The following is a 72,089-nucleotide window of genomic DNA, read 5'->3' on the forward strand; positions in this document are numbered from 1 at the left end:
CTCTCTCTCTCTCTCTCTCTCTCTCTCTCTCTCTCTCTCTCTCTCTCTCTCTCTCTCTCTCTCTCTCTCTCTCTCTCTCTCTCTCCCTCTCTCGCTCGCTCTCTCTGCTTCCCGCTCTTTCCTTCTCTCTCCCTCTCCGTGCTCGAAAATTTCTCTGCCCTCCCTCCCCTATCTCGCCTGGAGATATATATATATATGTATATATCACTATTTTATTCACTTTTTCACCCCCCTCTCTCTTCATTCCCCCCCGAGGAGGGCAGTTTAAGGGGTGTGGGAGTGGGGAGGACTGTGCTCCTGGTTCTGGAAGAGTTTGGAACAAACCTCATCTGCGACCTTATGGACCTCTGTCGTGGCCGGCTGTTCTTTTGTCCACACTGGTGCCATCTCTCTCTCTGTTGCACTCGTTCGTTCGCTGACTCTCTCTCTCACCCTCTCTCACTCTCTTGCCACTTGTCAGGGCCGTCTTTAAAGATCTGGTCCCCTCCCCCCACCCTCCGACATGTCCCCCTCCCCCCGCTCAGCTATTCCCCGCCTCGTTTTGCCCTCTCTCGGGCTCTTGCCCTCCGCTTGGGGCATGGAACCTGACCCTGGCCCCTTACGGATGTGACCTACTTACGGGAAAGGAGTGCAGAGCATAGGGAACATTCACAGAGATGCTCCTGGGTCTGCGGGGGCCTGTGGTTTCTGGAAACATTGAATGGGTCAGGATTCTATAGAACGTAGAAGATTGAGAGGGGATTTGATGGAGGTTCACGGGCTTTATCCGCTGTGGTTGGGTGGGACTGCAACCGGAGATCAAAGGTTAAGGGTGGAAGGTGAGGAGTTTAAGGGGAACATGAGGGGGAACGCCTTCACTCAGAGGGTCGTGAGAGTGCGGAATGATCTGCGAGCACGACTGGTCCGTGCGAGCTCGATTCCAACGTTTAGGAGATATTTGTACAGGTACAACGGATAGGAGGCTTCTGGGGGTATATGATCCAGCTACAGCGGGCTGGGATAATGCAGCTTAAATGGTTTCCGCATGGGCTAGATGGGCCGAAGGGCGTCCCTGTATGTCGTGTTTCTCTGTGACTCTATGAGTAGAGTCCCAGAGCCACCAAGCGCCTCTGCTCCGCAAACTTTGCAACAAAGCCATCGATCCCATCATCCAAATCATCGGCATTATAACGTGAAACGAATCGGTCCCAACAGAGACCCCCCGTGGAACAGCACGAGTCACCGGCAGCCAACCAGAAGAAGTTCCCTTTCTCCCCCACACTCTGCCTCCTGCCAATCAGCCAGTATTTGTCCCGTGCCGGTACCTTTCCGGTAAAACCACCGGGTCTTGCAGCCTCCTGTGTGGCACCTTGTCAAGGGCCTTCTGAAAATTCAACCACACAACATCCGCCGACTCCCCAATGTCTATCATGCTTGTTATTTCTTCAAATAATTCCAACAGATACGTCAGGCAGGGTTTTCCCTCGAGGGAAACCATGCTGACAGAGACCTATTATATCACGCGGCTCCAAGTACACGGAGACTAGCCACTCCGAAACCACCTACTTAACAACAGAGTCATAGAACACAGAATAGTACAGCACATTACAATGTTGTGCCGACCCTCAAACCCTGCCTCCCATATAACCAACCACCTTAAATTCCTCCCAGATACCTGTCTAGTAGTCTCCTAAACTTCACTAGTGTATCTGCCTCCACCACTGACTCAGGCAGTGCATTCCACGCACCAACCACTCTCTGAGTGAAAAACCTTCCTCTAATATCCCCCTTGAACTTCCCTCCCCTTACCTTAAAGCCATGTCCTCTTGTACTGAGCAGTGGTGCCCTGGGGAAGAGGCGCTGGCTGTCCACTCTGTCTATTCATCTAATATCTTGCACACCTCTATCATGTCTCCTCTCATCCTCCTTCACTCCAAAGAGTAAAACCCTAGCTCCCTTAATCTCTGATCATAATCCATACTCTCTAAACCAGGCAGCATCCTGGTAAATCTCCTCTGTACCCTTTCCAATGCCTCCACATCCTTCCTATAGTGAGGTGACCAGAACTGGACGCAGTACTCCAAGTGTGGCCTAACCAGAGTTCCAACACAAAGTCAGACCCGATCCCTCCCCCACCCTCGCCTTGTACACACAAGCCTATGACGACACCGGGCACCCCGCACACTCTTAATCATATTAAGAATTAATGAGCAGAGGTCACAGGAAAGGCAAGTGGATTCGAACTATGTACTCAGATCGACACGCACGCCAGGGCTAATTTACCCCACTGACCAGGAAACAGAATTGTTCAAAATTGTCCCAGTAATTCCGTGTGCAAAATGCGTATGGAAAAAAGATCTACACACAACGGGTAGTGGGGAGCGTTGGATTGTGCGTCGCGGGAATGATATTCCGAAGGAACATTACATTCCGTGCACCGGAGATCGCGGGGTAATAAGGCATTTGGCAAGGGACAATGAGGAGAAGTCCGGGTTCAACGTTCAAAGTACATTTTGGTATCAGAGTGCATACATGACATCACATGCAACCTTAAGATTCTCTCCTCTTGGGCATATAACCGTATAACCATATAACAATTACAGCTCGGCCCTTCTAGTCCGTGCCGAACGCTTACTCTCACCTAGTCCCACCGACCCGCACTCAGCCCATAACCCTCCATTCCTTTCCTGTCCATATACCTGTTCAATTTTACTTTAAATGACAATTTGAAACACTTTCAGTTCATCTTCATTAACAGTCACAGAGTCGGCTGAGCACTGAATGTCTCTCAGGAGACTGCCAATCAACTGATCAATTGTTGTTGGAACTGCCACCAATGGTGTTAGCTTGTTAATGCATTGAATAACAATATTGATAACCATATAACAATTACAGCACGGAAACAGGCATCTCGGCCCTTCTAGACCGTGCCGAACGCTTACTCTCAGCTAGTCCCACCGACCCGCACTCAGCCCATAACCCTCCATTCCTTTCCTGTCCATATACCTATCCAATTTTACTTTAAATGACAATATCGAACCTGCCTCTACCACTTCTACTGGAAGCTCGTTCCACACAGCTACCACTCTCTGAGTAAAGAAGTTCCACCTCGTGCTACCCTTAAACCTTTGCCCCCTAACTCTCATCACATGTCCTCTTGTTTGAATCTCCACTACTCTCAATGGAAAAAGCCCATCCACGCCAACTCTATCTATCCCCCTCATCATTTTAAATACCTCTATCAAATCCCCCCTCAACCTTCTACGCTCCAAAGAATAAAGACCTAACTTGTTCAACCTTTCCCCTGTAACTTAGGTGCCGAAACCCAGGTAAACATTCTAGGAAATCTTCTCTGTACTCTCTCTATTTTGTTGACAATCTTTCCTATAATTCGGTGACCAGAACTGTTCACAATACTCCAAATTCGGCCTTACCAATGCCTTCTACAATTCTCTTCCTCTCTCTCCCCCCCCCCCCCTCTCCGTCTCTCTCTCTACCTCTCTCTCTCTCTCCCTCTCTCTCTCCCTCTCTCTCTCCCCTCTCTCCCCCTTCTCTCTCTCTCTCCCCCCTCTCTCTCTCTCTCCCTCTCCCTCTCACCATTTCTCTCTCCTTCTCTCTCTCTCTCCCCTCGTCCCTTTCTCTCCCCTCTCCCCCCCTCCCTTTCCCCTCTCCCCCTCTCTCTCCATCTCTCTCTCCTCTCGCTCCTCCCCTCGCCTCTCCCTCTCTTTCTCCCTCTCCCCCGTCTCTGTCCTCTCTCTCCCCCTCCCTCTCCCTCTCTCCCTCCCTCTCTCTTTCTCTCTCCCCTCGTACCTTTCTCCCTCCCCCTCTCCCTCTCTCCCTCACTCTCTCCCTTCCCTCTCACCCTCTCTCTCTCCCTCCCTCTTTCTCTTTCTCTCTCCCTCCCTCTCTCTATTTCTCCTTCTCTCTCTCCGCCTCGTCTCTTTCTCTCTTCCTGTCCCTCGTCCCCTCTCCCCTCCTCCCTCTCCCTCTCCCTCTGCTCCCCTCCCCCCTCCCCCCTCTCTCTCTCTCTCTCTCTCTCTCTCCTCTCTCTCTCTCTCTCTCTCTCTCTCTCCTCTCTCTCTCTCTCTCTCCTCTCTCTCTCTCTCTCTCTCTCTCTCTCTCTCTCTCCTCTCTCTCTCTCTCTCTCTCAGTCTACAATCTGTTTCTTGTTGTAGTTGTTACACCACTCTGGCAGATTCTCGGCCCACAACAGTGGTGTCATCAGCGATCTTCTGTCTGGTGTTGGTGTTGTACTTGGCCGCACTGACGGGCCGAGTAGAGCCGGGGGCTGGTTACACAGCTGTGCGTTGCTCCTGTGCGGACGGACATTGTGGAGGAGATGGTCTTTGGCCATCCGGACTGACTGGACTCTGCACGTGAGGAATTCTAGCATCCAATTGCACAAGGGGTACTGAGGCCCGGGGCTTAGTTTCTCTCTCACACTCCCCCAGTCTCTCTGGATGCATTCAAGAGAGAGTTAGGTAGAGCTCTTATAGATAGCGGGGTCAAGGAATATGGGGAGAGGGCATGAACGGGGTACTGATTGTGTATGATCAGCCATGATCACAGTGAATGGCAGTGCTGGCTAGAAGGGCCGAATGGCCTACTAGGCCTCTCTGCGCTTGCTGGACAGAACCTGCCGGGGTCGGTCTGTGTTGTGGGACCTTCACAACATACCGACTGAGATGAGCCGCCGCTCGGCCCCTCTTGCCCTGGTCCTAGGAGCGTGATGGGGTGGTGATACCGAGACCGCACTCATCCATTGAGGTTTATCACGGGAACTTTACCTTCCTCACCCAGCCCCGTATCGGGTCCAAACTTCACCGGGATCGATAGCCGGTATCTACAATTGTTTTACATCATTCCAGGGCGCGGTTGGAAACCTTCCCCCGGTTGTGTTCTTGCAGACAGAGAAGGTTAAACCGGGTAATCGCACCTTCGGGACACTGCTCCATCTGTCTGAGTAGATCCATCTTTCACCCGTTCAGACAAGGCAGTGAGATCCAGATCTCTCACGGCCTCTCGTTCTGGGTGGCCATCGTTGTATTTTTTGTTTTCTCTCCTTCAGTTCTCTGACTCTCTCTCTCTGTAAAAATTAAAAAATGAGCTGAGCAATAACATGGAAAGGAAAAAGGACGAGGTCCTGCAAAGACAGTTTAGGGAGTTAGGTGAAAAGTTGAAGGACAGGTTGTAATCTCAGGATTTCTACTAGTGCCACGTGCTAGTGAGGCTAGAAATAGGGAGATAATGCAGCTAAATACTTGGCTACGGATTTGGTGTAGGAGGGACGGCTTCATGTTTCTGGACAATTGGGCCTTGTTCCAGGGAGGTGGGACCTGTTCTGACGGGACGTGTTGCACCTAAACTGGAAGCGGACTAATATCCTTGCAGGAAGGTTGGCTAGTGCTGTTCCGAGGGGTTTATACTAGATTTACAGGGGGAGGGGATCCAGAGTGTTAGAGCAGATAGTGAGGTTGAGAAGGATAAAAGTCATGCGAGAACTGCAAGTACAGTGCATGGAGTAAAGCCAGATCTACATATAAAAAAAAGCTTTGAGGAAAGATAAGCAGAATAAAGGGTGTAAAGGTAGAAGGGCTAAAGTGCGTGTACTTCAATGCAAGAAGCATCAGGAACAAAGGTGATGAACTGAGAGCTTGGATACATACATGGAATTATGATGTAATGGTCAGTACAGAGACTTGACTGGCACCAGGGCAGGAATGGATTCTCAATATTCCTGCATTTCAGTGTTTTAAAAGGGATAGAGAGTGCGGCAAAAGGGGAGGAGGGTAGCATTACTGGTCAGGGATACTACTAGAGCTACAGAAAGTGTGGGTAATGTGGCAGAATCCTATTTTGAGCCAGCACGGGTAGGTCAGGAACAGGAAGGGAGCAGTCACTCTATTTCGAGTATTCTATAGTCCCCCCCTGGTAGCAGCAGAGATACAGAGGAGCAGATTGGGTGGCAGATTTTGGAAAGGTGCAAAAGTAAAAGGGTTGTCATCATGGGTGACTTTAACTTTCCTAATATTGATTGGCACCATATTAGTTCAATGGGTTTAATTGGGGGCAGAGTTTGTTAAGTGTGCCCAGGACGGATTCCTGTCACAGGATGTTGACAGGCCGACTAGGGGGAATGCCATACTGGATCTAGTATTAGGTAACGAACCGGGTCAATCACAGATCTCTCTGTGGGTGAGCATCTCGGGGACAGTGACCGCCGCTCCCCGCCCTTTAACATTATCATGGAAAAGGATGGAATCAGCGAGGACAGGAAAATTTTTAATTGGGGAGGAGCAAATTATGAGGCCATAAGGCTAGAACTTGCGGGTGTGAATTGGGATGATGTTTTTTGCAGGGAAATGTACTATGGACATGTGGTCGATGTTTATGGATCTTTTGTGGATGTTAGGGATAAATTTGTCCCAGTAAGAAAGGTAAACAATGGTAGGGGTGAAGGAACCATGGGTGACAAGTGAGGTGGAAAATCTAGTCAGATGGAAGAAGGCAGCATATATGAGGTTCAGGAAGCAAGGATCAGATGGGTCTATTGAATATAGGGTAGCAAGAAAGGAGCTGAAGAAGCCGCTGAGGGGGAGCAAGAAGGGGGTATGAGAATGTCTTGGCGAGTAGGGTAAAGGAAAACCTCAAGGCATTCTTCAATTATGTGAAGAACAAAAGGATGACAGGAGGGAAGGTAGGACCGATTAGAGATAAAGATGGGAAGATGTGCCTGGAGGCTGTGGAAATGAGCGAAGTCCTCAATGAATACTTCTCTTCAGTATTCATCAATGAGAGGGAACTTGAAGACGGTGAGGACAATATGAGTGAGGTTGAAGATCTGGAGCATGTTGATATTAAGAGAGAGGAGGTATTGCAGTTGTTAAAATACAGGACGGATAAACCCCAGGGGCCTGATGGAATATTCCTCAGGCTGCTCCACGAGGCGAAGGAAGAGATTGCTGAGCCTCTGGCTAGGATCTTTATGTCCTCGTTGTCCACGGGAATGGTACCGGTGGATTGGAGGGAGGTGAATGTTGTCCGCTTGTTCAAAAAAGGTAGTACGGATAATCCGGGTAATTATAGACCAGTGAACCTTACGTTTGTGGTGGGAAAGCTGTTGGAAAAGATTCTTAGAGATAGGATCTATGGACATTTAGAGAATCATGGTCTGATCAGGGACAGTCAGCATGGCTTTGTGAAGGGCAGATCGTGCCTAATAAGCCTGATAGAGTTTTCTTTCAGGATATGACCAGGCATATTGATGAGGGGAGTTCAGTGGATGCGATCTACATGGATTTTAGTAAGGCATTTGACAAAGTACCACACGGTAGGCTTATTCAGAAAGTCAGAAGGCATTGGATCCAGGGAAGTTTGCCAGGTGGATTCAGAATTGGCTTGCCTTCAGAAAGCAGAGTGTCGGTGGAGGGAGTACATTCGGATTGGAGGGTTGTGACTTGTGGTGTCCCACAAGGATCTGTTCTGGGACCTCTACTTTTCGTGATTTTTATTAACGACCCTGGATGTGGGGGTAGAAGGGTGGAGTTGGCAAAATTTGCAGACGACACAAAAGTTGGTGGTGTTGTGGATAGTCAACGATTGCAGAGAGACATTGATTGGATGCAGAACTGGGCTGAGAAGTGGCAGATGGAGTTCAACCCGGAGAAGTGTGAGGTGGTACACTTTGGAAGGACAAACTCCAAGGCAGAGGACAAAGTAAATGGCAGGATACTTGGGAGTGTAGAGGAGCAGTGGGATCTGGGGGTACACGTCCACAGATTCCTGAAATTTGCCTCACAGGTAGAGAGGGTAGTTAAGAAAGCTTATGGAGTGTGAGCTTTCATAAGTGGAGGGACAGAGTTTAAGAGACGCGATGTAATGATGCAGCTCTATAAAACTCTGGTTAGGCCACACTTGGAGTACTGTATCCAGTTCAGGTCGCCTCAGCATAGGAAGGATGTGGAAATATTGGAAAGGGTACAGAGGAAATTTTCTAGGATGCTGCCTGGTTTAGAGAGTATGCATTATGATCAGAGATTAAGGGAGCTAGGGCTTTACTCTCTGGAGAGAAGGAGGATGACAGGAGACATGATAGACTTATACAAGATATTAAGAGGAATAGATAGAGTGGACAGCCAGCGTCTCTTCCTCAGGCCACCCACTGCTTATACAAGAGGACATGGATTTAAGGTAAGGGGAGGAAAATTCAAGGTGGATATTAGAGGAAGGGTTTTTTTACTCAGAGTGGTTGGTGCGTGGAATGCACTGCCTGAGTCAGTGGTGGAGGCAGAAACACTAGTGAAGTTTACGAGTCTACTAGACAGGTATATGAAGGAATTTAAGGTGAAGGGTTATATGGGAGGCAGGGCTTAAGGGTTAGCACAACATTTGTGGGCCGAATAGCCTGTACTGTGCTGTATTGTTTATGTTCTATGTTCTATTACCGAACCTTTCCCACACAAATGAGAAAATTTAGCTCTCTTCTGGTCGGCTGGCACATCATCTGTAGCTATGACCATTTTATATGTCTCTGCCAGCATTCACGCAGTTTCAACACTAGCGTCCCAAATGCTTCCAGGGATTATGTTGTCAGGCCCTGGAGATTTATCCATCTATACTCACTTCAAGAGAGCAAGCACATGTTCCGTAAACTGGATACAATCCATGACCTGACGAACGTTTCTTCATTTCTATCGTCTCTATTTCTGTCTCCCAAGTACATGCACACCCAGATAAATCATTGAAGATCTCCCCCCATTTTTTTCCGCTCCATGCGTACATAAGCACGCTGATCTTCAGAAGTTCGTTTGTCCAGCTAATGTGGCAGTAGGGAAACAACAGGTTTTCTCAAATAAATATACTGCCACCAAATAGTTTGTTACTCGTGGAAATGTGCTCATTACAGTAGTTGTTTATAATAACGATTTCTGGAATGAAATGCTTAATGTATGTGAAGCATTTGCTGTCCCTGGGCCCGTTCTCAAATGGATGATGGGGCACGCTAGCAGAGGGAAAACTCATTGAAACGTAGCAAATACTGATGACTCCATAGAGTGGACAGATAAAGATGTTTTCATCAGGAGAGGTGTCTTGGAACAGAGATAAAAACCTCACAAACCACTGAGATGTCTCTACAAGCCTTCTCCTCCACCATTCTATCCAGTAGTAGGGTCAGAATGTTGCCTGTATTGTCAACTGTACTTTTACGTTATTCAAAGCTGCAAAAATTTGTCAGAATTTTTAATCGCTTAACTCAGCAAAGAATGAAACTTCATGAATATCACCACAATGTGTTGTGTAATGTATTTTGTAAATAACAGATAACCGACTTTTGAAGCAGACTGACCGTATTTAATGACCAGCCTCAGCACTGCTGCAAGTGTTGTGGAGAAGGAGCTAACAGCAGATTTACTGGACACTGGTATTTTATTTTCAACATTACAACATTGCTGAGTGTTCAGTATTCATTGTGGTCATAAGGAAACTCAAAACATGTGAGGCTCAGACTGTTACTTCCTTTTTCATTTGCTTCTGGTGGGCCTCTTGCTCAGTTAGTAGGGTTCAAGGAGAACTTCAAGGAGGGTTGAACATTTTATCGCACTGTAATCACTGTGGAGACACAGTAGCCTCAGAAACAGGTGTGGATTCCAGGATGCTTTGAGCATTTACTGTTTGGAATATATGATGCCTGTGTTGGAATGAAGAGAAGAGTAATGAATGTTGGGATTGCATTTGTGAAAATCATTTTAGGCTGTCACAAACATCTTGCAATCAGTCAATATTTATGCATCGATAGAAAAGGCAAATATGCTTCCTCCACTCAACAATAAAATAATCAACAAGTGTTTTCAGTTTACCTGCTGAAATGTATCCGCGTCGGCGCCGTGACCCAAGGCCCGGAATTCAACCCCGATCCCCGTCCAGACAAAGCTTCCACTGGTTACTATTCCGTCATGGGTTGGTTCAGGAGTTTTAGTTTGTGACCTGGGAATAGCTGAGACACCGAATTACGTCAGCGGCAGCAAAGAGTCCTGGGCCAAGGTTATAATCCTGGGATGGGGAATCCAGGAATATAGTGTTTGGCGTTCGTCTGAGCTTATTGCTACTACAGATGGCACTGGACGTTCCTCTTTCCCCAATGAAGCAAAAGTTTCGGACAGATGGGCTTGGGTCGCGGGGAATTCTACGTCAGACGTGCGACGATCTGCGAATCTCTTGGCATGGCTTGGGACCCCGTCAGGTCGGGTCCAGGTTTTGACCCATATAAAATGGACCTGTCGATCAAGCTGCCCGGGCGTATGAAGTGACGAGTTAGTATTAATGTTCCGTGCTCAGCTGTTTAGTTCTGGAGTTCCTTTGGAAGCGAAGAAGAGGTCGAGTTACCTCTCCTTCCCTCGCAGTGAGACGCTGTGAGTTAATGGGCTGCTCCGTGTTTGTAGCAGTAAGCATGGACCGGGGTTTAGTGTTCAATCCGTGTTTGGAAAGTCCCTCTCACTGTCCCCTGTCTCTCAGCTAGTGGGAGTCAAATAGAAACTCCAGAAGGAGAAGCTAAAGACAGAGGTATCAATATTACAGAAGTACCAGCATTACAGTGGTGTACAGGGAATTACCGAGGCAGGAGAGGGGAATTGGCCAGAATTGATTGGAAACGATCACTCGCAGGGATGGTAACAGAGCAGCAATTTGTGGGAAGCTGGAGGATTGGTCAGGTTGTAAAAACAAACAGAAAACAAAAGGCAACAATAAGTCATTAAGAAGGTAAAGGTGAACTACCAAAGAAAACGAACCTATAATAGTAAAGATGTTACTGAACGTTTCTTCAGATACATGAAGTGTAAAAGAGAAGCACGACGGGATATCAGAACGCTGGAAAACGACACTGGAGAGGTAGTAAATGGGGACAAGGAATGGCGGCCGAACTGAATAAGTATTTTTCACCAGCCTTCATGGAGGAAGTATATTGGAAGTTCCAGGTGTCGGGGGCATTAAATGTGCGATGTTAACATAACTAGAGAGAGGTTTCTTGGGAAACTCAAAGGTCTGAATTTAGATATGTCACCTGGACGAGGTGGCGTGTACCCCAGAATTTTAAAAATGGTGACTGAAGAGATGGTGAGACATCAATAAAGTTCTTTCAAGGATCACCAGCTTCTGTAATGGTTCGAGGAGACTGGAAAATTGCAAATGTTACTTCACTCTTCAGGAAAGGAATGGGAACGAAGAGAACCCATCTGTCCGTTTGTCTGACCTCAGTGTTTAGGAAGGTATAGGAGCCGGTGATTAAGGATGTCGTCTCAGGGTATTTGGAGACCCGTCATAAAATAGGCCGCAGCGGACACGATTCCTCAAGGGAAAATCATGCCTGACAAATCTGATGGAGTTCTTTGAAGAAATAATAAGCCTGATAGACAAAGGAAAATCGGTTGATGCTGTGTGTTTGGATTTTCAGAAAGTCTTTGTTACGCTGCCACACATAAGGTTGTTTAACAAGCTACGAGATCATAGTATTACAAGAAAGATTCTGACATGGATAAAGCAGTTGTTGATTGGAAAGGAGCAAAGCCTGGGAATAAAATAATCATTTTCTGGATTGCTCCCAGTGACTAGTGATACTCCACAGGTGTCTGTTTTGGGACCGATTCTTTGACGTCATATGTTAATGATTTGGACAATGGAATCGATGGCTTTGTTGCGATGTTTGCAGATAGTATGAACATAGGGGGAGGGGCATGAGGTTTCGAGGAATTAGAAAGGCTACAGAAGGACATTGACAGATTAGGAAAATGGGCAAAGAAATGGAATACAGTTTGGAGAAGTGTATAGTCGTGCACTTCGGTAGACGAAATGAAAGTCTTAAGTTATTTTCTAAATACAAAAGAAAACTGTGGTGCCAATGGACTTGGGGATCCTTGTGCAGGATTCCCTAAAGGTTAATTTGCAGGTTGAGTCTGTGATGAGGAAGGCAAATGTGATGTTCGCATTCATCCCAAGAGGAATAGAATATAAAAGCAAGGATGTAATGTTGAAACTTTATGAAGCACTTGGAGTGTTCTGAGCAGGTTCAGGGCTCTTAACTTCGAAAGGAATGTGCTGAAACTGTAGAGGGTTCAAAGGTTGTTCACGGAAATGATTCGCCGATTGAATGGCTTGTCATATGAACAGAGCTTTAGGGCTCTGAGCCTGTATTCACTGCAATTCAGGAAAATGAGGAGTGACCTTACTAAAACCTATCGAATGGTGAAAAGACTTGATAGAGTGGATGTGGAGATGATGGTTCCTCTGGTGGGATCGTCTACAAGCAAATGATCCTACATCAGAATAGAGGGGTGCCCTATTAGAAAGTGGTGAGCAGGAATTTATTTTGCGAGTGAATATGGCCAAATCATACAAAAACTTACAGAAGGTTCAGAGAGCTAGGTAATGTTAGTCATCGAGAAGATTAGAGGACTAACAGGAAGGAACTTAGAAGAGCCAGGAGGGGCCATTCGAGGGCCTTGACGGGCAGGATTAAGGAAAGACCCAGGGCATTCTACAAGCATGTGAAGAACAAGAGGATAACACTTGAGAGAATAGGACCAATCAATTGTGACAGTGGAAATGCGTGTATGGAACCGGACGAGATAGCAGAGGTACTTAATGAATACTTTTCTTCAGTATTCACCGCGTATAATGATCTTGGCGATGGCAAGGGTGATCGCACTGGTCGGAAAAGCTTGAGAATGTAGATATTAAGAAAGGGGATGTGCTGGAACTTTTACAAAGTATCAAGATGGATAAGTCACCGGGACCGGACTGGATGTACCCCAGGTTCCCGTGGGAAGCGGGGGAGGAGATTGCTGAGCCTCTGGCAATGATCTTTGCATCATCAATGAGGACGGGAGAGGTTCCGGAGGATTGTAGGGTTACAGATGTTGTTCCCTTTTCAAGGATAGCTCGGGAAATTATAAGCTAGTGAGTCTGACTTCAGTGGTTGGCATGTTGATGGAGAGGATCCTGAGAGGCAGTATTTATGAACATTTGGAGAGGTAAAATATGATTAGGAATAGTCAGCATGGCTTTGTCAAAAGCAGGTTGTGCCTTACGCGCCTGATTGAATTTTTCTGAGGATGTGACTAAACATATTGACTAAAATAGAGCCGCAGATGTAGTATGTATGGATTTTAGCAAAACATTTGATAAGGTACCCATGCAAGGCGTAACGAGAAAGTAAGATGGCATGGGATCCAAGGAGACTTTGCTTTGTGGATCCAGAAGTGGCTTGCCCACAGGAGGCAAAGAGTGGTTGTAGACGGGTCATATTCTACATGGAGGCCGGTGACAGTGGTGTGCCTCAGGGATCTGTTCTGGGACACCTACTCTTTGTGATTTTTATAAATGACCTTGGTGAGGAATTAGAGGGATAGATTAGCAAATGTGTTGATGACACAAAGGTTGGGTGTGTTATGGATAGTGTGGAGGGCTGTCAGAGGTTACAACGGGATTTGGATAGGATGCAAAACTGGGCTGAGAACTGGCAGATGGAGTTCAACCCAGATAAGTGCGAGGTGTTTCATTTTAGTAGGTCAAATATGATGGCAGAATTTAGCATTAATAGTAAGACTCTTGGCAGTGTGCTAGATCAGCGGGATCTTGGGATCCGAGTCCATAGGACACTCAAAGCTGCTACGCAGGTTGACTTTGTGGTTCAGAAGGCGTACGGTGTATTGGCCTTCATTAATCGTGGAATTGAATTTAGGAGCCGACAGCTAATGTTGCAGCTATATAGGACCCTGGTCCGACCCACATGGAGTACTGTGCTAAATTCTGATCGCGTCACTATTGGAAGGACGTGGAAACCACGGAAAGGGTGTAGAGGAGATTTGCAAGGATGATGCTTGGATTGGGGAGCATGGCTTATGAGAATAGCTTGAGTGAACTCGGCCTTTTCTCCTTGGAGCGATGGAGGATGAGAGGTGCCCTGATAGACGTGTACAAGATAAAGAGAGGCCTTGATCGTGTGGATGGTCAGAGGCTTTTCCCCAGGGCTGAAACGGCGAGAACGAGAGAACATAGTTTTCAGGTGCTTGGAAGTGGGTACAGAAGAGATGTCAGGGGTAAGTTTTTTGCACAGAGTGGTGAGTGCGTGGGATGGGCTGCCGGCAGCGGTGGTGGACGCGGAAGCGATACGGTTATTTAAGAGACTCCTGCAGGGGGGCATGGAGCTTAGGAAAATAGAGGACTTTTGGTAAAGCCTAGGTCGTTCGAAGGTACATGTTGGGCACAGCTTCGTGGGCCGAAGGGCCTGTATTGTGCTGTAACTTTTCTATTTTTCTATGTTTCTATGTGTTGCCTCATCAGGACTTCATAAATTCTCAACAGCACATCCTTCCTTTTATATTACAATCCTCTTGAATTGATTACAAAGATCGCATTTGCCTTCTTCACGGCCGGCTCGGACTGTAAATGAACCTGCAGGAAAACTACACAAGCATTCCCACGTCTCTTCGCACCTTTTTAAAAAAATTACTTTCGGCCCAGCTTGTCCATTATTATTTCAGAGAAATTGCAGGGCAGGTAGACATGTGGTACAAGTTATATTGTGAGGTTAAAGTTCTCCTTATCTTGCTGGCCACCGTTCATTTTGCTTATAACAACAGAATGGAAACCGTCCTTAAGCCTGGTTGCAGTGTTTTCCATTTTGTTAAACTCCTACCCAAGTGGGATGTCAGACTGTCCCGGGTTGTGAGGTTATGCTGTGCCTGCTTTACCAGTCACACAGGAATTGCAGGCACAGTCCATGGTGGACTGTTTCACTACGGGATATCTTACTATCTTCCCTTTCAGTTAGTCCTGACGAAGGGTCTCGGCCCGAAACGTCAACAGTGCTTCTCCTTATAGATGCTGCCCGGCCTGCTGTGTTCCACCGGCATTTCGTGGGTGTTGTTTGAATTTCCAGCATCCGCAGATTTCCTTGTGTTTGCATTTTAATTCTGATTCCCATTCAGAGATCTCGATCAACGGCATCCTCTTGTGCCAAGATGAGACCGTCCTCAGGGTGGAGGAGAAACACCTTATATTCCATCTGGGTACCCTCCAACCTCATTGTATGAATATTGAATTCTCCTTCCAGTAGACAAATCCCCCCCCCCCCGCACCAAAAAACTTCTCTATTCCCTACTCTGAACGTTCATTTCTGCTCACCAGCCTGTTATTGCTCCCAGGTCCCCTCCTTCCCTTTCTCCTATTGACAACTCTCCGATTCTTTCATCCTCAGCCCTTGACCACCTATCACCTTCCAACTCGCCTCTTACCCTCACTTACCTTTTTATTCAGATATCTTCCCCCTCCCGCATCAGTAATGAAGAAGGCTCTTTGCCCAAAATGAAGAACGGTCTACTCTTTTCCACGGATACTGCCTGTTGTGCTGAATTCCTTCAGCATTTTGCGTGTATTGCTTTGGATTTCCAGCGTTTGCAAGCTTTCTTGTGTTTAAGTGTGGTAATTACCGTAACAATTATTTGGGTTTTGTTGAGATTGTACCTGGAATATGGTGTAAAATCCCGCTCTCCATACTAACACGGGTTATACAGACCAAAGAACAAACTGCCGGAGGAACCATGGACGTCCAGTGTAGTTTCTCCTTTGGCTCCTCCCACTTCCGCCAAACCAAGGGTGTAGCCATGGGCACCCGCATGGGTTCCAGTTATGCCTGCCTTTTTGTTGGCTTTGTGGAACAGTCCATGTTCCAAGCCTATACGGGTTTCCGTGTCCCTCTTTTCCTTCGCTACTTCGACGACTGCATTGGGTCTGCCTCCTGCACGCATGCTGAGCTCGTTGACTTCATTAACTTTGCCTCCAACTTTCACCCTGCCCTCAAATTTACCTGGTCCATTTCCCACACCTCCCTCCCCTTCCTTGATCTTTCTGTCTCCATCTCTGGAGAAGGATTATCTGCTGATATCTACTATAGGCCTACAGACTCTCACAGCTACCTGGACTATTCCTCTTCCCAACTTGTCTCTTGCAAAAATGCTATCTCCTTCTCACAATTCTTCCGTCTCCGCCGCAACTGCTCTCAGGATGAGGCTTTTCATTCCAGGACGAAGGAGATGTCTTCGTTTTTTAAACAAAGGGGCTTCCTTTCTTCCACCATCAACTCTGCTCTCAAACGCATCTCTCTCATTTCCCGCACATCAGCCCTCACCCCATCTCCCTCCTGGCATTTATCCTTATAAACGGAACAAGTGCTACACCTGCCCTTACACTTCCTCCCTCACCACCATTCAGGGCCCCAGACAGTCCTTCCAGGTGAGGCGACACTTCACCTGTGAGTCGGCTGGTGTGGTATACTGCGTCCGGTGCTCCCGGTGTGGCCTTTGGTGAGACCCGACGCAGACTGGGAGACCATTTCGCTGAACACCTGCGCTCGGTCCGCCTGAGAAATCAGGATCTCCCAGTGGCCACACATTTTAATTCCACCTCCCATTCCCATTATGATATGTCTATCCATGGCCTCCTCTACTGTCAAAATGAATCCAAACTCCGGTTGGAGGAACAACACCTTATATACCGGCTGGGTAGCCTCCAATCTGATGGCATGAACATTGACTTCTCTAACTTTCGTTAATGCCCCTCCTCCCCTTCTTACCCCATCCCTGACATATTTAGTTGTTTGCCTGTTCTCCATCTCCCTCTGGTGTTTCCCCCCCCCCCCTTTCTTTCTCCCTAGGCCTCCCGAACCCATGATCCTTTCCCTTCTCCAGCTCGGTATCACTTTCACCAATCACCTTTCCAGCTCTTAGCTTCATCCCACCCCCTCCGGTCTTCTCCTATCATTTCGCAGTTCCCCCTCCCCTCACTACTTTTAAATCTCTTACTATCTTTCCTTTCAGTTAGTCCTGACGAAGGGTCTCGGCCCGAAACGTCGACAGGGCTTCTCCTTATAGATGCTGTCTGGCCTGTTGTGTTCCACCAGCATTTTGTGTGTGCTGTTTGAATTTCCAGCATCTGCAGATTTCCTCGTGTTTCCGCAACATGAAAGCCAGGACATCAACAGGATCCGGGACAGCTTCTTCCACCAGGCTATGAGAATGATTAATTCATGCTGGCAAAATCGTATTTTATGTTCTATTGTTGAACATACTATTTATTATAAAGTACTATAAATTGCACGTTGCATATTTAGACGGAAACGTAAAGATTTTTACTCAAGTATATGAAGGATGTAAGTGTAACTATCTTGGTCAACCATTGTCCAGCCTGTATCCCACCACCTCAAAGATATATATATACACCATCTTGGTCAACATCTGTCCAGCCTGTATCCCATTAACGATTATATATCAACAATCTCTCTTCTGCCGTTGTCTTCATTATGACGTATTTTTGACTCACTGAGTTGATACTGAAATCGGTGTTTGTTACCTGGAACTACCGGAGGGTCTATTGAATACAGCACGTAGTAAGTTAAAGACAGCCATTGCGATTTTAGCTTCAAAGTTCAAATGTCTGCTGTATTAATGGTTGTCGGAAGGAGGGTTGGAAGCAGAGAATACAGATTGATAGTGGGGTGGGATGGATGTTGTGAGCATTGACTGCATTATCCCTGTATTGGATTGAAGAGAAAACTAATGAATATTGGTATTACATTTGTGCTAATTTGTTCTGACCGTCACAGATATCGTGTAACCAGTTAATAGTTGTGCATCATTTAAAGTAAAAAGAGAAAATGGTGGAAATCTTCAGCAGATCGGGCAGCGACTTGGACAGTCCCGGTTCAGATACTGGGTCTTCCACAGTTTCTTTTTCCACACATCCAATCTGATGTACCGAGTTTCCAACACATGACTTTCAATTTTACATTTAAAATGTTTTATTCCTATTAGCCTGCAGGAAATGTGACGGGCAATTGTGCTGGGCAAGATCTCATTTAACAATAGCACAATGATAAAATGTGTTCAGTTTATCTGGTGGAGACAATGGGTAACATTATACCCGCCTGCTGTTGCCCCGCGCCCAGGTTTTCCAGCCCGATCTCTGGCCCAGTCACAGGTTCATCAGGTTCCCGTTCCGACACAGGTTGATGTCGGAGTGTTGGTGTTTGAAGTCTGAATGGCCGAGACACTGCAGCATATTACTGGCAACAAGGAGTCCTGGGCAAGTTGCTGCTTGAGTTGTAACCCTGGGAAACACTGGGCCTATGTAGCTGTCAGTATCGGGGATTTGACCCAGGTCAATACTTCCACAGATGGGCGCTGGATGTTCCTCCTTTCACAATGAATCAAAAGCCTCGGGATGCTGGGCATTGGCTATGGGGAAATTTCTGATTACACCACGCAGTGTGAGATGCGGGGACGATGTGTGAGGATTCGGGGGTCGGTGAGTGGCAGATTCAGCTGTGTGACCCTGTGAGGTTAGGTCCTGAGATGTCACAGTTTTAGATCCAAGTACAATGGACCCGGGGTTCAAGCTGCCCAGGTTTATGAGGTGTTGAGCCAGTATTTCTGTTCTGGGCTCAGATGTTTGTTTCGGGAGTTTATTTGGAAGAAATGACTGCTATACCGAGGAGAGGATGAGTTACCATCCCATCCCTCACAGTGACAGGCTGTGAGTAAACGGGCTGTACCGTGTTTGCAACAGTAGAAATAGACCCTGAGGTTGGTGTTCAAACTGTGTTTGGAAATCCCCCCTCATTGTCTCCTGTCTGTCAATCGTTGGAAATGAAGCTGATGTGTTCAGTACAACTGCGGCTCACGTGGTTCACAAGAGTAATCTCAGGAATGAGAGGGTTTCTTTACGAGGGTGATTGATAAGTCTGTGGCTTGTGGTGGAAGGAGATGAGTTATTAACTTCAAACTTTATGTATAATCACTCAAAGAGATTATTTGAATGTGCATGTAACGAGAGCTGTATAACTCGTCTCCTTCTACCTTAGGCCATGAACTTATCAATCACTCTTACTCTCGGCCAACTCTGGAGGTCCAAGTTGTCGAATTCTGCAAAGAAGGGATCCGTTAGCTCCACGACCGCTGGACTAAGCGTGTAAATGTAGGCGGGGACTATGTTGGAAAATAAACGTGCTGGGTTTTCTAAAATGGACTCCTTCTGCCTTGGGCCACGAACGTATCAACCACCGCTCGTATGACAAGCATTTGATGGCTCTGAGCTTGTACTCTATTGAGTTCAGAAGTACAGAGGTGGACGGGATCTTATTTAAACCCACAGAATACTGAACAGCCTGGAGACAGTGGACACGTGGAGGATGTTTCCATCAGACGGAGAGTCTGGGGTCTGAGAGGACAGCCTCGGAATAATCGAGCTTCCCTTTAAAACTGAGAGAAACTTCTCCAGCCAAAGAGTGGTCGATCTGTGGAGTTTGTTGCAACAGATGGTGATTGGGGCTGTCACTGGATATATTTCCGGCAGAGGTTAATATATTATTGATCGCTAACTATTGTCATTTTTTGTTAGCCAGAACTATCAGAGGATTATTGAATACAGCATGTTAAAAGCAGACTTTACAATTTTAGAATCTTCATTTCAAAATGGCTGCAGTGTTAACCTTTTTCAAAATTATACTCACAGCATACGATGTTGAGTTTGTTATTTACCTTTTCGGTTATTTTCGGTGAGCCACTTCCTCCGTTTCCAGGGTAACGGCCCACCAGAGCTGCAAGAAGAGTTGCACATTTTTTTTATCGTTCTGTGGTCACCGCCTCTCAGTGTAGAGACAGTGGCCTCGGGAGCAAATGTAACAGAATGATAGTGGGAGGAAAGGGTGCTGTGAGCATTGGCTGTATGGAATGAACTGAGAACATAGAACCAGAGAATCATAGAGAACCCATGGCATAATACACAGGCCCTTCGTCCAACAGTGCTCTCCCAAACATGAACATACTTTAGAAATTTCCTAGGGTTACCCATCAGCCCTCTTCTTTTTATCTCCATGTACCTATCCAAAAGTCTCTTAAAAGGCCCTGTTGTGTCCGCCTCCACCACCGTTACCGGCAGCCCATTCCACGCACTCACCACTCTCTGCGTAAAAAAACTTACCACTGACATTACCCATGCTCCCCAATCCAGAGAAATCCTCGTAAATCTCCTCTGCACCCTTTCTATCGCTTCCACACCGTTCCTGTAGTGAGGCGACCAGAACTGCACTCCAAACACAGTACTCCAAGTGGGGTCTAACCAGGGTCCTATATAGCAGTAACATTACCTCTTGGCACTTGAACTCAATCACAAGGTTGATGAAGGCCAATACACCGTATGCCTTCTGAACCACACAGTCAGGCTGCGCAGAATCTTTGAGTGCCCTATGAACTCAGACCCCAAGATCCCTCTGATCCTCCACACTGCCAAGAGTCTTACAATTCATACTATATTCTGCCATCATATTTACCTTCTAAAGTGAACCACCTCACACTTATCTGGGTCAGACTCCATCTTCCACTTTTCAGCCCAGTTTCGCTTCCAATCCGGGTCCTGCTATAACCTCGACAGCCCTCCACACTATCCACAATACCTCTAACCTTTGTGTCATCAGTAAATGTACTGACCTATCCCTCCACATCCTCATCCAGGTCCTTTATAAAACTGACGAAGAGAAGTGGTGGCAGAACAGATCCCTGAGGAACAGCACTAGTCAGCGACGTCCAGGCAGAATATGACCCATCTACAAACAATTTTGCGTTCTGTGGGCAAAGCCATTTCTGAATCCACAAAGCAAAGTCCGCTTGGATCCCATGCCTCCTTACTTTCTTAATAAGCCTTGCATGGGGTACCTTATCAAGTGCCTTGCTGAAATCCATATACACTACATCAACTGCTCTACCTCCATAAATGTGTTCAGTCACACCCTCAGAAAATTCAATCAGGCCGGTAAGGCACGAGCTGCCCTTGACAAAGCCAAGCTGACTATTCCTGATCATGTTATGCCTCTCCAAATGTTCATAAGTTCATGAAACAGAACATGTGAAGTTGAATTCGTTACTTCCTATTTTCAGTTAGCTCTGCTGAGCCAGTTCCTCCATCACCAGGGTAACAGCCCAGCAGAGCTGCAGAGTGTTGAACATATTTATCGCTCTCTGGTCACCGCCCCTCAGTGACCTCAGGAGCCGGTGTGGAGGCCCGGATGTCTTGAGCATTCACTGTATGGAATATATAACGTTTCTATCGCAGGAAAGAGATAACTAATGAATGTAGGGATTGCATTCATGCAAATCTGTTCAGGATGTCACAAACAGGGTTCAACAGGGATCACTCCCTCCACAATTAGATAGATAGATAGATAGATAGATAGATAGATAGATAGATAGATAGATAGATAGATAGATACTTTATTCATCCCCATGGGGAAATTCAACTTTTTTCCAATGTCCCATACACTTGTTGTAGCAAAACTAATTACATACAATACTTAACTCAGTAAAAATATGATATGCATCTAAATCACTATCTCAAAAAGCATTAATAATAGCTTTTAAAAAAGTTCTTAAGTCCTGGAGGTAGAATTGTAAAGCCTAATGGCATTGGGGAGTATTGACCTCTTCATCCTGTCTGAGGAGCATTGCATCGATAGTAACCTGTCGCTGAAACTGCTTCTCTGTCTCTGGATGGTGCTATGTAGAGGATGTTCAGAGTTATCCATAATTGACCGTAGCCTACTCAGCGCCCTTCGATCATCTACCGATGTTAAACTCTCCAGTACTTTGCCCACGACAGAGCCCGCCTTCCTTACCAGCTTATTAAGACGTGAGGTGTCCCTCTTCTTAATGCTTCCTCCCCAACACGGCACCACAAAGAAGAGGGCGCTCTCCACAACTGACCTATAGAACATCTTCAGCATCTCACTACAGACATTGAATGACGCCAACCTTCTTAGGAAGTACAGTCGACTCTGTGCCTTCCTGCACAAGGCATCTGTGTTGGCAGTCCAGTCTAGCTTCTCGTCTAACTGTACTCCCAGATACTTGTAGGTCTTAACCTGCTCCACACATTCTCCATTAATGATCACTGGCTCCATATGAGGCCTAGATCTCCTAAAGTCCACCACCATCTCCTTGGTCTTGGTGACATTGAGACGCAGGTAGTTTGAGTTGCACCATATCACAAAGTCCTGTATCAGTTTCCTATACTCCTCCTCCTGTCCATTCCTGACACACCCCTGGTTCCCTTGTTCATTCATCCCTCCCCACTAATCTTCTTCCAGATACTTATCCCTGCATAAGCCTAAGTGCTACACCTGCCGTACCCCTCCTCCCTCACCTCCATTCAGAGACACAAAGCAGTCCTTCCGGATGAGGCAACGCGTCATCTGCGAATCTATTGCTGGGCTCATCTATTGTGTCCCGTGCTCCCGATGCGGCCTCCTCCACATTGGTGAGACCCGCCATAAACTGGGAGACGATTTTTGTTTAGCATCTCTGCATCATCTGCCACAAGGGGGACTTTGCAGCGGCCAGACGTTTTAATTCTGATTCCCATTCCGACGTTTCGATCAGACCGCCCTCAGGGTGGAGGAGCAACACCTTAGTGATCGTCTTCACAAAAAAAAAACAAAGCTCGGCAGATGTGTGGAGACGGAAGGGATGGAGGAAATGAGCATCGGACAGAAACATGTGGCTGAGATGGGAGAGCAGCCGCCATCTTGTTGATGGTTAGAGGGGCTGAATGGCCTCCTCCTGCTGTTTCTCACTTGATGTCTCAGTGTTCTTGTCCAGTGAGGCTCCGGACGAATGTGAATAGAAAAAGCGTGTTTATAAACATAGAAGTGATTTCAATGAAACCTGCACAATTCTTTTTCGGGTGGGAATTGTATGTCGGACCGGGATGGGAATCGAACCCTTAACTCTGAGAACCGGGAGATGGAGCCATGGGGACGGGGAAGATACAGAGGGAAACATTAAACATGTAGCTAGTGTAAATATGGAATAATGTGGGGAATGCGGCAGGTAGGTCGGGCAGCGTGTGAGGGGCGAGAAGCAGAGTCACCGGCTTCTCGCTCCCATTTCAAACGCAGATCTGCAGCATCTCAGGTTTTCGCTTCCGAGGCCCCGCCCCCGCTCTCACAGTCTCCGGATGGGCGGGGGTTTTCTTTCCGTTCTCTGTTGAAGCTGATCGTCTGTGGGGAGCCGGTGGACGGATCTCGCTGCTCTCTGGACAAATTGATGAAGTTCTCATCGGTCAGTATTGAGGCCGGTCACTGGGGTTGAACGCAACCGACAATTTCCCATCGGTGAGTACTGAAGTCGATCCCGGGGGCGGGGAACCTCATGTTGGGCAGAGAGTCCCGTTAACTTTCTCGAACTGGCGGCCTCGTCCCGCTTCCTGGTTACAACCTGTCGTGGTCGGTCCGGGTTATGGGACCTTCACACCGAACCGCCTGAGATGAGCCGATGCTCAGCCCCTGGTGTTCTGGTCCCAGGAGCGGGATGAGGTGGTGATGCCGAGACTGAACCCATCCATTAAGATTTACCTGGTGAACTTTACCTCCATCACCCGGCCCGGTATCGGATCCAAACTCCACCTGGATCGACGCCTGGGGTCGATAATTGTTTTACATATTTCCAGCACACTGGAAGCGGCCGTTCGGTAAAACAAATCATTCTCAATGATATATATATCAACCATCTTGTTCCACCTCTGTCCAGCCTGTATCCCACTACCTCAATGGTATATATCAACCTTCTAGTTCAATCTCTGCCCTGCCTGTATTCCACCAGCTCAATGATATATATATCAACCTGCTTGTTCAATGTTTGTCCAGCCTGTATCCCAATGCCGCAATGATGTATTTCAGCAATCTCTCTTCTAAACTTTGTCTTCATTGTGAAGTTTAGTATTGCAGCTTTCCATTTATTTATTTATTTATTTGTGTGCCTGTCTGTTTGTTTATTTATTTATTTATTTATTTATTTATTTAGTCAGTTAGTTAGTTAGTTAGTTAGTTAGTTATTGTTCGCTAGGAATACCAGAGGTTTAGTTGGACACAACACGTGACAGGGTAAAAGCAACCATTTCAATTTTAGATTCACCGTTACAAAATGGCTGCACTGTTAATCTTTGTCATAACTGAACTCACAGCATCTGATGTTGAGTTTGTTATTTCCTTTTTCGGTTATTTTCAGTGAGCCACTTCCTCTGTTTCCAGGGTAACGGCCCGTCAGAGCTGCAGCAAGTATTGCAGTTTTTATCGCTCTGTGGTCACCGCCTCTCAGTGTAGAGACAGTGGCCTCGGGAGCAAATGTAACAGAGTGATAGTGGGGGGAAAGGATGCTGTGAGCATTGACTGTGTGGGATGTACTACACCACGGTAGGAATTAATTCACAACTAACAGATTGGTTGGGGTGGGGTGGCATTTACAGTTCAGGGTGGCAATCTGTTACTATCTGTGCATTAAAATGAAGAGGGAGAAAATACTACAGTTGCAGGAAATTTAAAGTAAGGAAGGGAAAATACTGGAGACGCTCAGCAGATCGGCAGCATCTTGGACAGTCTCAGTTCTGGAACTGAGTCTTCCACCATTTGTCATTCCAGAGACGTAGTCTGATGTACTGAGCTCCCAGCATTTTCTACTTTATAATTTTACATTTTGTTCCTGCTACACTGCAGGAAACATGGCAGCCCGCTCTGCTGTGCAAGATCTCACACAGCGATGACATAGAGATCAAATGTGCTCGGTTTAGCTGATGGGGTCAGGCTGAAGTGTATCCGCATCCTCTATACAGACCGGGGAACCAGCCTGAGCACCGGCCCCGGCAGAGGGTCATTAGGTTCCAATTCCACCTTAGTTTGTGAATCGGAAATGGCAGGAACTCCACGGCAAATTGCCGGCACCAAGGCGTCTTTGTATGGGTGATAATATTGTTATTAAAAACTATTATTAATGCTTTTTGAGATGGTGATTTAGATGCATATCATATTTTTTTTACTGAGTTAAGTATTGTATGTAATTAGTTTTGCTACAACAAGTGTATGGGACATTGGAAAAAAAAAGTTGAATTTCCCCATGGGGATGAATAAAGTATCTATCTATCTATCTATTGGGCTGGTGACTCTGATGATATGGAATTGGCAGTATGCGGGCTACAGTCCAGGTTGGTAATTCTGCAGCTGGGATCGGAATTTTCTCAGTCTGCAGTGAAGCTGAAATCCCGGGTGGTTGGGTATTGGTTATGGGGAAATCACAGTCAACACTGTCCAATAGGATATCATATCTGTCAAGTATTTTGGAGATTATTTAAGAATGAACTAGGGCGTTAGGTGAAGTTGGGCAGTGACGTTGTTCATCTGAACTTTGGTAAAGTCTGTAACAAGATCCTGCATGGCAGCTGATTGGGGAGGTTCAGTCACGTGGGATTCACAGGGGGCTGGCGAGGTGGGTTCACACCGGGCTAGAGAACAAGAAGGAGAGGGGGATGAATGTAGATGGTTCTAACGAATGGAGGCCTGTGACGAGTGGGATGTGAGTGTCAGTGTTGAGATCTCTGTAATTTACTATTCATGCCATTGATTTGTATATGAATGTACATGGCTACACAGAAAATGTAGTGTAGTTTTTTTGGGGGGGTTTGATTTACTTTTCAGCTGGTTTGGCACACTATTGTGTTCCTGTGATGTACTGTTCCATGTTCTGTTCTATCTTCAGCATCTAGAGTTGCTCTTTGACTTCCACTGGCAGATAGACAGGTGAGAGTGAGGGGGAATTTCCAAATGTGAATTCAGTTCTGAAACCCCGGTCTATTTCTACCGGTGCAAACACAAAACGGTATTTAATCACAGCCTCTCCCTGTGAGAGATGGAATGGGAACTCATTATCTGCTTTGCTTCCAAAGGAACTTCAGAACCAAACATCTGAGCACAGAACAGAAATACTCGCTCAACATCTCATAAACGCGGACAATTTGATTCTCTGATTCATTTTATCTGGGTCAAGACATGTGTGTATCCCAGGACGCAACTTCAGACGGTCACAGCCCGCACCCAGAGCCTCGCACATCTTTTCCACATCTCACACTGACAGATTCACGCTACAAAGATCCAACCCCCGGAGACGTCTGCTTCATTGCGGAAGGAGGAACATCCAGCCGCATCTGTAAAAGCACCAACGTAGACTGAAGCCCAAACACTGACAGTTCCATATTCCTGGAGCCCCCATCCCAAGATCGTATCTCAAGCACCAGCTCTCCCAGGGCTCTTTGTTGCCAGAATAATCCGAGGAATGATAAGCATTATGCATGTGGAGCATTTGATGGCCCTGGGCCTGTGTTCAGTGGGGTTCACATGGTTGGCGGGTAAGGACAGGGGTGATTATTTACACCGACTGAATGACAAGAAGTTTGGTTGCAGTGAGAATGGAGAGGGTGTCTTGATTAGACGGAGAGTCTGGGATCTGAGAGTACCGCCTCAGAATAAAGAAGCTTCACTTTAAAAACTGAGATGAGAGCAATTACTTTAGCCAAGTGTTGGTTGATCTGTGGAATTCGATGCCACAGAGGGTGGTGGAGGCTGTCGTTGGGTATATTCATGTTCTGGATTGCTAAATAGGTTGCGTGCTATAGCAGGGAAGCAAGAATACGGTGTTGGAAAAAAAATCCTCCATGATTGATTTTGGAGCAGACTAGAATGACCGAATCACCTAATTCTACTCCTGTGCATTATGATTTGTATCTTATACCATGACTGAGTAATCAGTTCTTTGTGTCCCATCACAAAGAAGAGAAACTCTTCAGATGCTGCCAAGCAACACACACAACATGCTGGAGGAATTCAGCAGGCCAGGCAGCATCTATGGAAGAGAGTAGAGTCGACATACAGATGCTGCCTGGTGTGATGAGGTCCTGCAGCAATTTTGTGTGTGTTTCTTTGTATCCCATGTCAGCCTTTGGAAAGTGTGAGGGGCAGTTACAGATTTCTTCACTCGCATCATTATATATGAGTTCAAGTTTAAGTTCCAATAAGTTTACTTCTTTGTTCTACTTTGTATGAGTAATATGCTTCATTATCTCTCTGGTTAAAGATAGACCTGACCTGCGAGATGTATTGGAAGAAAAGCCCACGACAGGAAGAAAATCACAACTGAAGACGAGTGAACAGCAACAATGAACCAGCCCGAAGACGGACAGCAGCAAATGGAGATAACCCATCTGACTTGGCGTCTCCATTGATTCAGTCAGGAGAAAGTTTGGTGAGTCTTATTTACCCAAACACTGGTCCTTTAGACATTACATTTCTGTATCAAGGAAGGTAGGAAATAGCTGGAGTGGGACTGAATAAGCCTCGGAATACTAATATGCGTCTGTCAGACCCATTTGCACTCACTGCAGATTTGCTAACTACTCTGAGAAGCCACGCACATTCCCTCATATTGTTTGCTCATTTCAAACTCTTATCAGTTCTGCTGTTTCCTTGCTTGGCTGGGTTAGGTCACAATAATCTCAAAATGCATTGAGAATTTCCTCCCTTTATAAGAGGTCGCAGTTTTCTCCTGCTCTAGTGATTGCAGAAATGTGGAATCACCATGAACTACAGCAACATGTCATTGACTCCTCTGTCTATTGCAAGCTGCAACGATATACTTGCCCTCGAGTATGTTGTCGCACAAGCCTCCGCAAACCCTCTTGAAGCCGAATGTCCCAGCACCACATTTCAGTCTTAACTAGCAAATGCCAAACAATAATTTACATTTGTATACCCTGTCGCCATCAAATGCTTTTCTGCTAATAAATTGTCAGAACCTACGAAGCTGTGATTAAGCATAATTAGGTTTTATAATGAAGTTATATTCCCATTTGGCCCTGTACCAAATGCATGGGTTATATCTGTACTTGAGATGTCCCTGCAGCCGGGACTTCTGGAGCTGCCGGGGTGAGTTTAAACTCAGTCGTTGCGGGATGGGAACCAGAGTGTTTGGTCAGATAATAGAAGGGTTGACATAAAGGTAGATGCGAATTTCACAGAGACTGTGGAAGGGTCGGATGTGGACAGGGCATCATGTAGTCAGTTGGAAATGTCTTTAATTCAATACAATATGTATTGAGAATACGAGTAACTTAGAACATGGATGGTACATGTTATCACCATTACACAGACCGGACTGTTACAAGGGCAGGTTTGGTGTTTGATGCTCCAGGTTTTACTTGTTTCATAATACATATGGAGGGAGGGGGTGAAAAGCGGAGAATTGTCTTTACTAATTAGGAATCATATGACAGTTACATAAACAGAGGACATCAATGTGGGTGGAAGTCAGAAAAGGGAAGGGAGCTATCATTCTGTGAGTATTCTATAGGCCTCCCCCAAAGCCACTGGGATAATGAGAGCAGATAACTTGGCAGATTTGGGAAAGGTGCAAAAACAACAAGGTTATTATCATTATTGATCTCAATTTTCCTGATGTTGATCCCACCTCCTTGTTCCAAAATGTGTCAATGGGGCAGAATGTGTTGTGTGTCCAGGAAGGATTCTTGACATGGTATGTGGATGGGCTAACTGGAGGATTTGCCATACTGTATCTAGTATGAGGCAATGATGCTGGTCAGGTGACAGATGTCACGATGGGTGACCTTTTTGAGATAGAGACCACAACACCCCAACTTTCATCATTGTCATGGATAAGGATAGTAGCAGACGATACGAGGCAGTATTTAACCAGTGGATGGATAGTTACAATGGTATTCGAAGCATCTTGGGGGTGTAAATTGGGAAAACATTCTCAAAGGGAAATACCAGATGGAACTGTGAAGTTTGTTTCAGGAACACTTGAATGCGGTTCGGGGTAGATTTGTTCCACACACAGTGAAAGAATGTTTATATAAACGAACCGTGGTTCACAAGGGATGAGAACATTTAAGCAAGAGGGAAAAGGAAGCATTATTTAGGTACAGTAAGCAACATTCAAGCGAGGCTCTAGAGAATTATATGGTATCCTGGAAGGAACTTAAGAAGCGACTTGGAGGTCGAAGGCAACTTGAGAAGTCCTTGGGAAGTAGGACGAAGGAAAACCCAAGGCATTCTACATGTGGGTGAAGAAGAGGAGGGTGAATAGATTGAGGGTAGGACTAGGACTACTCAGGAACAAAGGTGGAAACGTGGCTGGAGGATGCGGTGATAGGTGAGGTGCTTAATGAATGCTTTGCTTCAGTTACCAATGAGGTGGACAGTGATTGTGATGATAGCATAGCAGCATGGCAATATTAAGAAAGAGATGTTCAATCTACCAATATACACCACATTACTACAGGAAGTGAGGGGGGAGGTTACGGGGCATTGACAATGATCATTGTATCCTCTCTGGCCACAGGGATAGTAACACATGATTGGAGGCTGTCAAATGTTGTTCCATAATTCAATTGTCATGGTTCCGGTTGGCTGTTCCCCTTTAACGCTCCTTTCTCCCTAATTATGCCCTAATTTCAGTCATTAGATCTCCATTGCTGCTAGTTTACTCAATTACCATACACCTGGTTTTCATCAGAGACTGTGAAATAAATACGATGGCGACACGATCACAGGTTGCCAGTTTGTTGGTCTATTCCCATGTGATACTTTGTTTGTCGACTGCTTAGAATTGTTTGTTCTAAGTTCAACTTCAGTCTCAAGATATTCCATGAAAACCCCGTCACCGTGTCAAGACTCCATGTCAGAGCTCCGTGTCAAGATTCCTCCGGTTTGCTGTCCAACGTTCACGCCTGCGGCCGCATCCCCAAGTCAATCTCCATGCCGGTGTCCTGCACTTGTGTTCTGCTCAGTCGCTCTGTGTTACATCAATAAACCCAATGGGTTTAATCCTGGGGATTATAGACCAGTGAGTGTTACATCGGGGTGGGCAAACCCTTGGAACTCCAGCTGAAAACAATGAAAGACAGTTCCTTATCTTGCTCCGGTGGTTGAACTTGACAGCAGTGAAGGCAAGGCTCAAGGCAAGGCAAGGCTCCAGGCGACGCAGGCTCCAGGAGGAAGGTGAAGGGAAGGGATACAGACAGGGGGTATGGACAAGAATCAGCTTCCTCAACATAAACTGGGGAAAACCTGGAATAAGGAACATGGACCGGAAGGCGCTACGATCTTAATGTGTTTCCCCGGAAAGGAGCTCCAAACCCACCAGACAAAGCAAGACTACCCAGACACACCAAGTCAAGAGACCAACTCTACCACCCAACAAACCAAAAACTAAAGCTACAAGACCTACACAAAACCACATAGTTTCAGTTAACGTATAGTTACAACAGTGCAGCCAATACCATAACTGATTAAAAAAAAACCATGGGCACAGTAAAAAATAGTCCAAAGATGATAAAAGATTCTAAGTTCGAAAGAAACCATGACACAGTTTCCACAAGTCCTCAGGGTCCCGATAGACTCGTCATCCCACGCAGTCGGCAGAAGGGATTACCCCCGCTATGGACTTCCAAGGCGCCTGTGGACTCAGCTTCACAGACAATGAAAGCTCCGTCAGACCCAGCCTCGCAGACGCAGCACACAGTGAAAGCGCCCCGACCGCAGCGGACTCCGAGTCCGTCGAACCCGTTGTGTTAAAGTTAGACCTGAGGTGAGAGATTTATTGGAAGAAATGCCCCAAATGGAAGCAAACCACGAGAGAAGACGAGGGAACAGCAGCAAGTTAACCTGCCCGAGGACTCAGAGCACCAACTGGAGAGAACCCATCTGACTCAGAGTCTCCAGTGATTCAGTCAGCAGAAAGTCTCGTGAGTCTCATTTACTCAAACACTGGTCCTTTAGACATTACATACCTGCACAAAGGAAGGTAGTAAATAGTTGGGATGAGACTGAAAGTGCCCAGAAGTACCAGTTATGCCTCTGTCAGACCAGTTACAATCACTCCAGGTCAGGTGATGTGCTGTCAGTATCCCAGCTCTTTAAAGTCACTCACATTCCCCACACTGGGATTTGATATTACTCTGCGTCCTCTCGTGCCTGACGTCACGTGTGAGTTCCCCCACACTAGGATCTGACGTCACGTGTGCACTTCCTTACGTCACACTGGTGCTGAGACGGTTGAATTTTACCGGCTAAGGTAACAGCTACCTGACCCACCCACCCCACCCGACAGTCAACAGAGGCGTTACCCTCTTCACATTGGTGAGAAGTGATGTCAATCACTGCTTACACCCAATAACGGAGATGGACCGGCCGAGAGGGCGTTACCCCTGCTGATACCGACTTCCGCTCCCGTCCTCAAACTCCCATTCAAAACAGAACAAATCTCAAAGTAAATGTCCAGCTTTTTTATTTATTTACATTTCCCTCAACGTGAAGTGACTTCTGTGGCCGGATTATAATGTATTGCTGACAGAAAGGAGGAGACCGCTCGGCCCATTGGCTTGATGCAGGCTACTCGCAGAGTGACTGATCTGGCAGAATGACGAGGGTGAGGGAGTTTACTGAGATGATAAAGATGGTGTGAGAGGGGGGTGAGTCTGAGAGGTTGTCTCTGGGGAAGGAGCCCATTGACAGTGGGGAAGGGGGTGAAGATGGTGTGAGAGGGGGGTGAGTCTGAGAGGTTGTTTGTCTCTGGGGAAGGAGCCCATTGACAGTGGGGAAGGGGGGTGAAGATGGTGTGAGAGGGGGGTGAGTCTGAGAGGTTGTTTGTCTCTGGGGAAGGAGCCCATTGACAGTCGGGAAGGGGGTGAAGATGGTGTGAGGGGGGTGAGTCTGAGAGGTTGTTTGGGGGATCAAGGAGCAGGATGGGGAAGGAGCCCATTGACAGTGGGGAAGGGGGTGAAGATGGTGTGAGAGGGTGTGAGTCTGAGTGGTTGTTTGCCTCTGGGGAAGGAGTCCATTGACAGTGGGGAAGGGGGGTGAAGATGGTGTGAGAGGGGTGTGAGTCTGAGAGGTTGTTTGTCTCTGGGGAAGGAGTCCATTGACAGTGGGGAAGGGGGGTGAAGATGGTGTGAGAGGGGTGTGAGTCTGAGAGGTTGTTTGTCTCTGGGGAAGGAGCCCATTGACAGTGGGGAAGGGGTGAAGATGGTGTGAGAGGGGGGTGAGTCTGAGAGGTTGTTTGTCTCTGGGGAAGGAGTCCATTGACAGTGGGGAAGGGGGTGAAGATGGTGTGAGAGAGGGGTGAGTCTGAGAGGTTGTTTGTCTCTGGGGAAGGAGCCCATTGACAGTGGGGAAGGGGGGTGAAGATGGTGTGAGAGGGGGGTGAGTCTGAGAGGTTGTTTGTGTCAAGGAGCAGGATGGGGAAGGAGCCCATTGACAGGGGGAAAGGGGTATATTATTGAAAGGATGAAGATGGTGTGAGAGGGGTCGGACAGGATACAGAGGCGAGCAGAGGGATTCACCACATTCGGAGGCAAACACCGGCACACTGTTGATCTGCAAGTGTGGCCGATGGTCCGGGCAAAGTGGATTGGAGTCGTGTTGGGGGGCAAGAATGAACTGATCTTGAGTCTTATTGAATGACAGGATGAACTGAACGGGCTGAGTGGCCTGCTCCTGTTTCTGGTGTCTTGGTGTTAAAAGAGAATGAATAACCAGACCCTTCTTGGGTCTGCATGATGTCCCAGTGGGTGTTGTAGGGACCGGTGCTTGGAGCCCAGTTGTTTCCAAACTGTGTCAACAACTTGGCTGAGGGAACAAATTTAACATTTTCAAGACTGCTCTTGAAAAAAATGTATATTTGTACATTGTTAATGACAGAAAATCTATATTTATGATTATTGACACAACATATATATTTGTATATTGTTAATGACATAAAACTTGTATTTCTATATTGATAATGGCGCAGAATTGTATAATTTGTCATCTGAATGTGCTTGCCTGTGATGCTGCTACAAGTCAGTGTTTCTCTGTCCCTGTACCTTCCCATATTGTGCACTTGGCAATAAATTCAATATTTGTTTCTGCTACAGAGGTGGGTGATCTCACAGTTCCCACATTGGGCTCCAGCTGACCTGTTTCTCCAACTCACTCCTTTTACCTCAGTTTCCCTGAAACCTCTTGTCAAGAGACACAGAACATTGAACAGTACAGAACCAGAACAGGCCCTTCGGCCCAAAACGTTTTGCTCAGCTAATTAAATTAGGAATCAAATGGCTAACTAATCCCTTCTGCCAACACGTCCCTCACACTCATGTGCTGATTTAAATATCTCTTAAAAGTCACCGCTGTGTCTGCCAGAACCAGCAGCCCGGACAACACATCCTAGCAACCCGCCACTCTCTCTGGTAATAACACTTGCCCCTCACACCTCCTTTCAAACTACTCCCCCTCACTTTAAATGCATGGCCTCTTCTATTAGACATGTCTAACCAGGATAAAAAATATTGTCTGTCTTCTCTATCTCTGCCTCTCATAATGTTATACACCTCCATCGTCTCACCCCAGCCTGCAGGGCTCCAGAGAAAACAACCCAAGTTTGTCCAACCTCTCATTATAACTCATGCCCTCTAATCCAGGCAATATCCTGGTAAACCTCTTCTGCACCATCTGTGCGTTAAGTAATGAGGGACTGAGGTGCAGTGACTAGGGAGGGAGGTAGAAAGTACATTGTATTTATTGTAAGAGTTATCAGTTATAAGAATGAAAATGACTTTAACGATTATTTGGACTTTGTTGAGATTGTACCTGGAATATGGTGTAAAATCCTGCCCCACCCCAATACTAACACGGGTTATATAGACCAAAGAACAAACTGCCGGAGGAACTCAGTGGGTCGGGCAGCATCTGTGGAGGGAAATGGACCGTCAACATTTCGGGCCGAGACCCTCCCTCTGGACTGAGAGTGGACGGGAAATAGTCCGAGAAAAGAGGTGAGGGGTGGGGATGGGGCAAGAGCTGGGGAGTGAGAGGTGGATCCAGGTGAGGGGGAGGTGGGAAGGTGGAAGGTGGAATTCCATGGAGGATTAACAAAGAGGTGAGAGAGTATTTGTTGTAGAGAGTGCAACAAAGATTCATCAGACTGATCCCTGGAGTGGTGAGGTCATCATATGAAGAAAGATCAAATGTGATAACCCTTTCATTTAGAGAATCGAGGACTGAGAGGTGAACACATTGAAATGCACAACATCATTACCGGTTGAACAGGGATCCCAGTCTCTGGAAAAGGGGGAGGACTGTCCGGGACTGAGATGAGGGGAAATGCCTCCACTCCGAGGGTGTTGAATGTCTGTAAATCCCCACCACAGAGGGCGGTGAAGACTCGGTGATCGTCCTCACATAAAACAGAGGCCGGCAGATGTGTGGAGACCGAAGGGATCGAGGAAATGAGGATCGGGCAGAAACATGTGGCTGAGATGAGAGAGTAGTCGCCATCTTGTTGATGGTTGGATGGGCTGAATGGCCACCTCCTGTTGCTTCTCGCTTGATGTTTCAGTGTTCCTTTTCAGTGACGCCGGGGAAATGTGAATAGAAACATAGACTGATTTAAATAAAACCTGCACAATTCTGGATTGGGTCTAAAATGTGTGCCGGACCGGGATGGGATTCAAACCCGTAACTGTGACCCGGGGGGTGGAGGGATGTGGACGGAGAAGGTGCAGAGGGAAATTTTAAAATATATCCAGTGTAATTATGAGATAATGTTTGAAATGCGGTGGGGGGGTGTGTCGGGCAGGTGTGAGGGGCGAGGAGCGGAGTCACCGAGTCACGTGGGAGACCGTCCACCCGTCAGGTGATCCCGTTGTACCGCAGGGCTGCAGCATCTGCAGGTCCGTTTCCGAGGCCCCGCTCACAGCTCCGATAACGCGCTGACGACATCGCGCATGCTCAGTACGGGAAGGGACTTTAGTCTGCAGAAGCAAAATGCTCCCACGAACGGAGCCTTTGTTGCAGCGCAAATGGAATTAAACACTGTCGGATAAACGTTTATGAAACCTGAACGTTTTTCTTTGTTGTACTGCATTTTTATCCTGTCCTTTAATTAGTAATTAAAATCAAAAGAATTTTTTTTTCTCTCGTCTGTCTTCATCCTAAAATATTCATAGTTGCATTTTACAAAAGAGGACACATCTACGATGTTGTGCTTTTCTCAGTCCGTGTGAAAATTTCCGGCTCAGAGCAATGGTTGATCCATGTAGCTGCAAAAATAGTAATTAGAGGGAACATTGGAGACCGAACCACGTTACATTCTATGCATATTAATCACGATTGAATATGGTACATTATCGTTCTTCCTGTTATCGAGGAGATGTTAAAAGTCAATAGAGTGGACAAAACAGTTTCACCGGGAGCCTCTCTGGTATCCAGGAAATAGTAAGGAATAACGCAAGAAAAATTAATAATAATTTCGCCTTGTCCGTGGGAGCGTACTGTGAGGCAAAGACGCTCAGGTGCTTAACAATATAGAACTAATTCTGAGCAGCGAATAACTAGATGGTCCATTTACTATAAATTCAAGAGCTTTTCGTTTTCGTTTCTCGAAAGATCACTATTAATGCCCCGATAATCACTTTTACTATCTTTTCAGAACACTGTGTGTAGTACCTCCCCCATTATAGGTATGAGCAAGGATGAGATCTGGGCCAAATTGCGCAATTAAGCGTTCAGCATATCATGCATCATCCTGGATAATCCCAGTTCTGATACTGGGTCTTCCACAGTGTCTTTTTCCACAGATGCAATCTGCTGTACCGAGTTTCCAGCACTTTATAAGAGGACGCAGGAAAATGGCATTGGGGCGAAAAAAAATCAGCCATGATTGAATGATGGAGGAGACTCGATGGACTGAATCACTTCATTCTGCTCTGATATCTTATCATGACTGAATGATGATTCCTTCATATCCCGTATCAGGATTTGTGACGTGTGAGGGACAATTACAGATTAGTTCAATGAGATTCTTTTATTTGTCTTCAGCGTTTAAATTTCGGTGAGATTCGCTTTTGAAAAAATTGAGCAGAAATATTTTTTTCTCCTTTGTATTGTTAATGTGCTTCATTATCTCTCTAGTTAAAGTTAGACCTGCGGTGAGAGATTTATTGGAAGAAAAGCCCACAGCTGGAAAGAAGCCACGAATGAGAACGAGGGAACAGCGACAAGTGAACCAGCCCGAGGACTGAGAGTACCAACTGAAGAGAACCCTCTGACTCAGAGTTTTCATTGATTCAGTCAGGAGAATGTTTGGTGAGTCTCATTCACTCGAACACTGGTCCTGTAAACATTACATATCTTTACAAAGGAAGGTACGAAATAGGTGGGATGCCTCGGTCAGACCAAGTTGCAATCACTCCAGGTCTGGTAATGTGCTTTCAGAAGCCCAGCTCTTTACAGTCACTCACATTCTCTGAGTGTTTGCTCATTTCAAGGTGCTGCATCATCTGAAGTAGCTTTTGGTCAGTTCTGATGTTTCCTTGTTACGTTATAATCATCTTAAAATGCGTTGACAATTTCCTCCCTTTATAAGAAGCCCCAAGTGTGTTGTGTTGTCGTGATTGCAGAAATGTGGAATTATCATGAACTGCAGCAACATGCCCTTGATCCCATTGGCTATTGCAATCTGCAGTGATATACTTACCCTCGAATATATCGTCGCGTAGGCCTCTGCTGAGAACAGACCATTTATAAAGCAAAATATCCCAACACTGCATTTTATTCAGTCCTAACTAGCACATGGCAACCCATAATTTACATTTACATACCTTGGCCTCATCAAGTACTTTTCTGCTAATTACATTGTCAGAACCCGTGAACGTGACATTAAGCAGAGGTGGAAATTCAAAGTTATGTTCCCATGGATGTTGTGCATGGGACTTCAGTAAAGCCTTTGACAAAGTGTCACATGACAGCTTGGCCCCGATGATTAGGTCCCATGCTGTCCGGAGAGAGCAAATTGGATGTATTCAAAATTAGCTTCAAGGTAGCAAGCAAAGAGTGCTGGTTGAAGGTTTCTCCTCGCAATGGAGGCGAGTAATTAGCGGTGTGCCGTGAGGCTACAAATTGGGACCTTTGATATTCGTTATTTTATAGCAATGATTTGGATGCGGTTGCACAAGGATTACTTAACAGGTAAGTTTGCAGAATGCACAACATTAGTAGTTGCTGTTCACAGAGAAGATTATCGTAGCATCTAGGGGATCTAAATGGACAGGGGCTGGTAAAGAGATTGCCAACCCAATCTGATCAGCAGCGGATTCATGCAGATGTTGGAGATCATGTGGAGGAAACAGCCAGAGGAAGTGGATGAGACAGGTGCGGTTGCATAATTCAAAAAGCAGTTGGGGTGTGTAGATGGAGTGAAGAGGCCAGAAGGGAGATGGCCCCATCACAGGAAATTGTGACCATCTCAGTGGGCACTGTGGTTGGCATTGTCTCGTTGGGCTGAACGCTCTGAATTTGCATTTTATTGCTCTGTGACTCTGTCAGCAGATGCGCCAGGTATCAGTGGACAGATATGGTGTGGAAGTGGTTACTAACAGGGAATGTTTGGTCCCCATGCCAAATGCTACAGGGGATGGAAATACTGTCATACTTGCAAAGTAGTCGAACTCTCTGACTCACTGTCTGCTTGTTGTGAAATTTAGAGCCTCACCAGCAGGTGGAGCTGTCCTGCAGAGCGACCAAAGTGTGAACAAGACGACGACAATCAACAATCGCCAGTTAGAATCAGAATGGCCAAAGGTATGATCACAGGGATCTTCGAATTAAACTTTTATCGCGTTTGTACACAATAGTCCAGATGAAAAAAACTGACACAGGTGTTAACAGGGCATAGAAAAGTTTCATCAAGCAGTGTCATTTATCCCACTGGTAAAGCGGCCTTGAGTAATTGATCAACCCAACAGTTCCAGCGCAGGGACATGACACCAGTAATGGTCGAATCACTCCGCTCATCATACAAAGCTTCAGCTGAGTGCAAGGAGCAGGGGCTCCTGAATCAGGTGGTCGTGAGTGAAACACAGACAGGAATGTGACAGAGATCTTGTCGTTTATGTGAATGTTCAGGGTCAGGGTCCATTTCACCTCCAGACAAGCCCTGATATGTAAGACATCTTCAACTTTCATTTATAAAATTCAGAAGCAGATGATAGGAGCATTTCCGGGATTTCCGAGATTCTATGATAACACAGCATTTCAGGTTTTGGAAGGAAAGCTACCAACTCCCCCCTGGTTTTTCTTGCCTGCTACGCAAAGGAGGAGTTGTGTCACCGAAATCTGTTTTCTGTAGCGGAGCGGAGATCATTGCCGGTGCTGGGAATGGCTGGGGATCGGGAAGCAGCTCATTGTAGATACATTTGTGATCTGCTTCGGAGTTTTAATACCCCGGTGAATGTATGGGCTGTGGAGAAATGGTGAGCCTGAGTTTCTAAATATTTCCCTGTTGATATGATCTGCTACCTGAATTTAAATTCCCAGGATCTTGGCTGGGAAACCCGGCATAACCAATGACCAAATGTCTCTGTCACCTGTAGACATTGTGATTGTGCTCAAATCTGAGATTCCAGCTGGAATAAAAACGATGCTCCAGCCTGGAAACGTGTCCTTCGGCCCATATAATTCATGCTGATCTAAATGTCCCATTTTCCTGTAGTTTTCCCAAATTTCCCTCGTAAACTTCTTCTCCCCTTTTTCCTGCCCACATGCTCTCAATTTTGTAATTTTATTTGTGTTTGCGGCCTCCTCTGGATGCATGTAATTTATACCCATCAGCAACCACGTGAAAAAATGCCCATTTGGTCCCTTTGAAATCTCTTCCCTCGAGTCTCTGACTCCCCTACCCGGGCAAAAAGACTGTGACCATCTACCCTATCTGCACCCCTGATTACTGTATGTGTGTGTGTAAGGTTTCCCTTCAAGCTCCTGAGCTCCAGGGCAAGCTGTCCCAGCCCAACCATATAACACAAAAAACAACACCCTAGCCCAGTACCGTAGTGTTCATTCTTCACTTCACACTTTCCAGCTTCATCACCTCCATCCTATAGATTAGCAACTGCAACTACACACAAAGCTCTATAACCAAGACTTTGCCAATGACATGCATAGTTGTTACATGATGATCAGCAGGTGGGGGATAAGATGGGAACCAGGGGAGAGGTCAGCATAGATCGCAAGGGAATGGTCAGCCTGCGACCCAGGGGACCGGACAACGTGCGTCTCAAGGGAACGGTCAGTCTGTGAGCAAGGGGACTGGAGAAAGCAACTCCAGTCCCCTTGGCCAGTCTCCAGCCCCTCGTGTGACAAAGCAACTGGAGAATGTGTGATCCAGCAGACTGGACCATGTGTAATCCCGTTGCTGGTCTTTGTGTGACACAGACTACTGGACAGTTAGTGACCGAGGGAGATTTTAGCTTGTGGAAGATAATCACAGTGATATTTCCCAGTATCACCGGACACCGGTGCATTATGATCCCGTGGTCATCCGTGCGTTCAACTGCTGTGATTAGTATTACTCTGCCTATCCTGCTATTTTACTGGGAGTAAATGTGTCCAGTCACCGGCTTATCGGTTTGGTCACCTGACAGGGTGTACGGTTCACATTAACCAGCGCAGTTCCACTCCAAATCTGGTCAGCCAGAGTCTCGGCTCCATTGCAATCTGAATCAGTTTTGCTCAGATCTAAATCATACTTGTATAACGTGCAATTCATTATTTATTTCATGTGGAAAATTGAAACTAGTATGGAACGTACTGAAGAGGATGTTACCATGCCGATCATCGAGGGAAGATGATCGGGACACGGGAAGCAAGGTACCAACGCAGGGTCAGATTGAGAGCGATGTCCCAATGGAATGCGGTCCGGCCGCAGAGAAGGAGGAGCAAATTCAGCCCAGAGACAGTGACGTCAGCGACACCGATCAGGAACCTGAAACCGGCACATGGGAGGCGACTGTCTATCAACCCAGAGACAGTGACGTCACAGACACCGATCAGGACCCTGGAACCGGCACAAGTGAGGCGACTGACTGTCAGCCCAGAGACAGTGACGTCAGAGACACCGATCAGGAACCTGGAACCAGCACAAGTGAGGCGACTGTCTGTCAGCCCAGAGACAGTGACGTCACAGACACCGATCAGGAACCTGGAACCAGCACAAGTGAGGCGACTGACTGTCAGCCCAGAGACAGTGACGTCAGAGACACCGATCAGGAACCTGGAACCAGCACAAGTGAGGCGACTACCTGTCAGCCCAGAGACAGTGACGTCAGAGACACCGATCAGGAACCTGGAACCAGCACAAGTGAGGCGACTGCCTGTCGGCTCGGAAGCTCATTGAACACAGAACTGTCAAGTCCCCAAGAAGGAGCGGGTGAGTGAAATATGAGCGTGATGCGCTCACAGAATGCGGCAGGGTGGAGGGTAAAGGTGAGGCCTTGTTGGAGAGTTGGTCAGAGGAGAGGGAAAATGTGTGGGTGTGGTACATGTGGTGCACTGGGCAGCCGTTACCCCACTACAGGAAATGTACTACCCGCTCTGAGGATTTCCAGGATGTGAATTGGAGGGAATGCAGCTGTCCAGATGAGGAGAGTGTTTCCGGGATGTGAATCAGGGGAAATGTATTCGCCAGGATGGAGAGAGTATCTCTGGGAAGCGAATATTACCAACAATCCCAACGTTTATGCCCATCCAAATTTAAATAGGTGAATGGGTCGGATGGGGGATGGACTGGTTTATATTAAATGTGGTCCTTCTATTACGTAATGCCTAGAACATTGTTGGGTAGGCTTTAAGGCAAGTGTTAGATTCAAGTCAAGTCAAGTCACTTTTTTATTGCCATTTCGACCATAACTGCTGATACAGTACATAGTAAAAATGAGTCGCTTTTCAGGACCATGGTGTTGCATGACACATTACAAAAACTAGACTGAACTACGTAAAAAAACATCAGAGGAAAAGAAAAAACACACAACAACTACACTAAACTACACACCTATCTAGGACTGCATAAAGTGCACGAAACAGTGCAGACATTACAATAAATAATATACGTGACAATAGGGCAGTAAGGTGTCAGGCCAGGCACTGGGTATTGAGGAGTCTGATAGCTTGGGGGAAGAAACTGTTACATAGTCTGGCCGTGAGAGCCCGAATGCTTCGGTGCATTTTCCCAGATGGCAGGAGGGAGAAGAGATTGTATGAGGGGTGCATGGATCCTTTATAATGCTGCTGGCTTTACGGATGCAGCGTGTGGTGTAAATGTCCGTAATGGCGGGAAGAGAGACCCCGATGGTCTTCTCAGCTGACCTCACTATACGCTGCAGGGTCTTGCGATCTGAGATGGTGCAATTTCCGAACCAGGCAGTGATGCAGCTGCTCAGGATGCTCTCAATACAACCCCTGTAGAATGTGATGAGGATGGGGGGGGGTGGGAGATGGACTTTCCTCAGCCTTCGCAGAAAGTAAAGACGCTGCTGGGCTTTCTTTGCTATGGAGCTGGTGTTGAGGGACCAGGTGAGATTCTCCGCTAGGTGAACACCAAGAAATTTGTTTTGTTCACATTCAGAGACAGGCTGCTGGCTCTGCACCAGTCCGTTAGCTGCTGCACCTCCTCTCTGTAAGCTGACTCGTCGTTTTTGCTGATGAGACCCACCACGGTCGTGTCATCGGCGAACTTGATGATATGGTTCGAGCTGTGTGTTGCAGCACAGTCGTGGGTCAGCAGAGTGAACAGCAGTGGTCTGTGCACACAGCCGTAGGGGGACTCCGTGCTCAGTGTGATGGTGTTGGAGATGGAGAATTAATCCAATTTGTATCTGTAGGCAGGTTCAAGACACGGTTTTTTGCTGAGTTGGGTGAGAGCGGTGGAAACGAGGGATATCTGAGTTCAAGCCAACATTTTCCTTTTTATATTCACAGAGCCAGAGTTTACAATCTCCGACCTCCTGGCAGAGGGGGAGGAATATCGACTTTACCAACTGACAAAGTTCTACAGAGACAGACTCAAACAAGCAATTGAAGAAAAGGTTGAGAGACTGGGTTGGATGTTGACAAAGGAGGGACATTTCAGCAGAGAAGAAAATGAGGTGAGTGCAGTTCGTGTATTGTCACTGATCTGCTGGTATCTGCGGGAATAGTGATCAACATTAATCTCCTGCACGTTTTAGGAGATCGACTTGGGAATGGAGACTTTGATCTCTGACTTGTCTCTCGCAGATCTGGTTTCAGTTTTTAAGGTGGGGAGCACTGGGAACTGCAGGTTTAGCATCACCTTTTCTTGTATCACCTGCTGTATTTATCAGTGTGAAGTAAGAGCAGTGGCTGAATATCTGGACTTCCAAAAGGTATTCGGTCTGAAACTAATTTCAAATCTTGGCTGAACCGTCGGGAAGCTTCACCTCATCTCATTAATCCAGGATGAGTATTAAACTGTCAATTGGGCCAACCGGCTTCACTGCGGTACCTGAGGGAGGGAAACCAGCTAACCACAGCTTGTCTTGGTTCCGTGAGTTCCCAAACAATGTGTGGCTGACTTGTCATAGTCACAGCAAAGTACAGTGCAGAAACAGGCCTTTTGGCCCATCTATTCCATGCCAGACTACAGAATCTACTTATTCCCATTGACCTGCACCGGGCCATGGCGCTCTATACTCTCATTACGCAAGCATCTATTCAGAATTCTCTTAACCACTTGCACTACTTTCCCTGCTAGCTAGTTTCGCACTCTCACCACCCTCTGAGTAAACCGGTTTCACTTTTGTACCCTTTGAACTTTTCACCTTTCACACTTTAGTGATAACCCCTTGTTGCAGTACCTCTTTACCTCAGTACAAAATGCCTGATTGCATTTATCCTATCTATATCCCAATGTAATTGTGTACACTTCTATCAAATCTCCGCTCAATCTTTCATGTTCCAATGAATAAAGTCCTAATCAGTTCACTCTTTTCTTATAAATTAGGTCTTCCAGTCCAGGTAACATCCTGGTAATGTTTTTTTCTGTACTCTTTCAAACATTTCCATCTGTCCTGCAGGTAGGTGTGCAGAACTGCACATAATATCCAAATTAGGCCTGTCCAACGTCTTATACAACATCATATTGTACACGATATTTTCAATTACCAAGGATAATGCGCTAAGAAACTTTCTTTCAGAGCCTATCAACATTTGCTGCCACTTTCAATGGCTTATGTACCTGTATTCCCAGATCACTTTGTTCTACCAGTCGCTGTGTAAGATCTACCCTGATTGGTCCATCCAAAGTGCAACATCTTGCACCTGTCAGCATTAAATTGCATCGGCCCCTTTTAAACCCATTCTCCGGTTGGTCCAGACCTCACTGCAAGCTCTTGTAATCAACCTCTTTGTCAACTGCTCCTTCCCAATGTTTGAGTCATCAACAAATTTGCTGATGCTCTTAACCGTAATTTCACCCAGATCATTGATATAGATGACAAACAACAACAGGCACAGCACAGATCCCCGTGACACTGCACGAGATACAGGCGCCAAACAGAAATGCAACAGTCTATAGTGACACTCCGGATTCTTTCCAAAAAGTTAGTGTCTAATCCAGTTTACTACTTTATCTTGAATGCTAAGCAACTGAATCTTCTAGACCGACCTCCTGTACGGGACCTTGTCAAATACCGTGCTGAAGTCCATGTAGACAATATCCACAACGTTGCCTTCATCAACTTTCCTGGTAACTTCCTCGAAAAACTCTGAGACTGATTAGATGTGAAAGATCACGCACAAAGCTGATATCTTATGACCACAAACATCAATAGTTTGATCTAAAAGGGCAGAAGAAAGCACAAAACATAAAATAAATCTGGTGACTAGCTGATATCTCATGATCCCAAAAAAATCAACAGGTTGTCCTGAAAGGGAAGAAGATCAACAGGATTTCCTGAAAGGGAAGGGGCAAACAAAAAAAACAACTGCTAACTTGCTGAATATCTGACTAATGAGAGACAGGGACACACCATCTCAGGTCACTCTCCTTGGAGCTCACAAACAGTGATTGTCTTGTCCTGGATCTCACCTATTCAGCCATGAGTGGTATTAGAAAATCAAGTGTGTTACACCCGTGAGTAACTCTGTTCTCGTTGGGATTCATTGGCGCTGTCTGTAATGAATCACACAGGCATTATCCAAAGGCAAGAGGTAATCTGTAAATATGATGCTGATCTATAAATTCATCATCTGGAGACATCTGCTTTACTGGTTAAATTTCTTTCACAACTGTAACTCCTCAGACCTGGTAGCAGTGAAACTGAGGGATTATTTTACAGTGCAGTGGGCCATCAGGGAATTATGCTGATTTATTTCATAATTGTTGTCCATTATTCCCTACTGATATCTGTTCTAGGAAATCAATCATTCAAATCCGGGACACAGAACATAGAACATAGAATAGTACAGCACAGTACAGACCCTTCGGCCCACAATGTTGTGCTTACCCTTAAACGCTGCCTCTCTTATTTCTCAGAGCAATGTCCTAAGCCCATCCATATTCAGTTACCTTAATTCCATCATAGGTGTATGTTGCTTGAAGACTATTCAATGTTTAATTCATAATTCCTCAGTTAATCAGGAAACCCATGCCTGCATTCAGGAAGTCATTACCATTTTACGGTATGAGTGTCAGGCAGTAACCATCTCCATTATAAGACAGCCGCACTGACATTCCTTAATCTTCTTTTGTCTTTACACATCATGAGACCATAAGGCATCAGAGCACAATTGGCCATTAGGCCCATCGATTCTGCTCCGCCATTACATCATGGGTGATTTACTATCCCTCTCAACCCCATTCTCCTGCCTTCTCCCAGTGAACTTTGCTGACCAGACGAGTCAAGAAGATAACAACACCTGTTTTAAATATACTCAATGACCTGGTCTCCACAGCTGTCAGTTCCAATGGATTCTGCAGATTCACTACTCCTAGGCTAAATAATATCCTCATTTCTGTTCCAAATGGACGTTCCTCTAATCTGAGGCTGTTCCATCTGGTTCTAGACTCCCCCACGTAAAAACAACATCTCCACATCCTCTCAATGTCTTTCGATATTCCACAGGTTACAATTAGATTCCCCCCTCATCCTCTCACACTCCAGCTATTACAGGTGCATCCAGGATCCATTCCCATCAAAATCTGGTTTAATATCACAGGTTCTGTTCGTTTAGATTCCTCTCTGGATTTTTCACAACGCCATCACATATTTTCTCTGATCAGGGGATCAAAATATGCGAGTGCGGTCTGGCCAGTGTTTGTTCTTATATTCTGATCCTCTCGAAATGAATGCTAGCATTGTATTTGCCTTTCCCAACACCGACTCAAACTGCATGGAATCCTGCACCAGGTCTCCAGAGACTCTTTACAACTCTGATTTCTGAATTTTCTCCCAGATTCAAAAATAGTCTACGTCTTCATTATTTCTGCTAAAGTATATGGCCACGTACCTCACTATACTACATTCCAATTGCCACTGATGTGTCCATTTTTTTATAGGTCCATGTCCTCCCGCGAAATCTCTGCTTTCTCAATACTTCCCCTCCCTCCCAATATCTTCGTAACGCCCACAATAATGGCCATAAAGCCTACAAATCATTGACATAACGGAAAAAGAAACTGTCCCAAAACCAACCACTGCATAACACCACTGGTCACCAACATTCGACCAGAGAAAGCCCTATTTGTTCCCATTCTGTGCTTCCTGGCAGTCAGACAAATCTGTCTGGAGAAAATCTTGGATCCTCTATCCATGCCAGTGTCTTTCTTGTCCTACTTTCGGCCCTTGTTAAACGGCGTCATGTGGGACACCTGGTCAAATGTCCTCGGGATGTCCAAGTAAACAACTTGCACTGACTCTCTGTTGTCGACCCAGCATGCTGTTCTCTCAAAAAATTCCAACAGTTCTGTCAGGCAAGATTCCCTTCCATGGATGTTGGCCTTTTTCTTATCATGTGCGTCCAAATACCCCGAAACCTTATCCTCAATTATCGACTGCTGACATCTTCCCAAACGCTGATCAGACTAACTGGCCTACAGTTTAAAATGATCAGTCCTCCGGAACCATTCCAAAATCTAGTGATTCTTGAGTGATCATTACTAATGTCTCCACAATCTCTTCAGCCTCCTCTTTCAGAAGCAATCGGGTGAGTTGATCTGGACTCATCTATCTTCAGAACTTTCAGCTTACCAAGTGCCTTCTCCGCAATAATTGCAAACAGACTCACTTCTGCCACCTGACATCCTCAAATATCTGGCACGTTCTAGTGTTTTTACAGTTAGGACTGACGCAAAATGCCGACCAATACCTTCCGGCATTTCCTTGTCCCCTGACAGTACCTCTCCACTGTCATTTTCCAGTGGTCCAATATCCACTCTCCTCTCTTTCAATCTTCATATATCAGACGGACGTTTTGGTAAGCTATTTTACATCATTCTCTAGCCTACCTTCCTATTTCATATTTTCTCTATTTACGGTTTTTTAATTGCCTTCTGTTGGTTTGTAGGAACATCCCAGCCCTCCAGCTTTCTACTATATTTTGTAATATTCTGTGCCCTCTCCTTTGCTTTTGTGCTGCTTTGACTACCTCGTCAGCCACGGTTGATCATCCTCCCTTTAGAATAATTCTTCATCATTGTGATTGTTTGTCCTCCGAGAAACTTCAGCCATTCCTGCTCTGCCATTGTCCCTGTTAGTGTCATTTTCAAATTTATTATTGCCCAGCTCCTCTCTCATACCGAGGTAATTCATTTATTCTACTGTAGCACTGATACCTCTAACTTTACCTTCTCCCTTTCAACCTGCTGGCTGAGTTCTGCTATTTTATGATCACTGCCTCTTAAGGGTTTACTTCGCTGAAGCTCCCAAATCAAATCTGGTTCAATACACAACACAGAATCCAGATCCGCCTTTCCTATAGTGGGCTCAACCATAGGCTTCTCTCAAAAGCCATCTCATAGGCATTCTATAAATTCCCTCACTTGGGATTCAGCACCGACCTGATTTTCCAAAGCTACCTGGATATTGAAACTTCCCGTGACAATTTTAACATTGACCTTTTTCCATGCCTCTCCTCTCCCCCGTTGTAATTTGTAGCCCACATCCTGGCTACTGTTAACATGCCTGTATATAATTTCCACCAGGGTCATTTTACCTACGCAGTTTCTTAACATCCACATCGTCTAATCCGACAACACTTCTTTCTCAGGACTTTTCATTTTTAATGACAGCAGTTTCGACCCAACACTTTCACCTACCTGCGTATCCTTTCGATTCAATATTTATCCTTGGATTTAAGCACCCAACTATAAACTTTTCTCAGCCACGATTCAGTGATGCCCGCCATCCATTTGTTTTTGCTCTCTCTCTCGCCTCTCTCCCGTTCTTGTTGTCACATCTTGTTGATGTAATGCTGCACATTGACAGATCGAGGAAATTAATCACATTGCATCTACTGCAGGGTGTCAGGAAATCCTTATTCTTACACACTATTGATTTAGAATTTCCTTCAGTTACTGTTTCTCTGTTAATGACTGAACCCAGAGAGGATGAGGCAACAGCCCAGTGACTGCATCTGTTCTGAAGCTACTGGGGCCATGAACAGATACTTTCCTGCACATTCTCCATGTCTGTCTGTCTGCTCCACAATAAGTCCATTGTTTCCTTTTGTAGAAAGTCACTGAACTGACAGAGAAGGGAAACCGGGCAGAGAGTTCCAAACTCTTCCTCAGTTTGGTGAATGGCAAAGGCTCCCGGGCCCGGAGGGCGATGTGGGAATCCTTTCTGATGTGGAGGACTGAGTTACCGAAGTTGGACAGAATACTGAGGGAAATACAGGAACTCGGTATGTTAAAAACACGCACTGAACACAAAGACACATTGAGATAAACATTTTAGTTATTTTAATTATTTTAGCTCTGTTTCCATGGATTTGTTTTATATTTAAACAGGTCCTGATCCACAGGAATACATGAACATCGGCCAAGGTTTATCTGAATTACCCACTCAGCTGATAGGTGAGTGATCAAATGCACAGTTCAAACCACATCTCAAGTGTTAGTCTGTGACTTGGCAAAGCCTGGGAATCAAAATTCGCCATTAATCATTCGCTGGATTCAAGTAACAATTCAACGAATCTCTCTTTGCAGCCTGAATATTCTACAATATATTTTTCTATTAATCCAGCTGTTGGTTCTGCTGAAGCCTTCATTCCAGGTCCTAACACTCTGGGAATCCCCGCACACCCTAGGCAGGCTCCTGATACACTGTATGACCCAATCCAGGTGACTTTTCTATCTTCAGACCTTTCATCTTCCAAACCCCTTTTCCTTTGTAATAGGACTACACGCAATTCTGTTTGCTGATGTTCTTTACCTTTTGGAATTCTGCTAGTGACTTGTACAGAGTTTGTCTGGCATTTCCTTTTCACCCATTACTGCAACTACAACAGCAGTTTCTACTGGTCCGATATCCACCCTCTCCCTTTTTTCACTCTTTATATATCTGGGAAAGAAAAAAAAATACTTTGGTATCCTTTCTTATATTATTGACCATTTCCTTGCATTTCCTGCACATTCATGTATAACTAGGAGCATCTATAACATAGTTGCCTCCGACATGACCCTAGTCACTAGACTCTAGACACTAGAATACTACAGCACAGTACAGGCTCTTCCGCCCTGGATGTTGTGCCGACCCATGCATTCCTTTAAAAAGAGTACTAAACCCACACTACCCCGTGACCCTCTATTTTTCTTTCATCCATGTGCCTGTCCAAGAGGTTCTTAAATGCCCTTAATCTTTTAGCCTCCACCACCATCCCTGGCAAGTTGTTCCAGGCACCCACAACCCTTTGTAAAAAACTTACCGCTGATGTCTCCCCTAAACTTCCCTCCCTTAACTTTGTACATATGCCCTCTAGTGTTTGCTATTGGTGCCCTGGGAAACAGGTTCTAGCAATCCAGCCTATCTATGCCTCTCATAATTTTTTAGACCTCTATCAAGTGCCCTCTCATCCTTCTACGCTCCAAAGAGAAAAGTCCCAGCTCTACTAACCTTGCTTCACATGACTTGTTCTCCAAACCAGGCAACATCCTGGTAAATCTCCTCTGCACCCTCTCCATAGCTTCCACATCCTTCCTATAATAAGGTGACCGGAACTGAACACAATACTCTAAGTGTGGTCTCACCAGAGATTTGTAGATTTGTAACTTGGCATCTCTACTCTTGAACTCAATCCCCCTATTAATGAAGCCTAGCCTCCCATAGGAGTTCTTAACTATCCTATCAACCTGTGCAGCGACCTTAAAGGATGTATGGATTTGAACCCAAACGTCCCTCTGTTCATTCACACTCTTAAGTAACCAACGATTAAACTTGTACTCAGCATTCTGGTTTGTCCTTCCAAAATGCATCACCTCACAATTATCCGGATTGAACCCCATCTGCCACTTTTCTGCCCAAATCTGCACCCTGTCTATATCCTCTTGTAACCTTCGACAACCTACAGCTCCATCCACAACTCCTCCAATCTTCATGTCATCCACAAATTTACTCACCCATTCTTCCACCTCTACATCCAGGTCATTTATAAAAAATCACAAATAGCAGGGGTCCCAGGACAGATCCCTGCGGCACTCCACTAGTCACCAACCTCCAGGCAGAATACTTCCCTTCCACTACTACCCTCTGCTTTCTTCCTGTAAGCCAATTATTTATCCAAACAGCCAAGGTTCCACTTATCCCGTGCCTCATGATTTTCTGGATGAGTCTCTCGTGAGAGACCTTGTCAAATGCCTTGCTAAAATCCATGTAGACCACATCTACTACCGTACCTCCGTCAATTGCTTTTTGTTACCTCTTCAAAAAACCCAGTTAGCCTCGTGAGGCACGACCTTCCCTTCACAAAGCCATGTTGACTCAGACAGTAAATTCCAGGCACCCGGAACTCTGTTAAAAAACTATCCACAATTGCTGTAAATTTACCCCATCTCACCTTAACCAAATGCCCTCTGGTATTAGACACCAGTCATATGTAAAAAATAAACAAAATACAGGCTGTCAACCCAGACTCATATCTCTCAAACTTGTACACCTCAGTCAGATCTCTATTCTAACTCCAGAATAAACAAACCAGGTTTATCAAACCTCTACTTGTAGCACATGCCACCGAACCCAGGCAACATCCTGATGAACCTGTTCTGCACCCTCTCCAATCCTTCCATGAGCTGGAAATCAGAAGTGAACACAATACTCCAGATGCTCCCTAAAACCATAAGACCTAGGAGCAGAATTAAGCCATTCGGCTTAGTGAATTTGCTCTTCAATTCCTCTTTACCCCATTATCCCAGTAAACGTTGACACTCTTCCTAATCAGGAACATATCGACCTGCATTTTAAATATACCCAGTGAAGTGACTTCCTCAGCCGTCTATGACAATAATTTCACAGATTCACCACCCGCCAGCCAAGACATTTCTCCCAGTTTGTGTCCCTGGCAGCCAGGACAGTTCCCCACAGTTCTCAAGCATGTTAATATTCTGTATGAGCCTCCCATGTGGGACTTTGTCAAACACTCTACCAATATACAAGTAGACAATATCCATGTGTGACTGCACCCATCACCTTTGTCACCTCCTGGAGGAACTCAATCAAGCTGGCAAGACACAAACCCGAACCAAAGCCTTGCTACTGAACCCCAAACCACCTCATACATCCTCTCTGTCATACTCCCATGGGGCAGAACATATAAAAGGCTGAAGGTATGTACCACCAGCCTCAACGACAGCTTTATTCTGCATTTATAAGACTACTAAATGGTCACCTACTATGTTATTATTGGCTCTTAATAATAATAAGACAATTTTATATCTAAAATTATAGCATCGTACATCTCGTAACTAATAACAACTCAGATAACAACTTAGATAACCACAATATACTCACAGGAGAGCAGACAGAATACCGTTCGGGTTTGAACAACAGATAACAGATTATTCTATTTCAAACCCTGTGGAAAGCAGAAAACTTTCAGTGTTGTATTGTCAATCAAAAAAAAACACATCTGATTCTGTTCCTTGTGTTTAAGAGAAGTTCCAAATATATAAGCATTCGCGTAAAATAATCATCCTATTAACAACCACAGAGGAACAACGACCACTATCAAAATAAATGGAGGGATTTTCCAGAGCGACTCACTAAGCCCACTATGGTTTTGTCTAGCTTTAAGCCCACTCATAATTTACTGAAACAGACAAAAATCAGGTATCCAATCAGAAAAATATATGAACTATACCTTGACACAGCTATACATTGATGATTTGAAATTATTTGCTCTTGCAGCAGTAAAGCTGAAACGAACCATTCAAATAATGGAACTAATTTCCAAATATATAAGCATGAACTTTAGACTAAGAAAGTACAGAACATGATTAAACATAAAGAAAGGTGCAATAGAGCCGGTAGAATATCAAACAGAGCATCAGGATGCAATGTAACAGAATATGAAACGGATATTTAGGATATCAATAAGCTAAGAAAATAGATAATAGTGTGATAAAGGAAAACCTTCCAACAAAATTTACTTCAAGGCTGAAGAAAATCTGAATTTACTGCAAGGCTGAACAAATTTTGAATTTACATCAAGGATCAGGAAAATCTGCCAAACAGAGCTGAACGGTAAAAATATAACGAAGGTAGTAAACACTCACTGTGCCCATATTGACGTATAATTTTGGTAAAATATCCTGGTCTGAAACAGATCTGGAAAATATGCAAAACAATAAGAACTTAAATAGCAATTTCTGGAAAACCCCATGTGCACTGGAGCGCACTTGGATTGATATGAACGAGGACAGTATGAGGATGATGAATAACAGATCTAAAAAAATGAGACAACAGCCAGATAAAATTTTCAGGATCAGGGTTAATATCATGGACACATGTCGTGAAAATTGTTTTTCTCCGCCAGCAGCACGATTACAGTAAAGTGTGTGCAGTGAGTCTGTATTTATGTATTCAATTGTGGAAATAGAATTGTATCAGCGTGAATTAATCAGGCTGATGGCCTGGTGGAAGAAGCTGTCACGGAGCCTGTTGGTCCTGGCTTTTACGCTGCGGTACCATTTCCCGGATGGTAGCAGCTGGAACAGTTTGTGGTTGGTGAGACTTGGGTCCAGAATGATCCTTCGGGCACTTTTTACCCCCTATCTCTGAAATGACCTTAGTAGTAGGAAGTTCACATCTACAGATGCACTGGGCTGTCCGCACCACTCTCTGCAGAGTCCTGCGATTGAGAGAAGTACAGTTCCCATACCAGGCAGTGATGTAGCCAGTCAGGATGCACAAAATTGTGCCCCTATAGAAAATCGTTAGCATTTAGGAGCCCATCCCAAACGTCCTCAACCATCTCAACCATCTGTTTTTCTGTTTTTCTTTTTTTTTGTTCAGACTAGAGAATTTGCCAGGCAGGATGTCGGAATGCTCCTCTTGCAGGATGTGGGAAGTCAGGGAGACATCCAGTGTCCCTGACAACGATACCTGCAAGAAGTGCATCCAGCTGCAGCTCCTAACAGACTGCATTAGGGAACTGGAGCAGGAGCTGGATGACCTCCGGATCATTCGGGAGACTGAGCAGTTTATAGATAGTAGCTTCCGGGAGGTAGTTACACCTAAGAAACAGGGCACAGGTAATTGGGTTACCATCAGACGAGCAAAGGAGAAACGGCAGTTAATGCAGGGTTCTTCTGTGGCCATTCCCCTCCAAAATAGGTATACCAATTTGGATACTGTTGGTGGGGGGGGCGGGGAGGATGGCCTACCTGGGACAAGCTGCAGCAGCCGGATCTCTGGCACTGAGTCTGGTTCTGCAGTGCAGAACGGAGGGAGGAGGAAGAGGAGAGCGGTAGTGATAGGGGACTCCATAGTCAGGGGTTCAGACAGGAGATACTGTGGTCGTGACAGAGACTCCCGGATGGTTTGTTGCCTCCCGGGTGCCATGGTCAGGGATGTCTCTGATCGCCTGCACAGCATTCTGAGGTGGGAGGGTGATCAGCCAGATGTCGTGGTACACATCGGTACCAATGACATAGGTAGAAAGAGTCAGGATGTCCTGAAGAGTGAGTACAGAGAGCTTGGTAGGAAGTTGAAAAACAGGAGATAGAGGGTAGTAATCTCCGGATTGCTGGCTGTGCCACGTGCCAGTGAGGGTAAGAGTGCGATGCTCTGGCAGATGAACACGTGGCTGAGGAACTGGTGTAGGGGGCAGGGTTTCAGATTTCTAGATCATCGGGACCTCTTCAGGGGCAGGTGGGACCTGTACAAGAGAGACCGGTTACACCTGAACTACAAGGGCACCAATATACTTGCAGGGAGGTTTGCTAGTGTTATTGGGGAGGGTTTAAACTAGATGGGAACCAGAGTGCCAGAGCAGATAGTGGAACGGGGGTAAAAATAAATGATGTTGGTAGTTCATGCAAAGTCACAAATAGCAAGGTTGTGTGTGGTGGTAATAATCTTCTGAGGTGTGTATATTTCAAAGCGTGGAGTATTGTGGGAAAGGCAGACGAGCTGAGGGCCTGGATTGACACCTGGAATTATGACATCATAGCCATTACTGAAACTTGGCTACAGGAGGGGCAGGACTGGCAGCTCAGTGTTCCAGGGTTCCAATGTTTCAGACGTGATAGAGACAGAGGGATGAAGGGTGGGTGGTGGCTTTGCTAGTCAGGGAAAATATTACAGCAGTGCTTCGGCAGAACAGATTAGGTGGCTTGTCTACTGAGGCCATATGGGTGGAGCTGAGAAACAGGAAGGTATGACCACATTAGTAGGGTTGTATTATGGACCACCCAATAGTCAGCGAGAATTGGAGGAGCAAATCTGCAAAGAGATAACAGACAACTGCAGGAGACAGAAATTTGTGATTGTAGAGGATTTTAATTTTCCACACATTGTTTGGGACTCCCATACTGTTAAACGTCTAGCAGGGTTAGAGTTTGTAAAATGTGTTCAGGAAAGTTTTCTAAATCAATATATAGATGTACCAACTAGGGAGAATGCAATATTAGATCTCCTATTAGGAAATGAGTTAGGGCAGGTGACGGAAGTGTGTGTAGGGGAACACTTTGGTTCCAGTGATCATAACATCATTAGTTTCAACTTGATCATGGATAAAGATAGATCTGGTCCTCGGGTTGACGTTCTAAACCTGAAAAGGGCCAAATTTGAAGAAATGAGAAGGGATCTAAAAATCGTAGATTGGGACAGGTTGTTCTCTGGCAAGGATGTGATTGGTAAGTGGGAGACCTTCAAAGGAGAAATTTTGAGAGTGCAGAGTTTGTATGTTCCTGTCAGGGTTAAAGGCAAAATGAATAAGAATAAGGAGCCTTGGCTATCGAGAGATATTGGAACTCTGATAAAGAAGAGGAGAGATGTATAACATGTATAGGCAACAGGGAGGAAATAAGATGCTTGAGGAGTATAAAAAGAGTAAGAAAATACTTAAGAAAGAAATCAGGAGGGCTAAAAGAAGACATGAGGTTGCTTTGGCAGACAGGGTGAAGGATAATTTTAAGAGCTTCTACAGGTATGTTAAGAGCAAAATGATAGTAAGGGATAAAATTGGTCCTCTTGAAGATCAGAGTGGTTGGTTATGTATGGAACCAAAAGAAATGGGGGAGATCTTAAATGGGTTTTTTGCATCTGTATTTACTAAGGAAACTAGAATGGAGTCTATGGAAACAAGGCAAACAAGTAGGGAGGTCATCGAACTTATACTGATTAAAGAGGAGGAGGTGCTTGCTGTCTTGAGGCAAATCAGAGTACCGGTAGATAAATCCCCGGGACCTGACAGGGTATTCCCTCGGACCTTGAAGGAGACTAATGTTGAAATTGCAGTGGCCCTGTCATAAATATTATGTCGATATCCACGGATCGGGTGCCAGAGGATTGGAGAATAGCTCATGTAGTTCTGTTGTTTAAAAAAGGCTCAAAAAGTAAGTCGTGAAATTATAGGCCGGTAAGTTTGACATTGGTAGTAGGTAAATTATTGGAAGGAATACTGAGAGATAGGATCTCCAGGTATTTGGATAGACAGGGACTTATTAGAAAAAATCAATATGGCTTTGTGCGTGGTAGGCCATGTTTACCCAATCTATTAGAGTTTATCGAGGAAGTTACCAGGAAAGTGGATGAAGGGAAGGCAGTGGATGTTGTCTACATGGACTTCAGTAAGGCCTTTGACAAGGTCTCACATGGGAGGTTAGTTAGGAAGATTCAGTCGCTAGGTATACATGGAGAGGTAGTAAATTGGATTAGACATTAGCTCAATGGAAGAAGCCAGAGAGTGGTAGTGGAGGATTGCTACTCTGAGTGGAGGCCTGTGACTAGTGATGTGCCATGGGGATCAGTGCTGGGTCCATTGTTATTTGTCATCTATCTCAATGATCTAGATGAGAATGTGGCAAATTGGATCAGCAAATTTGCTGATGATACAAAGATTGGAGGTGTAGTGGACAGTGAGGGAGGTTTTCAAAGCTTGCAGAGGGATTTGGACCAGTTGGAGGAATGGGCTGAAAAACCACAGATGGAGTTTAATGCAGACAAGTGTGAGGTATTGCACTTCGGAAGGTCAAACCAAGTTAGAACATACAAGGTAAATGGTAGGACACTGGGGACGGCAGTAGAACAGAGGGATCTGGGAGTATAGATACATAATTCCTTAAAAGTGGCGTCACAAGTAGATAGGGTCGTAAAGAGAGCTTTTGGTACATTGGCCTTTATAAATCAAAGTACTGAGTATAAGAGTTGGAATGTAATGGTGAGGTTGTATAAGACATTGGTGAGACCGAATTTGGAGTATTGTATACAGTTTTGGTCACCTAATTACAGGAAGGATATTAATAAGGTTGAAAGAGTGCAGAGAAGTTTTACAAAGATGTTGCCGGGACTTGAGAAACTGAGTTACAGGGAAAGTTTGAATAGGTTAGGACTTTATTCCCTGGCATGTAGGAGAATGAGAGGTGATTTGATAGAGGAATATAAAATTATGATGGGTATAGATAGAGGGAATACGAGCAGGCTTTTTCCACAGAGGCAAGGGGAGAAAAAAAGGAGGTCATGGGTTAAGGGTGAAGGGGGAAAAGTTTAAAGGGAACATTGGGGAAGGTGCTTCTTCACGCAGAGAGTGGTGGGAGTGTGGAATGAGCTGCCAGATGAAGTGGTGAATGCGGGATCACCTTGATATTTAAGAAAAACTTGGACAGGTATATGGATGAGAGGTGCATGGAGGGATTTGGGCCAGGTGCAGGTCAGTGTGACTAGGCAGAAAAATGGTTCGGCACAGCTAAGAAGGGCCAAAAGGCCTGTTTCTGTGCTGTAATGTTCTATGGTTCTATCTGAGGTGAAAGAGGTGCTGTTGTGCCTTTTTTCACCACACAGTTGATGTGTACAGACCACGTGAGGTCCTCAGTGATGTGAATGCCGAGGAACTTAAAGCTGTTCACTCTCTCAACCCCAGATCCATTGATGTCAATAGGGGTTAGCCCGTCTCCATTCCTCTTGTCTTTGCAACATTGCATCCAGCTCCTTTGTTTTTGCGACATTGAGGGAGAAGTTGTTTTCTTGTCACCACTGTGTCAGGGTGGTGACTTCTTCTCTGTAGGCTGCCTCGTTATTATTTGAGATTTGGCCAATAAATATAGTATCTTCAGCAAATTTAACTAGCAGATTGGAGCTGTGGGTGGCGACACTGTCATGCGCATACAGAGAGTAAAGGAGGGAGCTTAGGACACAGCCCTGAGGGGCTCCTGTGTTGAGGGTTAGAGGGGCAGAGGTGAGGGAGCCCACTCTTACCACTTGCTGGTGATCTGACAGGAAATCCAGGACCCAGCTGCACAAGGCAGGGTGAAGGCCGAGGTCTCTGAGCTTCTTGTCAAGCCTGGAGGGAATGATGGTATTGAATGCTGAACTGTAGTCTAATAACATCATTCTCACATAAGCATCCCTCTTCTCCAGATGTTTAAGGAGGTGTGCAGAGCAGTGGCTATTGTGTCATCTGTTGATGGGTTGTGTCGGTAGGTGAATTGTAGGGGGTCCAGTGTGGGTGGTAACAAGCTGCAGATGCAGTCCTTGACCAGTCTCTCAAAGCATTTGCTTATTATTGAGGTGAGTGCGACAGGACGCCAGACGTTTAGGCATGTTGCCTTAGTTGTTTTAGGTACAGGGACAATGGTGGATGATTTGAAGCAGGAGGGAACTCTACATTGGGAGAGGGTGAGATTAAAAATATCCGTAAATACACCTGCCAGTTGTGCCGCGCGCATCCTGAGTACCCGCCCTGGTACGCCGTCCGGTCCCGCAGGCTTGCGACTGTCCACTCGTTGGAAACACCTGCGAACTTCAGCCTCAGAGATGACCAATGTGCAGGTCACTTTGTCGGCTCTCCTCGGGGTCTCAGTGTTGGCGATATCGAACCGAGCGTAAAGAGACTTAGATCCTCTGGGAGACAGGCAGTGATGTTGGCAGCACCACTGCACTTAGCTCTGAAGTCTGCATTGGGGTGCAGAGCTTGCCATAAGCTGTGTGTGTTGTTGGTGGAGAGCTGTGCCTGAATACGATCTCTGTATTGTCGTTTCGCTGCCTGGATGACTTTGCACAGATCGGAGCTGAATTTCTTGAGCTCCTGCTGATCACCGGCAATGTAAGCAGTCGGTCACACGGCAAGTGCTGTTCACACGGAACGTTGATACAAATTTTGTGGTTTGGGAAGTCCTGACCGATTTCTGAAGGAAATCATCCCCACTCTGTGACAATAAAACACAACTGGGGGATGTTGATATTACACAGCTGTGATAATAACAGCCGGGAACTCTCTTGGCAGCCGGAAAGGTTTACACAGCAGCACCAGGTACTCCTGATCCGGGGAACTAAAGGCTTTGGGGGCATGGACATTCCGGGGTTCCACCAAGCATTAATGATCATGAAACATACCCTAAATCCTGTTCTCTTCCCAAATTGTGTGTGTGTGTGTGTGTGTGTGTGTGTGTGTGTGTGTGTGTGTGTGTGTGTGTGTGTGTGTGTGTGTGTGTGTGTGTGTGTGTGTGTGTGTGTGTGTGTGTGTGTGTGCGTAATATACATACGCACGATACAACATATAGTGCCCTGACAGAGTTCTCCGTAGAGTACTGCTTTGGGTAACCTGGAGTTATCCATGCGAGACATGTGGCTTGTGAGACGGTGGATCTGGCTGAGCAGTGAAATGGCTTCAGGGCCTGGAAGTTGAACACATATAGCTGTGCATGTCTGTGTGATTATATGAAATATTAAACTAAATAAGTAGTGCAGAAATAGAAATTTGAAAAGAGATTAGTGAGGCAGTATCGATGGGTTCAATGTCCATTCGGAAACTGGATGGTAGAGGAGAAGTTGCTCCTGAATCGTTGAGTGTGCGCCTTACTCCGTTCCTCGTGAACCAGACAGTGATGCAGCCAGTTCCAATGCTCTGCAAGTCACACCTGTAGAAATATTCGAGTGATGTTGGAAAATCCTGATGAAATATAGCCACTGTTGTGCCTTCTTTGTAGCTGCATCGATATATTGGGTCCAGGTTAGATACTCGGAGATACTGACAGCCAGGAATTTGGAATTGCTCACTCTTTCCACATCTGACCCCTCTGTGAGGACTGGTGTGTCGTGTTCCCTCATCTCGCCTTTTCTGAAATCCACAATTAGCTCGATTGACATAGATGTCGACAAGGAAGCGTCGAGCCCCTGGCTCAGAGTTGGAGACCTCTTCCCAGAAACAGAAGGGATCATTGTAGCAATACAGGACAAGGTTGTTGACACATGTAGTTATCAATAATAGAGAATAAACGACTAATAGGTCCAAGACGATATATGCTGAAAATTATAAGAGAAACTACAAACAATCCGACTTTACAAGATCCTGCAGTAGTTCAACTGAATCTCAATACTTGCACAAGCACAATAAAATGGCGGACAACATTCACAAAAACATTGCTTAAACTACAACTGATGAAAAGCACCATAATTTACTAAACGTACAAGCCTCTTCCACTTTTAGAGTTAGAGTCCTTCATATCATACTGCGTCCGATCATTATTTCAGATAGGATAATACATGATCTGCGTTCGGATGTAATTTTACAGGATAAACAAGCAAAAGCAACTTTTTAAATATATATAGCCATTCCAAACACACATAACTTACAGAAATGAATTAGTAAAAAAAACCCAGATATATGTTGTATTGAAAGGACAAAATGAAAGACTATGGAAAACGAACAGGGTATTATTTATCCCAATCGTAATATCGATAACTGGTATCATCCTAAAGGCTTTACAGAATAGTATTAATAAATTAGGCCCACACGGCGATACTTGTGTAAATCTTCGAAAACCATAACACTATACACCACGAGAATAGTCTGAAATCTCCTATCAATTGAGACATGAGTGTGCTTGGCTATCTATGCCTGTACCTCAAGTTTTACCAGTTTAGGCTAAGATGATGATGATGATGATGATAAAAATAATAATAATAATAATAATAATAATAATAATAATAATAATAATAACAATAATAATAATAATAATAATAATAATAATGACTTATTTATAAAGCACCTTTCATCCAGACGATGCCGTTCAAACCTCATCACAAAGGGATAAAGTGCAAACTAGAAAATAAAAGACAAAATGTGTCAGTCCTAATATACACCTCAGACTTCTGCACAGTACTGTAGTTTAAGGTGTTGAATTCTACAGTTTAGGAACATAGTCCCAAAAAAACTCAACGCTGACCTCCCAATGATCCTTTGGCCTTCTACCTTATCGTCTGCCTGCACTGCATTTTCTCGGCAACTGAAACACTGTTTCCCTGAACTATTCTGTTCCATTTTTCCTTGTACAACCGCATTGCACCGATGTGATGTAATGATCTATTTGGATCGCATGCAGAAAAGTTTTCCATTTTACAGTGGTGCATGTCACAATAATAAACCAATTTACCGATTCATTGTCAATAATACAGCGCCCATTGGTTGCTTAAGATTGTTATAACCGGGGGGCGAGGGGGGGTGACAGTGCGGATGAGCTGCCGCGACCTATTAAATGCTCCCAGTGGCGAGTAGCCTCTGTCCAGCTCTTGGCCTTCACGTGCGGTTTAACCACTAATCCCGGTGGAAGCGTTTCTTCCCACAGGAGAAGGGGCAGAGGTGGATTACTGGTGCCTTACAACCAGTCGCTTTGGGCAGATGGGGCTTGTTGGCTGTGATTGGCAGCTCACCCAGGAACAAGAAAACTCTGATCTCAAAACTCCACTGCCTTGTAACTGTAACCCTCATGGGGAAGAGTTTGGGAGTAAACCCAGTGGGAAAAGCCTGGAGCTGGAGTCCCTGAGTCAGTGTTAAATGGTGTTCAACGCAGACTGGCATCTCCTGCGACACCTCTGGTGCCAAGCTGTGTCAGTCTCTCCCGTTCCTTTGTGTACATCAGATGCATGGAGAGAGGGAGCTTGCTACATCAGCAGAAGCTTCCTCTCCATACCGGAGTGTCCCGGCTTGCAGGGGCAGGACATCCATGGTCGACTCTGACAGACGGAGGCCTCATTAGACAGCGCCCCACACCCCCACAGCAAGACCGATGAGTAGCAGTTGCCAAGACTTCACCACCCTCTCCCACAGACACGATGTACATCACTGAGACAGACGCTTGTGGCTTCTTCCATTAACACAGATTCCATCTTTCCACCAATCCTCCATCACTGCGATTGAAAACGACCCATTTTCATTCCTGTCATTCCGATGGGTTATCGATCCGCAACTTCACTGTGATTCTCCCCCAGACGCTGCCCGACTTGAGTATTTCCCGCGTATTCTGCTCCTGTTTTGATGCAAGAGCAGTGGACACCTGTGACTCCCCAGTGTGCAGATTGGCCAAAATGCACAGTGTCCTGCTCTCCATAGTTCCACACCAGATCAACATTAACATCCTCTGTTAATGAGGCAAACAATGCTTTAAATATAGTGAAATGTTGTTGTAACGGGAGTGCAGTCAGGACTGCAATAGGATATTCAAGATTCAAAAACTTTATTGTCATTCCAACCGTACATCAGCTCTGCAGGGTAGAATGAGACAGCGTTTCCCAGGAGCAGAGCAACCATAACATAACAAACGCAACACTAAATAATAAACACAACAATAAATAATAAAACACAACAGCCACATGTCGCTTTAAATCAAGTTATAAGTGTCCGGTGCAAGTTAAAAGTGTCCAAAGCAGAGTCAGGTAGAGCAGCTATTTAGCAGTCTGACTGCCTGTGGGAGGAAGCTGTTTAGTAGTCTTGTGGTTTTAGTTTTGATGCTCCTGTAACGTTTACCTGATGGCAGAAGAACAAACAGTTCATGGAGAGGGTGTGAGGGGTTGTTAATGATGTACCGTGTCTTCTGGAGGCATCGACGTTGAAAGAGGACTTGGACAGAAGGTAGGGAGACCCCAATAACCTTCTCTGCTCCCCTAACCACCCCCTGCAAGGCTTTTTTGTCGGCAGCACTGCAGCTGGAGTACCAGGTTGTGATGCAAAAGGTCAGCACACTCTCAACCACGCCTCTCTAGAATGTAGTTAAGATGTTAGTGGGGAGTGATGCTTGTTTAAGCTTCCTCACAAAGTGCAATCAGGGGAATGTTCACCTTCACAAATAACGAGAACCAGAAAATGAGGATTGGACATTTTCAGGGACATCCATTGCTGTCAATTCCGTGTCTGTGAACAGAATTTTACTTTCTGTCCTAATATCCATGGAAGCATTGAATTTATTCATGTAATCTCAAACACTGAATGCTGAAATACCGTTATAAAGTTCTTTGTCAGATGAGCCATTTAACGTTTTGAATATGTTCTCTGTTCCCATGGAAGATGTTCAACAGAAACACAAGGAGACTCTGCGGGCACAAACTGAAACACTGAGAGTGAACATGATCCTGATGAGGGAGAAGGTGAAGGTTTTCCAGCTGGCTGATCGATACGCTGAGCTCACGGTTATTTCTACTGTTCGAGATCGGACACTGGTGGAACATGAGCTGCTGGCAAGAGGCAGAGACCATGAGGATTATAGAGAGAAACAACTCCGCAGACAGCTGGAAAAAATCCGTACTGAACAGTTATTCCAGAGCAGCTTTTCCCGGAGTAAATCCAAATCTGGGAGTTCAGCAGCAGTGGCCGGAGTCCCGGGGATCGGGAAAACAACGATGGTACAAAAGATTGTTTATGACTGGGCCACGGGGAAAATATACCAACAATTCCAGTTTGTCTTCAGCTTCAAATTCCGGGATTTAAACTCCATTAATTGTAGAATAAACCTGAGGGAACTGATTCTGGATCAGTATCCTTACTTTGGGAATATCCTGAGAGAAGTCTGGAAGAACCCAGAGGGATTACTGTTTATATTCGATGGTTTAGATGAATTCAAGCACAAAATTGATTTTGCGGACAGTCGGAGAGATACAGATCCCAAGCACCAGTGCCCAGATCCCGAGTGGAAGTGTGAAGTGTCTGACATTGTGTACAGTTTAATCCAGGGCAAGCTGCTCCCAGGGTGTTCAGTGCTGGTGACCACCCGTCCCACTGTGTTACATTTATTGGAAAAGGCGGATATCAGTGTCTGGGCTGAAATCCTGGGATTTCTTGATGAGGAACGGAAGGAATATTTCATCAGACATTTTGAAGATCAGACGGTGGCCGAAGCTGTTTTCAATTATGTGAAGGAGAACGAGATCCTGTACACCATGAGCTACAACCCCTCCTACTGCTGGATCCTCGCTCTGGCACTGGGCCCCTTCTTCACACAAAGAGTCAGGGACCCACAGCAAGTTCCCAAGACCATCACCCAACTGTACTCCTACTATATTTACAACATCCTGAGAAACCACGGCCGAGAGATTGAGAACCCCTGTGATGTGTTACTCAGGGTTGGTCAGATGGCCTTCAGAGGAGTGTCCGAGAAGAAGATTGTGTTTACAGATGGAGATTTGATCAAGTACAATCTTCAGCCTTCCCAGTTCCTGTCCGGGTTCCTGATGGAGCTTTTGGAGAGAGAGGATTCTGCCCAGAGTGTGGTGTACACATTCCCACACCTCACCATCCAAGAGTTTGTAGCTGCAGTCGCACAATTCCTGAATCCACATCCTGGGGATATCCTGATATTCCTCACTGAAGCCCACAACATGACAGATGGGCGATTTGAGGTATTTCTCCGTTTTGTTGCTGGTCTCTCCTCCCCAATGACAGCTCGGGGCCTGGTGGAGTTTCTGGGTCCATTTCCTCATAAAACAATCAGCCGGGTGATTGACTGGGTGAAGGAGGAGGTTAAACGCAAGAGTGGAAACACAGGGAGTGAAGCTGGTAAAAGGAGCCTCCTGAACACATTGCACTACCTGTTTGAGTCTCAGAATCGTGGACTGGCTCAGGCCGCACTGGGATCTGTGAAAACACTTTCATTCAGTGGAATAACACTGACCCCGATTGACTGCACGGTCCTGTCTCATGTCATCGGACTCTGTGATACAATAAAACACCTCGACCTGGGGAACTGCCACATTCAGTGTGAAGGAATCCAGCGGCTGGGACCCGGGCTACACAAGTGCCAGGAGTTGAGGTAACTTGATTTATCTCTCACTCGGAACTGTGAAACTGTTCTATTGTGTCATTTCAATGTAAAGGGATTTGGGTTAAACTGTGATAAATCAGATTGTGAAGAATTCTGACAAATGCCCAGGGGATCGGTCAGTAATTCCCCAAGGACGGGAGGGTTCTGTGGTTCCTTGTGAAGGGATGTTGGAGACTTCATCAGATCAGTGAACAACGACCATTGGTTTAATGGTAGTAAATCACAGGAATGGCCGTGTTTCCTGCTGCCTGTGACACGTCCATTGACAATGTTCCTTCTCACTGTTACTGACACCCAGACCGACACTGACTGCAGCAGGTGGGTCAGAGATTCACACCCCCTTCCCGCTGAGGGACAAGAGACCGTCAGCAGACTGTCCCAGTGAGAAGGAAAGAAATACCATTGTGAGATTGTCCTCCCCTGCCCTTGATAGTGTGTGACTTTGCTCACTACCAGATACACAGAGAGCGAGGCCGCATCTCCTCTGGGTCTCTGTTCAGACCCAACACACACGACCAAAAATTTTCTGCATCCTCTCGTCTTGTAGGATTATTGTTTACCCTTGGAATCCTCCTGTGGGACTTTTTATCCCAATCCCCCTTCGATTCTTAGGGATCTCGTCCCCATCCCCATTCCTCCTGTGGACACTCTATTACCCTTTCCTCATCCTCCAGTGGAATGTCTTTTCCCCACCCCCCTTCCTGCGGGATCTTTCTTCCCCATTCCCCTTCCACCAGTGGGATCTCTCTCCCCAATTCCCCTTTATCCTGTGGGTTCTCACTCCTCCATCCCCCTTCCTCCTGTGGGATCTCACTCCCCCATCCCCCTTCGTCCTGAGGGTACTCTCTCCTCCATCCCCCTTCCTCCTGTAGGATCTCTCTCCTCCATCCCCCTTCCTCCTGTGTGATCACTCTCACCTATCCCCCTTCCTCCTGTGGGATCTCTCTTCCCCCATCCCCCTTCCTCCTGTGGGATCTCTCATCACCATCCCCCTTCCTCCTGTGGGTGCTCTCTCCCCCATCCCACTTTCTCTTGTGGGCTCACCCTTCCACATCCCCCTTCCTCCTGTGGGATCTCTCACCCCCATGCCCCTTCCTCCTGTGTGATCTCTCTCCCCTATCCCCTTTCCTCCTGTGGGATATCTCATCCCCATCCCCCTTCCTCCTGTGGGTTCTCTCTCCCCCATTCCCATTCCACCTGTGGGAACTCTCTCCTCCATCCCCCTTCCTCCTGTGGGATCTCTCATCCCCATCCCCCTTTCTCTTGTGGGCTCACCTTACCCCATCCCCCTTCCTCCTGTGGGATCTCTCTCCCCCATCACCCTTCCTCCTGTGGGATCTCTCATCCCCATCCCCCTTTCTCTTGTGGGCTCACCCTTCCCCATCCCCCTTCCTCCTGTGGGATCTCTCTCCCCCCATCCCCCTTCCTCCTGTGTGATCGCTCTCCCCTATCCCCTTTCCTCCTGTGGGATCTCTCATCCCCATCCCCCTTCCTCCTGTGGGTTTTCTCTCCCCCATTCCCCTTCCACCTGTGGGACCTCTCTCCACCATCCCCCTTCCTCCTGTGGGATCTCTCATCCCCATCCCCCTTCCTCCTGTGGGTTCTCTCTCCCCCCTCCCCCTTCCTCCTATGGGACCTCTCCCCCGTCCCGCTTCCTCCTGTGGGAACTCTCTCCCCCGTCCCATTCCTCCTGAGGGAGCTCCCCCCCCATCCCCCTTCCTCTTGTGGGAGCTCTCTCCCCCATCCCCCTTCCTCCTGTGGGAGCTCTCTCCCCCATCCCCCTTCCTCCTGTGGGAGCTATTACCCCATCCCCCTTCCTCCTGTGGGATCTCTCTTCCCCATCCCCCTTCCTCCTCTGGGAGCTCCCTCCCCCATCCCCCTTCCTCGTGGGAGCTCTCTCCCCCATCCCCCTTCCTCCAGTGGGAGCTCTCTCCCACATCCCCCTTCCTCCTGTGGCAGCTCTCTCCCCCATCCCCCTTCCTCCTGTGGGAGATCTCTCCCACATCCCCCTTCCTCCTGTGGGATCTCTCTTCCCCATCCCCCTTCCTACTGTGGGAAGTCTCTTACCAATCCCTTCGTCCTGTGGGATCTCTCTCCCCGATCCCCCTTCCTTCTCTGGGATCTCTCTCCCACATCCCCCTTCCTCTTGTGGGAGCTCTCTCCCCCATCCCCCTTCCTCCTGTGGGAGCTCTCTCCCACATCCCCCTTCCTCCTGTGGGAGCTCTCTCCCCCATCCCCCTTCCTCCTGTGGGAGCTCTCTCCCACATCCCCCTTCCTCCTGTGGGATCTCTCTTCCCCATCCCCTTCCTACTGTGGGAAGTCTCTTACCAATCCCTTCGTTCTGTGGGATCTCTCTCCCCGATCCCCCTTCCTTCTCTGGGATCTCTCTCCCACATCCCCCATCCTCCTGCGGGATCTCTCTACCCCATCCCCCTTCCTCTTCTGGGATCTCTCTCCCCCATCCCCCTTCCTACTGTGGTAAGTCTCTTCCCAATCCCTTCGTCCTGTGGGATCTCTCTCCCCGATCCCCCTTCCTCCTGTGGGATCTCTCTTCCACATCCCCCTTCCACCTGTGGGATCTCTCTCCCCCATCCCCCTTCCTCCTGAGGGATCTCTCTCCCCATCCCCCTTCCTCCTGTGGGAGCTCTGCCCCCCATCCCCCTTCCTCCTGTGGGAGCTCTCTACCCCATCCACCTTCCTCCTGTGGGATCTCTCTCCCCCATCCCGCTTCCTCCTGTGGGAGCTATCTCCCCCATCCCCCTTCCTCCTGTGGGATCTCTCTTCCCCATTCTCCTTCCTCCTCTGGGATCTCTCTCCCCCATCCCCCTTCCTCTTGTGGGAGCTCTCCCCCCATCCCCCTTCCTCCTGTGGGATCTCTCTCCCCCATCCCCCTTCCTCCTGTGTGATCTCTCTCCCCCATCCCCCTTCCTCCTGTGGGATCTCTCTCCCCCATCCCCCTTCCTCCTGTGGGAGCTCTCTTCCCCATTCTCCTTCCTCCTGTGGGATCTCTCTCCCCCTTCCCCCTTCCTCCTGTGGGAGCTCTCTCCCCCATCCCCCTTCCTCCTGTGGGATCTCTCTCCCCCATCCCCCTTCCTCCTGTGGGATCTCTCTCCCCCTTCCTCCTGTGGGATCTCTCTACCCCATCCCCCTTCCTCTTGCAGGAGCTCTCCCCCCCATCCCCCTTCCTTCTGTGTGATCTCTATCCCCCATCCCCCTTCCTCCTGTGGGATCTCTCTCCCCCTTCCTCCTGTGCGATCTCTCTCCCCCATCCCCCTTCCTCCTGTGGGATCTCTCTCCCCCTTCCTCCAGTGGGATCTCTCTCCCCCTTCCTCCTGTGGGATCCCTCCCCCATCCCCCTTCCTCCTGTGGGATCTCTCTTCCCCATCCTTCTTCCTCCTGCGGGAGCTCTCTCCCCCATCCCCCTTCCTCCTGTGGGATCTCTCTCCCCCATCCTTCTTCCTCCTGTGTGATCTCTCTCCCCCATCCCGCTTCCTCCTGCGGGAGCTCTCACCCCACCCCTCTTCCTCCTGTGGGATCTCTCTCCCCCATCCCCCTTCCTCCTGTGTGATCTCTCTCCCCCATCCCCCTTCCTCCTGCGGGATCTCTCTTCCCCATCCCCCTTCCTCCTGTGGGAGCGCTCTCCCCCATCCCCCTTCCTACTGTGTTTTCTCTCTCCCCCATCCCCCTTCCTCCTTTGGGATCTCTCTCCCCCATCCCCCTTCCTCCTGTGTGATCTCTATCCCCCATCCCCCTTCCTCCTGTGGGATCTCTCTCCCCCTTCCTCCTGTGGGATCTCTCTCCCCCTTCCTCCTGTGGGATCTCTCTCCCCCATCCCCCTTCCTCCTGTGGGATCTCTCTCCCCCTTCCTCCTGTGGGATCTCTCTCCCCCATCCCCCTTCCTCTTGCAGGAGCTCTCCCCCCCATCCCCCTTCCTCCTTTGGGATCTCTCTCCCCCATCACCCTTCCTCCTGTGTGATCTCTCTCCATCATCCCCCTTCCTCCTATGGGATCTCTCTCCCCCATCCCCCTTCCTCCTGTGGGAGCACTCTCGCCCATCACCCTTCCTCCTGCGGGAGCTCTCTCCCCCGTCCCACATCCTCCTGCGGGATCTCTCTCCCTCGTCCCTCTTCCTCCTGTGGGATCTCTCTCCCTCGTCCCCCTTCCTCCTGTGGGATCTCTCTCCCTCGTCCCCCTTCCTCCTGTGGGATCCCTCTCCCCCGTCCCCCTTCCTCCTGTGGGATACCTCTCCCCCGTCCCCCTTCCTGCTGTGGGATCTCTCTACCCCCGTCCCGCTTCTTCCTGTGGGAGCTCTCTCCCCGATCCCCTTCCTCTTGTGTGATCTCTCTCCTCCATCCCCTTCCTCTTGCGGGAGCTCTGTCCCCCATCCCCCCTCCTCTTGCGGGAGCTCTCTCACCCATCCCGCTTCCTCCTGTGTGATCTCTCTCCCCAATCCCCCTTCCTCCTGTGTGATCTCTCTCCCCCATACCCCTTCCTCCTGTGGGAGCTCTATCCCATATCCCCCTTCCTCCTGTGGGATCTCTCTCCCCCATCCCCCTTCCTCCTGTGGGATCTCTCTCCCCCATCCCCCTTCCTCCTGCGCGATCTCTCTCCCCCATCCCCCTTCCTCCTGTGGGTTCTCTCTCCCCCATCCCCCTTCCTCCTGTGGGATCCCTCTCACCCACCCCACTTCCTCCTGCCGGATCACTCTCCCCCATCCCCCTTCCACCTGTGGGATCTCTCTCCCCCATCCCCCTTCCTCCTGTGGGATCTCTCTTCCACATCCCGCTTCCACCTGTGGGATCTCTCTCCCCCATCCGCCTTCCTGCTGTGGGATCTCCCACCCCATCACCCTTCCTCCTGCGGGAGCTCTCTCCCCCATGCCACTTCCTCCTGTGGGATCTCTCTCCTCCATCCCCCTTCCTCCTGTGGGAGCTCTGCCCCCCATCTCCCTTCCTCCTGTGGGATCTCGGTACCGCATCCCGCTTCCTCCTGTGGGAGCTCTCTTCCCCATCCCCCTTTCTCCTGTGGGATCTCCCTCCCCCATCCCCCTTCCACCTGCGGGATCTCCCTCCCCCATCCCACTTCCTCCTGCGGGATCTCTCTCCCCAATCCCCCTTCCTCCTGCGGGATCTCTCTCCCCCATCCCCCTTTCTCCTGTGGGATCTCCCTCCCCCATCCCCCTTCCACCTGCGGGATCTCCCTCCCCCATCCCACTTCCTCCTGTGGGATCTCCCTTCCACATCCACCTTCCTCCTGTAGGATCTCCCTCCCCCATCCCCCTTCCACCTGCGGGATCTCCCTCCCCCATCCCACTTCCTCCTGCGGGATCTCTCTCCCCAATCCCCCTTCCTCCTGCGGGATCTCTCTCCCCCATCCCCCTTCCTCCTGCGGGATCTCTCCTCCCCATCCCCCTTCCTCCTGCGGGATATCTCTCCGCCATCCCCCTTCCTCCTGCGGGATCTATCTTCCCCATCCCCCTTCCTCCTGCGGGATCACTCTCCCCCATCCCCCTTCCTCCTGTGGGATCTCTCTCCCCGATCCCCTTCCTCTTGTGTGATCTCTCGCCTCCATCCCCCTTCCTCTTGCGGGAGCTCTCTCCCCCATCCCCCCTCCTCTTGCGGGAGCTCTCTCACCCATCCCGCTTCCTCCTGTGTGATCTCTCTCCCCAATCCCCCTTCCTCCTGTGTGATCTCTCTCCCCTATCCCCCTTCCTCCTGTGTGATCTCTCTCCCCCATACCCCTTCCTCCTGTGGGAGCTCTATCCCATATCCCCCTTCCACCTGTGGGATCTCTCTCCCCCATCCCCCTTCCTCCTGTGTGATCTCTCTCCCCCACCCGCCTTCCTGCTGTGGGATCTCTCTCCCCCATCACCCCTTCCTTCTGCGGGATCTCCCACCCCATCACCCTTCCTCCTGCGGGAGCTCTCTCCCCCATGCCACTTCCTCCTGTGGGATCTCTCTCCTCCATCCCCCTTCCTCCTGTGGGTGCTCTGCCCCCCATCCCCCTTCCTCCTGTGGGAGCTCTGCCCCCCATCTCCCTTCCTCCTGTGGGATCTCGGTACCCGCATCCCGCTTCCTCCTGTGGGAGCTCTCTTCCCCATCCCCCTTCCTCCTGTGGGAGCTCTCTTCCCCATCCCCCTTCCTCCTGTGGGATCTCTCTCCCCCATCCCCCTTCCTCCTGCGGGATCTCTCTCCCCCCATCCCCCTTCCTCTTGTGGGATCTCTCTCCCCCATCCCCCTTCCTACTGTGGGAAGTCTCTTCCCAATCCCTTCGTCCTGTGGGATCTCTCTCCCCGATCCCCCTTCCTCCTGTGGGATCTCTCTTCCACATCCCCCTTCCACCTGTGGGATCTCTCTCCCCCATCCCCCTTCCTCTTGTGGGATCTCCCTTCCACATCCACCTTCCTCCTGTAGGATCTCCCTCCCCCATCCCCCTTCCTCCTGCGGGATCTCTCTCCCCAATCCCCCTTCCTCCTGCGGGATCTCTCTCCCCCATCCCCCTTCCTCCTGCGGGATCTCTCCTCCCCATCCCCCTTCCTCCTGCGGGATATCTCTCCGCCATCCCCCTTCCTCCTGCGGGATCTATCTTCCCCATCCCCCTTCCTCCTGCGGGATCACTCTCCCCCATCCCCCTTCCTCCTGTGGGATCTCTCTCCCCCATCGCCCTTCCTCCTGTGGGATCTCTCTCCCCCATCCCCCTTCCTCCTGTGGGATCACTCTCCCCCATCCCCCTTCGTCCTGCGGAATCTATCTTCCCCATCCCCCTTCCTCCTGTGGGATCACTCTCCCCCATCCCCCTTCCTCCTGTGTGATCTCTCTCCCCCATTCCCCATCCTCCTGTGGAAGCACTCTCCCCCATCCCTCTTCACTCTGTGGGATCTCTCTCCCCCATCCCCCTTCCTCCTGTGTGATCTCTCTCCATCATCCCCCTTCGTCCTGTGGGATCTCTCTCCCCCATTCCCCTTCCTCCTGTGTGATCTCTCTCCCCCATCCCCCTTCCTCCTGTGGGAGCACTCTCCCCCATCCCTCTTCCAACTGTGTGATCTCTCTCCCTCATCCCCCTTTCTCTTGTGGGTTCACCCTTCCCCATCCCCCTTCCTCCTGTGGGATCTCTCTCCCCCATCCCCCTTCCTCTTGTGTGATCTCTCTCCCCTATCCCCTTTCCTCCTGTGGGATATCTCATCCCCATCCCCCTTCCTCCTGTGGGTTTTCTCTCCCCCATTCCCCTTCCACCTGTGGGACCTCTCTCCTCCATCCCCCTTCCTCCAGTGGGATCTCTCATCCCCATCCCCCTTCCTCCTGTGGGTTCTCTCTCCCCCATCCCCCTTCCTCCTATGGGACCTCTCCCCCATCCCGCTTCCTCCTGTGGGAACTCTCTACCCCATCCCCCTTCCTCCTGCGGGAGCTCTCTCCCCCTTCCTCCTGTGGGATCTCTCTCCCCCATCCCCCTTCCTCCTGTGGGATCTCTCTCCCCCATCCCCCTTCCTCTTGTGGGAGCTCTCACCCCCATCCCCCTTCCTCCTGTGGGAGCTCTCTCCCCCATCCCCCTTCCTCCTGTGGGAGCTATTTCCCCATCCCCCTTCCTCCTCTGGGAGCTCCCTCCCCCATCCCCCTTCCTCTTGTGGGAGCTCTCTCCCCCATCCCCCTTCCTCCTGTGGGAGCTCTCTCCCCCTTCCTCCTGTGGGATCTCTCTACCCCATCCCCCTTCCTCTTGCAGGAGCTCTCCCCCCCATCCCCCTTCCTCCTGTGGGATCTCTCTCCCCCATCCCCCTTCCTCCTGTGGGATCTCTCTCCCCCTTCCTCCTGTGGGATCTCTCTTCCCCATCCTTCTTCCTCCTGTGTGATCTCTCTCCCCCATCCCCCTTCCTCCTGTGTGATCTCTCCCCCCCATCCCCCTTCCTCGTGTGGGAGCTCTCTCCCCCATCCCCCTTCCTCCTGAGGGATCTATCTCCCCCATCCTTCTTCCTCCTGTGTGATCTCTCTCCCCCATCCCCCTTCCTCCTGTGGGATCTCTCTCCCCCATCCCCCTTCCTCCTGCGGGATCTCTCTTCCCCATCCCCCTTCCTCATGTGGGATCTCTCTCCCCCTTCCTCCTGTGGGATCCCTCCCCCATCCCCCTTCCTCCTGTGGGATCTCTCTTCCCCATCCTTCTTCCTCCTGTGTGATCTCTCTCCCCCATCCCCCTTCCTCCTGTGTGATCTCTCCCCCCCATCCCCCTTCCTCGTGTGGGAGCTCTCTCCCCCATCCCCCTTCCTCCTGTGGGATCTATCTCCCCCATCCTTCTTCCTCCTGTGTGATCTCTCTCCCCCATCCCCCTTCCTCCTGTGGGATCTCTCTCCCCCATCCCCCTTCCTCCTGCGGGATCTCTCTTCCCCATCCCCCTTCCTCCTGTGGGAGCGCTCTCCCCCATCCCCCTTCCTACTGTGTGATCTCTCTCCCCCATCCCGCTTCCTCCTTTGGGATCTCTCTCCCCCATCCCCCTTCCTCCTGTGTGATCTCTCTCCCCCATCCCCCTTCCTCCTGTGTGATCTCTCTCCCCCATACCCCTTCCTCCTGTGGGAGCTCTATCCCATATCCCCCTTCCTCCTGTGGG

The 72,089-nt window shown here is 47.5% G+C and overlaps 1 protein-coding gene and 1 long non-coding RNA gene across 2 annotated transcripts in view; both read left to right on the forward strand.

Annotated features, from left to right (window-relative positions):
- Positions 1-23,055: 23,055 nt before the first annotated feature.
- On the forward strand, positions 23,056-39,715 carry LOC140722397 (uncharacterized). The gene is made up of 5 exons (XR_012097606.1): positions 23,056-23,194; positions 26,979-27,146; positions 35,879-36,046; positions 37,444-37,540; positions 39,537-39,715. It is a non-coding gene; the product is annotated as an uncharacterized lncRNA (long non-coding RNA).
- A 23,079-nt stretch (positions 39,716-62,794) lies between these two features.
- The window catches only part of LOC140722396 (protein NLRC3-like), a 116,262-nt gene continuing 106,967 nt past the window's right edge, over positions 62,795-72,089 (forward strand). Inside the window, exon 1 of the mRNA XM_073037146.1 lies at positions 62,795-63,485. Coding sequence (XP_072893247.1) covers positions 62,809-63,485 — 677 coding nt within the window. The 5' untranslated portion in view covers positions 62,795-62,808. The remainder of the gene's footprint in view (positions 63,486-72,089) is intronic.

This window comes from Hemitrygon akajei, unplaced genomic scaffold (genome assembly GCF_048418815.1).
Source record: "Hemitrygon akajei unplaced genomic scaffold, sHemAka1.3 Scf000076, whole genome shotgun sequence".
NCBI classification, from domain to species: domain Eukaryota; kingdom Metazoa; phylum Chordata; class Chondrichthyes; order Myliobatiformes; family Dasyatidae; genus Hemitrygon; species Hemitrygon akajei.